Source organism: Miscanthus floridulus, chromosome 4 (assembly GCF_019320115.1).
Source record: "Miscanthus floridulus cultivar M001 chromosome 4, ASM1932011v1, whole genome shotgun sequence".
NCBI classification, from domain to species: Eukaryota; Viridiplantae; Streptophyta; class Magnoliopsida; order Poales; family Poaceae; genus Miscanthus; species Miscanthus floridulus.
This window is the reverse complement of record NC_089583.1, coordinates 11,059,507-11,120,454: the sequence shown is the minus strand read 5'-3', so window position 1 is coordinate 11,120,454 and position 60,948 is coordinate 11,059,507. Positions and strand designations below refer to the sequence as shown.

The following is a 60,948-nucleotide window of genomic DNA, read 5'->3' as shown; positions in this document are numbered from 1 at the left end:
ACCAGACATGCCTTAACCGCACACTATGCACGATCAAGATTGACATAAAACGGCCGATAAACATAACTCATCGTTTAAAGTGCAAATTAGATCAGTTTAGATTAATAAACGATGGGTTAAAAAGATATAAGGCCGATCTAGATTAATCCCAATCGAGCGAAGTGATATTGCTGTAATTAAATAAATAATGAAACCAATAAGCAATATCGGTAACTTAATGAATCTATTCGAAGGACGCCACCCTTAGATAGAGCAGATAACTTGACCTTAATCTAGTTCGAGCAGTGAAGTCGACCGGATCGATGCAGCCGTACTTGAACTAAACAAGAGTTGATAACTAGCTTATACCAGAGTCGCAGTGGAGGTCGACCGGATCGATGCAGTCGTACAAACAGAAGTATAAGCCATAATAGTACTTACAGACAAATCGGAGGTCGGTCGGACCGATGTAGTCCTGCTCGCTGAAGAACTCATCGAGATCTATCTATTCCTACTCCTAAGGGGTGGTCGGAGCCGAAAAAAGTAAGTAACTTGTATTTGATTGATTATGTTTTACAATAGCCGGGGTCTAATATTTATACCCAGGAGCCTAAACATGAATCCTATTCGAGCACGTCTCGTTATAATCTTCGGCACAAAAGAAAACATTCCTAATTTAAGATAACTTAGACCCTAATCTTTCTTTTTTTGTAGAGTCCGATATGTAGTTTTCTGGCACCAACCGTAGCTCATCATCGCTATCTGTCGACGTCATCCAAAGAGATTCGATTCCAGAGTCGTATCTGAATTAGCTGATATCGATCCTTATGCAATCGATTCCTTAATTAGTACAATCTTGGAAGCCTTCAAATTTCTGCGTTTTTCTCCCAAATTTTAGTGTAAACACATGCCCCCAATTTTGGGATAAAAGTGATTTTATTCCAAAATTCCTATTTATCCATTTACCACGCCGCAACCGTTCTATTCTGAGATATACGCATGATCCCTGACTTCCTGGCCCAAGTTTTATATAATATCCCAATAGTACCTCTTCCAACTCACTTGGCCTTTTTGCCTTTTCCCTTTTCCTTGAGCAAATCCTAATATCCGACGCCGTCATCACCAAGGCCTCAAACTCTAGCAAATCTTCTGTTCTATCAAGCCATCATTTAAGTGTTCTTCGTTAGACTCAAATCTACTTTGGCTTTAATGGTGACCAGCGACCATGTCCCTGAGTTATGCCTTTTGAGTTTTCCATTCTTCGAGTACCAGACATTACCCTGTATTTCTTTCCTCCTTAAATTTATTCCATCCGATTTCTAGGAAATGAGGAATGAAATCTTGATTCCATCGGTCGTTACTTCTAATGTCTATTTTCTTGGACCTATGGGTGATCCTGACCCATCTGATTTCATTCGTCAAGAAACCAACCAAATCCCCTTCAAACAGTCTGTAGTGGACTCGTCCTCCTAGAATATCAAAACACCCTTCAGAAACTGGCCTAAAATGCCCATGAGGTGGAGAAATTGGTTTCGTAGGGTATCCGAGAAAAAGGGTGGAGATTGAGAGGTGTATGATTTGAATCAATGTTTGACACTTTAATTGTCTGGGATGGAGAGAAATGATTCACTCTTGATTTCCGCATCCTATTTCTTGTCCAATGCCCTAAATGATTTTGTCTTTGGTCATGGCTTGATGAGTATTACCCTGGTCGATGTTTATATGTTGACTGGCCTTAGGATTACTGGGTCAGTGCATTCTTATGAGTACTTGAGTGCTGATTCTAAGAAATTAGCCAAAATATCAGACTGCACAGGATGGGCAAGTTATATTCTGAACCATATCAGAGACGAATCGACTGTTAGTGAAAGAGAATATGTGGCCTTTCTAAATATGTGGTTGGAGAGATTTGTCTTTTGTGGGTCATCTTGTGGTTCGACTTATAATCACAAACTCATGGTAGAGCATCTAGCAGTAGGCAAGGACATCCCTCTTGGAAAGTATCTACTAGGAGCTACCTATCATCTGATGTACCAGGTAGCCGCACAATTACTGAAGAATGAACTAGTGCATACCATCAGTGGCCCTTGGTGGTTGATACAAATGTGGCTCAATCTGTATATACATAAGATTGTAAGTCCTGATCTCAGAAGCCTGAGTTTCCCTTCCTCTAACTTTGATGAGGAATATAGAGGTAAAGAAGGAAGAACTCGGCAGTGCATGAGCTATGGTGAGGTTGCATTTTCCATAACAATTGATTTTGATATTAGCCATCTCTTCAAGAAGTTTTACAGAGGGGTTGATGTAGACATCCTGACTTGGCTACCATACGATGATGATGAGAATGTTGAGCTAATTTTCCCATTCAAGTTTCGATTCGAGTCAGGCTGTTCGGACAAGGCGGCGGCTGCAATTTTTAATTCCTTCATCAAGCCCTGCCTTCTTCCCACCGAATTCAGCTCCTCCCTTCCAGGCAACCCCCAACTTATGAGTTCTACAATCCATCTTTCGTAGCCCGTTAGTTTGGCTTTGGCTAGCTCCCCCTCAATTGTTCTTTAGAGACATATTGAAGCCAAGAGAAGACATCAGTGAGGTGATGGAAGCCTCTAGAGTTTTTCAATTGGGATCGGACCTTCCTTCCCTTTGCATGCACGACTAGATCAGAGTCAGCTCCTCTTCTATTCTCTTTGACTCCTAGTGGCAAAAATGACACTCCCATCTTTTCTGTGGGTTAGTCCATCCTTTGTGTATATCCCTGAATGGGGAATTTGCTTCTGATGGAGAGGTAACTTGTCATTTCTTTTAAAAAAACTGCTCGACAAATTCCTCTGTCAACTATTCTAATTGACTTTTTTAGGATGCTGAATTTGATCATCCGAGCTTGGATAGGAAGGGGCATCCTATAGATTACCAGCCACCATGCTCAGTTTCAAGAATAGGATCGGCTGCCCCTTCACTGAAAAAATTGATGAAAACTCATGCCGCCTCCACCATCGTGACATATCAATCTTCAAAGCGCAAGGCAGCTCAAGGGACAACCCAAAAAACCACTAATGGGAAGAGACTCCGCAGAACGAGACCATCAGTTGCTCAGGTAAATAATTTATCTCCTTCTCAAAAATGATATTCAATTGTTGATCCCGTTCCTTCACAGCTATCGAGCATTGCGTCCTAGCCTGCTCTAGGTGCGGGACTGCTATCCCAGGCATTTGCCTCAGCACCAACTGAACCCCCACTGGCTGATCCTCAAAAGGAGTCGATTTCGGTTGAAATAACCGATACTTCCATAACAACAGAAAATGTGAGTTTTATCCTTGATGCTTGTCAGAGCATTTTCTTTAACCTTTTGATTTACTCGGTTTCCATTCTTCACCTGGCTTCCTACCATGCCAGATACCTCCTGAGGAAACACCCATGGAAGAGCAGGAGCTTGGCAGTCCACTTAACGATCCTATCGGCATCAAAGGTGATCCTGTTGATTCCCCAGCTTAGTATGCAACTGATGGTAAGGAAGTTATATGTCCCTTTTATTCTTCTATAATAATTATGAACTAAAATTTGACATTGCAGATACCAATGTTGAAAGCTCAGAGCTGATTCAACCATATGCCATTGGTGCATCATTAGCTGTTCCTTCTTTTGAGATAGAGTCTACTGCAAAAAATGTATTGTATCCTCTTTGCCATCCATTCGTTATAAACTGATTCAAACCTCCTAATCAAGATTTCCTTATACACAGGCACCTAATCTTCTAGCCCTAAGTTACTCTTTCAATCTTGAGGAGTCTTTTGATGAAGATGAAATTAGTTCGTCAGCCACTTCCTCCAAGGAAACCTTGCCAGAAGAGACCAAAAATCAGCTAAGAGATGTTCTGCCAATGTTTGAGAAGAATATAGCTAATTTAGTCGAAGATACTGATCCAATGCATAGAGTCTTATTGGCCATCAAGGGTAATCCAACCCCAGCTCTATCCAGAGTCCTGTCTCCTTTTTCTATCTTTGAAGATCATGTCCTGAAGGTGAAACAAGCTCAGAGGAATCTGTTTGATCGTGAAACTTTATTGGCCAAGGGGAACTCTAACAGGCAAGAGGCTAAAGAACTGTCATAGTCGATTGATCACTTGAAGAACTCCTCCCTTAGTATTGACCTAGAATTGTCTCAACTGGATGCCAGGCATGCAGAACTTGAGAAGGAGCTAGAAAATGTGAAGGCTGCCATTGATCGTCATAAGTCCACCATGGCTCAAATACCTGATGCCATTCAATAAAAGAAATAGCAACTGTTGGCCAAAGTCAGAGAAGGCAGAGCCATCCGAAGTAGCCTCGATAGCATTCCTGGATCAACCGAAGAAGATAAACAACAGATCATAGAAGTTGATGCTATTCAACTAGAAGTGTTGAAAGCTATCCAGGATGTTCTAGACTTGTAATTTGTGTATCAACATATGTCTTGTGTAGAACCAATGACAACCATACTTTCTGTTGTCTCACTGTGCTTTTCTTTGTTTTGGCTAAAGAGCCAATTTTAAAAATAGCCAATTCTAGACTCCTGATCTTAATCCCATTTAGGTCTGAAAACACGGCCTTTATTAAGAGAGCCCTTTGATCTTCTATCCTTAGTCGTCCAACGCCGTATTCTCTTCGGTATTAGTGAGGTGGCGCTTCGCCTTCAATTAATTACAGTTGCCTTTTGCACGTCCCGAGGCGTCCACCTCTTCATTCCATGGCTTCAAATACCAGCTGAGGGCTCCGGCCTCAAACACATCCGCACTCAAAACCGCTCCTGTTCCTTTGCTTTTCTCCGCCCTCGTAGAACTTTATAGCGCCCTCCCTCCCTTCCTATAGATCCAATTGGCTTCATGGCCAACGAGGAGAACCGCGACAAGCACGCGACGGAGGAGGTTCCAGAGGAGAACATGCCAGTGAACCACCACCTCCGACGCATGAGGTGAGATCGACATCTTCTGCTTGTGACGATGAACTATTCTGATTTGTCTATAGATTCATTTTGAATGACAGAATCCATCCTCTTCCTAGGGCCAGTGAGCCCTCTAACACTACATCTTCCACGTCGGCCTCATCGTCGGATTCTTCTAACTCATACAACGGCGATGATGCCTGATGCTTCTTCCGAGAGTGGAGGGCAGCCTAGGATCGCTATTCCGAGGTGACTCAGAAAAATGGCCAGCTTGAGATCCGTCTCGGGGTCTTACAAGCGACCCTTCATGTGGCCGAGGAGGAGGCCAATGCCGTTTGAGCGCGGCGGGCTGAGTCTGACACCACGGTGGTGGGTAAGATGAGCTCCATGAACACTTCTATTCTGATTTCCACTGACTTTATCTTGATAGTTTTTCTGTTTCTATGATTACCAGCCCTGACGGTGTAGTTGGAGTCTCTCCAACTGGCGGCGAACACAGCCGCGGACGCCGTCAATGCTCGGGGTTCCCTCATCAACGCTCGTCTCCAAGACATCCTATCCCACGTTCAAGAGATTGCCCTCTATGGCGTTCGTCATGGCGTGTCGGTGGCACTGACCGCGGTGTAAGTCCAGACAGGGTACGAGCTCCATGCCATGGAGACTGGCTTCCTGATGGGCGATGGCCCCGAGGAGCATGAGGACCTGATGGAAGAATTCATCATAGCGGTAGAGGCCATCGTAGACATCACATCTGCTCAGGATGTCGTGAACAAGGTCTTTGATTAGTTTGTACTTAGGGCGAACTAATGAATGAAATCTTCTATTCTTTTATGAATGTATCTCAGTGCAATGCCCCTATATGTGTCATGAATGTCTTTGTTTTTGTTTTTGCTCTAGAGGCGATATATATCATATCGGCTTTTATATATTCGAAGATCTTTATTTTTTGAACTAGAGGCGATACCTTCCGGTACCGGCTATTAGAGCCGATGACTAAACGAATCGGCTATCAAGTGTTGATCAAATGCTGGGATAACATCCCTTTAAATATTTTTCATCGATCGTTATTGATAGATTGCACTAGAACTTTTCATACCAAAGGTTAAACGATCGATCAATCTAGGCCAAGCATCTCATTAAGTGAAACAGAACTTCCTTTAATGGATCTATCAACTCTAAATTGCACTTATGACTTGACTTAGCATTCATATACATCGGCCTAAGCCCATCTCCAGGTCTAGTGCTTATTCTTCCTTAATCCAATGGCTGACGTGGAGCCGTGACTATTTACTAGAACAAACTCTCAGAGCCGATTGCTTGCATCGGCTGTTGGCTTTCGTTGCTAATTTTAATAAGGCCTCCTTCCCATAACTTGTTAGAAAAGCATTCGAAGTCTTCTAGTTCCCAAAAGACTAGATCGGTTGTTGCTATACTCATAGACTTATCAACGTGAACCAGCTCAACATCATCTCTATGCCATTGAATCAAACACTGATGCATGGTTGATGGTACACAATAGTTCACATGAATCCAATCACGACCAAGGAGCAAACTGTATGACCCTTTTCAATCGATGACGAAGAATATGGTGAGCAGAGTCTTACTCCTGATTGTTAGTTCGATGTTCATTGCCCCCCGGGTCTTAGACGCATTACCCTCAAAGTCTTTAAGCATCATGTCAGTCTCAATCAGATCTCTTGGTCCCTTACCAAGTTTACGAAAAGTGGTGTGAGGCATGAGATTGACAGAAGCACCTCCATCCACTAACATCTTATTCATCGACTTCCCATCAACCAAACCTTTTATATATATAGCCTTTAAGTGCCGATGCTTGACTGATTTATCAAATATTGCTTGCTGTATAACTATCAACTTGGCAACCATCTCCTCATACTTTGATTCATCAAAATCTGAGTAAACTTCTTGATCTGCTGGAGCTCTGAACTCTAATGGCAACAAAAAAAGTCATCTAAATATTAGCCGATGGTTGCCTTCTATCGGCTATTTGCTTAGCATGCCATACTTGAGGTTTATCGGATGCTTGAGCCTGTTCCAACTCTCTTTTCCTTAGGCGTCGCACCCTTCTCTTCTGGCTTCTTGTCAAACCTCCTAGACACCATTGGCCTTCCTGCCAAATGTATTCTCTCTCGTTAGTTTCTTCTTCATAATCAACCCAGTTTTGATCAATAACTCTTTTTCCAAGCCGATCATGAACACATTCATTTTTAAGCGCCGATCCATGTTATCATGATGATATGCATCTTGAACATGGACAAACCGGCGGTTGGCTTGAGATTGTCTAAACTCCCAATACTGATCGCTGCACTCTAGACAGTTATTCCTGGTAGGCAACTTTAAACTTTTGTTCTAGCAATGTCTGAAGAAAAGACAATTCCAATACAATTTAGCTTGCTTTCTTTCGTACCTCTCTTTTTCCTATTGACGCTGGTATTCTTGCTTTTCTAATCAACGCTGATAATCCTTTTTCTTCTGCCGCTGCCATTTATTCAGCAGAATTTGAGATGTAACTTATGGCTTTGTCATCCCTTCTTTTGATGTTTCTCCCTGCTCATATCGGCTCTCTTACTTGTCATGACATCTTCTAATTTTTCTGTATTCGTCAGCCAATATTTGCATCTCAGGATCGACTGTTCTGGCTTCTCTTGATTTAATTGATGTCAGGACCTTAGTCTTTCCTTTGAATAGCCTAGCATCAACCATGTTTTGATCTCCTAGGAAAGGATTATCATCAACTTTCATTTTCTGAGGCGTATTAAATTTGAGTCTTCCTTGTTGAATAGCCCTCTGTATATGCTGCCAGAAAATTCTACATTCGTTAGTGGAATGAGAAGTAGCGTTATGGAACTTGCAGAACTTCTTATTCTTCAACTGATCAGGGGGCAACATAACATGATTATCAGGCAACTTGATCTATCCCTTCTCAAGCAAGAAATCAAAGAGCTTGTCTGATTTTGTGACGTCAAAGTCATAGCTCTCCTCGACTCCTCTTCCCCAAGGATTTGACACCATTATTGTCTTTTTGCCTCAATTCCATTCAGCTATGGCAACCTCTTCTTCTTCTTCATAGCTGTCATCGACTAAATATGGATTATAAGCTTCGGCCACTGTAGTACTCTTATGGAATTGGGTATCTCTGCGCATACTCTAGAATTGACTATTGAGTGCTGTCACTCGTTGAGCCAATTGACCCAAGTTGTCAAATTCTTGTCCTAGTAGCTTTTCTTTCCATGTTGGCAGCATCCCTTGAACGGTCAAAGCGGCTAGCTGATCATCAGCTAAATTTAATGAGAACCACAAATTCTTGGTCTCTCGGAACCTCTGAAGAAACTCAGTGCTTGATTTGTTAGTTTTCTGCCTTATAGTTGTCAAATCAGTAATCTTCTTTTCTCTAGTCCCAGTATAAAAATATGTCTGAAATTTTTTCTCTAGGTCAGCCCAATTGGTAATGGAGTTGATTGGTAGTGATGAAAACCAAGTGAAGGTTGTCCCTGACAGGGACAAGGAGAAGAAACGAACTCGATGGGCCTCTTCAATGGATGCTTCACCCAACTGTGTAAGATACTGACTGACATGTTCTATTGTGATTGTGTTATCTTGGCCAGTGAACTTAACAAACTCTAGGAGTCTGTAATTTGTAGGGAGAGCGACCAAATCATACCATTCTAGATATGGGCATTTGTACGAGAAGGTCAACTCTTTTGGCTTTAGACCGAACTAATTCTTCATCATCTCGGTCACCTTTAACAGCAACTTGTTAGCATGTGAATTTGGATTTCTCTACACTTGCTGACCCATCTGTGAATTGAAATCACATGTGCCTTGATACCCTAGATTCAAAATCATATGGAGGGTGTTATAATATGTACCATAATGATACCCTTATGGAATTTCTATCTACTAGGTCATTTGCTGGTGTGCTGCTTGAAGTCTCTGATTATAGACATGAGGATCTATATCTTTACGGATCCTTTGAATTAATGGTGCTATTTTTTGAGCTAACGACGGTATGTGGCCCGATATGCCAAAATTAATCACCTGGTTTTGACCTTGCCCCGCTGGCTACTGCACATGCTGCACTAACGATCTAGGATTATACTGTATCTGATTCGTAGTAGTACCTTGAGCTTGATCAGATGAACTCTGAACTACTCGGACATCATCATTACCAGCTGGTGCTGCTTCTTGATGACTGGTACTGACTTGATTAGTCCCTTGGGTCAACGGATGTGGAATGTTGTAATAAGCTGGACCAACCTGACCAACTGGAAACCCATGAAACCCCTCTTTCATGGCGTTGTGGAATGTGTCCAAGAAAGCTTTATTATGGCTTGATATGGCATCACGAACAAATTTATTTATAGCTTCTGTGAAGAAATGTCTGTCTTTAGCTTCATCTGCATCTGTCTGCCCGTACAATAGAACTCTTGACAGTGGATATTTCTAAACAATTGTATTATCACGTGTTTTGGTGTAGGACAACAAACACTTGTTCTAAAATTCTTTTATAGCTTTGTTGATGACATCTTTATCTCTATCAGGTAGGTCTTCATAATGTACCATAAGAATGTCGTTGTTGTTATGAATCACCATGATAATTGTGGGGTCCCACCAGGCGTGCCAGAACGTGTGTCGGCATGAAATTTCGTCCCATGTTGAGGGCACACGAGCAGGCCGAAAGGGTCTGCTCGATGGAGCTGTAGATCCGTCTAGCTTCAACATAGGGGTGGTTGATCCTACGCACTCCTCCCAAGACGTGCCAATCAATTTGACCCTATAATTGACAAGGAGAGAAAGCTAATCAGTAATTTAAGGCGAAACGTGCTGGTGTTGCTAGACAGTCCCGAATGTGTGGCTCTGAGAACCGATATAAAAGGAGATCAACTAAATAGTCGATTCTAGCATATTCATAAGATTAAATCAGTTAAAAGCTCATGGGGTTATGAAAGAAAATTAGTTAAGGATGAATATCATTATTTAAACAAATATTGGTCAATGGTAATAGATATTAATAATAATCAGCTTATGCTAAGTCAATGATTGCAAGTAACTGAATCCCCTTTTATATAAAAGAAGCAGCTCATCATCATTCAACCATTTAATAGAGATAAATCTAATGAATATATTAGATCTCATCTATCGTTATGACCAGTGGGGCATGAGGCAGAATCATACAGGCCGTAGAAATAGCAATAAACTCGATGATCCTAACTTATTACTAATATCAGTGGGGCATGAGGCAGAATCATGCAGGCCGTAATACAATAATAAGATCATGGGGCTAACACATCTTTCAACCTATCTTTATTTCAACGGTCTCATGACGTGAACTGCATATGTGAAAGCACTCGATATCGGCTAAAACAACTGATTTAGGCATAGCACAGTATTAAGGTCATGCCCTATCAGGAATAGATCTACCAAATAACGATCTCCACTCCACGGTGCTAACAGTGAGGTGTGAGGCAGAATCACACAGGCCATGATAACGGGCCATGGAATAGTTTTCGTTAGCCAATAGATATATTCAAGACTAGACATGCCTTAACCGCACACTATGCACGATCAAGATTGATATAAAACAGCCGATAAAACATAACTCATCATTTAAAGTGCAGATTAGATCAGTTTAGATTAATAAACGATGTGTTAAAAAGGATATAAGGCCGATCTAGATTAATCCTAATTAGGCGAAGTGATATTGCTGTAATTAAATAAATAATGAAATCAATAAGCAATATCGGTAACTTAATGAATCTATCCAAAGGACGCCACCCTTAGATAGAGCCGATAACTTGACATTAATCTAGTTCGAGCAGTGGAGGTCGACTGGATCGATGCAGTCATACTTGAACTAAACAAGAGTCGATAACTAGCTTATACTAGAGTCACAATGGAGGTCGATCGGATTGATGCAGCCGTACGAACAGAAGTATACGCCATGACGGTACTTATAGACAAGCCGAAGGTCGGCCAGACCGATGCAGCCCCGCTCGCTGAAGAACTCGCCGAGATCTACTCTACTTCTACTCCTAAGGGGTAGCCAGAGCCAAAAAAAAGTAAGTAACTTGTATTTGATTGATTGGGTTTTACAATAGACCGGGTCTAATATTTATACCCGGAGCCTAAACATGAATCCTACTCGAGCACAACTCGTTACAATCTTTGGCATAGAAGAAAACATTTTTAATTTAAGATAACTTGGACCCTAATCTTTCCCTTTTTATAGAGTCCGATATGTTGTTTCCTAGTACCAACCGTAGCTCATCATCGCTATCTGTCGATGTCATCCAAAGAGATCTAATTTCAGAGTCATATCTGAATCAACTAATATCAATCCTTATGCAATTGATTCCTTGATTGGTACAATCTTGGAAGCCTTCGAATTCCTATGTTCTTCTCCCAAATTTTGGTGTAAACACGGGCCTAGATGCACAAAGGTAAAGAAGAGATCCAATCACGGAGCGATATACCTTTTGATCGATGTCCTTTCCTCCTTGATCAAGATCAAGATATCCATTGGTTGGCATGGGTGTCTTGATGGGCTTGGCCTTGTCCATGTTAAACTTGTTCAACATATCGTTGGTGTACTTGGTTTGACTTATGAACATGCCATCCTTGAGTTGCTTAATTTGAAATCCAAGGAAGAACTTCAACTCTCCCATCATGGACATCTCGAACCTATTTGTCATAATCCTACTAAATTCCTCACAAAAAGCCACATTAGTACTACCAAATATTAGGTCATCGAAATATATTTGGCAAACAAAGATATCATTATTGACTTTGCGAGTAAACAAAGTAGCATTGGCCTTTCCTATCTTAAAACCTTGTTTGAGTAGGAAATCCTTCAAGCAATCATACCAAGCTCTTGGAGCTTGTTTGAGCCCATGGAGCGCCTTGTCGAGTTTGTTGACATGGTTTGGATATTTAGGGTCTTCAAAGCCCGGTGGTTACTCTACATACACCAACTTGGATAGGGGGCCGTTGAGAAATGCACTCTTCATGTCCATTTGATATAGCTTGAAATCATGATGAGCAGCATAGGCAAGTAGAATACGAATTGATTCTAGCCTAACCACCGATGCATAGGTCTCCCCAAAATCCAAGCCTTCAATTTGAGTGAATCCTTGAGCTACCAACCTTGCCTTGTTTCTTGTTACCACGCCATGCTCATCTTGCTTGTTGCGGAAGACCCACTTGGTTCCAATCACATTCTGCTTGGGCCTTTCCACCAAGGATCAGACTTCATTCCGAGTGAAGTTGTTCAACTCCTCTTGCATGGCTATCATCCAATCCGGATCATCGAGTGCCTCTTCCACCCTACGAGGTTCCAAAGGAGAAACAAACAAGTAATGTTCACAAAAACTTGCTAAATGGGAATATGTAGTTACCCCTCATCAAATGCTCCCCAATATGTTACCAATGTGATGATCTTGTTAAATGGACTGATGCACTCTAGGATGTGGCACTTGAGTTGATCTTTGGATGGGGCCATCATCGTCATCATCATGGTCATGATCGATTAGAGGATCACAACCATGAGCTTGTGGAGGGTTGACTTCACTTCTTTCTTCATTGTTGAGTTGAGGTTGAGCTTGCTCATTATTGACACCATCTTCATGAGAATGACCTTGTGCTTCATTTGATCTCCCATCTTGATTATTTCTTGTTGCGGAAGCTTCACCATGTTCATTAGATGAAACATGATGAATGGTTGGATCAAGATCATCATGCACAACATGGTCTTCATCTTTGTCTTCGACGTGCTTTACTTCACCAATGGCAAGCTTCTTGATTGCTTTGTGTGTAGCTTCTTCATTACCTACAATCTTAACATTGACTTGCTCCTTTTGAGAGCCGTCGGTTTCATCAAAAGTCACATCTATCGTGATTTCAATCAAACCGGTGGTTTTATTGAAAATACGATATCTATGTTCGTTAGTACCATAACCAAGCATGAAACCTTCATCAACCTTTGGTGCAAACTTAGAGCTTTTGGATTTCTTATTAAATATGAAACACTTGGATCCAAAAACCCTAAAGTAGTGCACCTTAGGCTTTTTATCGGTTAGAAGTTCATAGGCGGTCTTTTCTCTTTTCTTGTGAAGATATAAGCGATTGATGGCATGGTATGCCGTGTTTATCGCTTCCACCCAATAGTTGGTTGGAGTCTTGTATTCATCCAACATTGCTCTTGCGGCTTCTATGAGCGTTCAGTTCTTCCTCTCCATGACACCATTTTGTTGTGGAGTGTATGGAACCAAAAACTCATGCTTGATTCCTTCTTCATCAAGAAACTCTTCAATGTTGGTGTTCTTGAACTCCATCCCATTGTCACTTCTAACTCTCTTGATTTTGACATCAAACTCATTTTGGGCTCTTCTTGCAAACTTCTTAAAGATACCTTGGACTTCACTCTTTTCACGTAAAAAGAATATCCAAGTGAAAATGAAACCATATTTGTTACCACCAATGCTTATATAAGCGACGGGTCCAAATACGTCCACGTGAAGCAATTCTAATGTCTTTTTGGTTGTCACAACATTTTTGACAGGATGTTTAGCTCCAACTTGTTTTCCCTCTTGGCATGTGCTATAAATCCTATCTTTCTCAAAAGAAACATCTGTTAGTCCAAGGACATGTTTGCCTTTTTGAAGTTTGGCCAAGTTTCTCATCCCAACATGGGCAAGTCGGCGATGCCATAACCAACCCATGCTAGATTTTGCCATTAAACAAGTCTCAGGATTTACTCTATTTGATGTGAAATCAACTAGATAGAGTTTCCCTTTTAAATGACCCGTAAATGCAATAGAGGAATCCTCCCTTCTATAGACTTCTACACCCTTATCCGTAAAGAGACAATTGTAACCCATCTTACAAAGTTGTAAGATGGACAACAAATTGTATCTCAACGAATTCACAAGTAAAACATTTGAAATGGAATTATCATTTGATATAGCAATTTTACCCAAACCGAGGACTTCTCCTTTTCCATTGTCACCAAACACAATATTCCCACTTTGATCATGACTTGGTTGGAATGACGTGAACATGTCCTTCTCTCTGGTCATATGATTGGTGCATCCACTATCCAACACCCAACTTGTTCCACCAGAGGAATATTCCTACAAAGACAAATTAAGCTTTTATTTTAGGTACCCAAAAAGATTTGGGTCATAGGGGGTTAGTCACATAATACTTGGGCACCTAAACACTCCTCATAATTTCCTTTCTCTTTTGGGTACCAACATACTTAACCACAATCTTGTCATCCTTGCCCCAACAACACATATAATCACTAGCATAGCACCGTGGAAGTGGTGCTTGTGGCTTGGGGCCTCGGATTGCTTCATCTTGATTGTCTTGTCACTTGTAGGTTGGATCTTTGGAATGTAGACCTTGTTGTTGGCCTTGCATATAAGCTCATCAAGAGCAACGCCCTTGTTGAACTTCACACAAGGCACACCATTGATCATGTTCTTTCCATTGGCCTTCCCATCATACCTATTGTAGCCAATGCCTTCCTTGATTGTTGGGTGCCTTAATGACTTGTATATAGTCTTATTGGATTGCTCTTGACACTTGCACCCATTCTTCAAGATCATCTTCAACCTATGAATTTCCTTGTCTTTCTTCTCTAACTCAACAAGGTTAGTTGTATATGCATTCACATCAATTTTATAGCATCTTTCACAACCATTGCTAGTGGAGACATTAGAGTCTTTGGTTGCCTTAAGAGAAGTTGAAGTGCTAGTCCAAAGAGTACTATAGTTTAGCTCAAGATTTTGGTATTTTTCTTCCAAGCGTGTGAGGCTTTCTTGAGCTATACTCTTCTCATTCTTGAGGCTAGCTACTTGATCATTAACTGATGAATGTTCCTTAGTCAATTTCCCAATTGAGTCATTGGCTAAAGATAATTCTACGGTTAACTTCTCAACCTTCATCTTTTCCTTGGCGATAGATGCTTCAAGTGCAAGTTTTTTCTCTCTCTCTTGAGTGATTATATCTCCTTGTAACTCTAAGCATCTATCCTTCTTCTCTAATTTCTTTATTAGCATTTTTATTTTAGTGAAGGCCTATTTATCAAATTTCTTTATCATGGTTGCTTCAATTTCTTCTATGTTCTTATCACAACTATCATACTCATCACTAGAGGGATCGAGTGTAACATGTACCTTCTCCCCTTTTGCCATGAGGCAAGTTGGAGTGTAGTAGTCGTTGTCAATAAGGTTGGAGAAGAGCTTCGGTGGTGAAGATAGGTTGGGGAAGAGTTTTGGTGGTGAAGTTGAGTCGGGAAAGATCATGGTCGGTGAAGAAGAGTGGTGGATGGCGATGTTTGTGGCTCCCTTCTTCTTCTTCTCATCATCACTTGAGTCACTATCATTTGACTCCCATTCTTCCCCAAGATGAGCTTCACCTCTCTTCTTGCCTTTGTTCTTTTTGTCTTCATCCTTGTCATGCTTGTGCTTCTTCTTCTCATTAGGATAATTGGCTATGAAGTGACTGGTTTGACCACATTCATAGCAAAATCTCTTTTTGAACCTTCTCTTTCCATCACCATAGGTCTTGCAGTTGCTCTTCTTCTTCATAAACTTTCTAAGATTTTTAATCACAAATGCAACCTCCGCATTAGAATCTTCTACTTCACTTGAGAAATCATCCTTCACTTTCTTCTTCTTCTCTTGACTTAAAAATTGACCTTCATGTTGTTGAGTTTCTTTAAGAGCTGCACTCTTGTTGTATCCCATTACATTAGGATTTTTATTGTGAGCATTAATTGCATCTTTATCTAGACACTCATGATGCTTGAGTTTTGAAAGAACTTCTTGGGGTGTCATCTCATCATAACTGGGCCTTTCTATGATCATGGACGCTAGCATGTTGTTCTTGGCTCTATAGGTTCTCAACATCTTTCTAGCAACCTTGTTGTCATCCCATTCGGTGCTTTCAAGAGCTCTTATGCGGTTGACCAATGCCATGAGCCTATCAAACATGGATTGTGTTGTTTCATTTTGCAAGAACACAAATCTTTTTAATTCACCATGAAGTAACTGAATGTTGCCTTTTTCACACTTCTATCTCCTTCAAATGACACTTTCAGAGTATCCCAAATTTATTTTGCACTTTCCATTCCATTCACTTTTCTAAACTCATCCGGAGCTAGGCTTGACACAAACAATACTACGACTTATGCATTTTGATGGAGGTTGTGCACTTCTTCTGAAGTTATCTCTCTATCTTCATCGGTAGGAATCATCACACCAACATCCACAACTTCCCAAAGTCTTGTGGCAATGAGATGCATCTTTATCTTATAAGACAAATCAGTGTATCTTGTTTCATCAAAGTGAGGTGGCTTGCCAATGTTGACGGATGGAGTATGTAGTGTTGAACCTTTTATGAGTTGTCCATAGTCAAAGCTCATGTTTGAATATATTCCCTTTCCATGAGCATGCTCACTGGCTCCAATATCACTAGCAGCATCTTTATTTGCTTTATTCTTATCACTTGTTGTATCATTCTTGCCACTTATTGCATCATCAACCTTCTTGCTCAATTCTTCCTTCATCTTGCTCATCTCATCTTGCATCTTCTTCATTCCATCTTGAAAGAACTTGACTTGAGCAGCCATCAACTCTTCAGATATTTTCTTGGTCATCTCGGCGGCAACGGCTTGCATCTTGTCGAACTCCGACATTGTTTCTTCTTACGCGGTGAAGCGCTAAAAGAAGACCTTGCTCTGATATCAATTGAAAGGATCTAACAATGCCTAAAGGGGGGTGAATAGGCTTATCTAAAAATTAACTATAAATGCTAAGTTCAAATTTGTCAGTCAATGTCGGAAGTCCCGGCGTTTAGGTCGAAACTCCCGACGTCGTCAGAAGTTCTGGCACAAACGTTAGCGGTTCCGACGCCTATGTGAACTATAAAATAGTGCCAAATTTAACTTTGCAGATAAATAATCTTACAACCCCACTTCCTTGTGGTTTGGTGAAGAGGTTGGGTCACTCCCTTGACGTCGTAATGCCTCCAAACCGTAGATCGAGTCCAAACCCTAAAATGAAGTTCAAGAGAGAGAGAGAGAGACAAACAAATACAAGTAATCTCTAGCAATCACAACAATAAGCACACGGGACATAATGATTTATCCTGAGGTTCGGCAACCCCACAAAGGAGCTCCTACGTCCTTGTTGTTGAGGTGACCACAAAGGTCGGAGTCTATTCCACCTCCTTGCCTCTCTCAAAGCGACCACAAAGGTCACTTGAGGTTTTCACTAAGAAATCAAAGGGTAATATAAACTTTCCAAGGCTCTTCCACAAGATGGAAGCTCTTGGGCAACGCCTAGCCTGCTAGGGGCAAAGCCCCAAGAGTAATAGACGCAAAACCAACCGACTTGACGAAGAAATCAAGTGCTCAAACTTGCCAAAGTGATTCTCTCACTTAATCCACTCTCCTTTTACTCAAAATCCTAAGGGAATCAAAGATCGGAGCAAAGAAGGGAGAAGAGGGTGCCTTTGTTGCTTGGGAGCTATTGGGACGAAGTTGGGTCAGCTGTGAATGAGTCCATAACGGTTAGAAGTGAAGAGAGGACTATTTATACTCTAAGTAGAAATCTAACCGTTCGGATCTACGTCGGAAGTTCCGACGCAGATCTTAGGACTTTTGACGTTAATAGAAAACACTGTTCACACAGGGTCAGAAGTCTGCACGTGCAAGTCAATGTTGAAACTCTCGATAAACATCGAGACTTCTGATGGTCGGGACTCCCGACGTACGTCGAGACTTCTGACGTGCGCAGACAACCAACCAACCAGCAACACTTCAGGTGTTGGGACTCCCGACATGGGTCGAGACTTCCGATGAGCGCATACAACCGGCCAGCAGAACCACAGGTGTTGGGACTTTCGACTTGGGCTAGGACTTCCGACTGTCGGGAGTTCCCGCTCACGTCGGGACTTCCGACGCCCACAGTCACCGCGCAAGCTAAGTGACTGGGTGTCAGGACTTCCGGCATGAGTCGTGACTTCCGACGGTCGGGAGTTTCGGCTTACGTCAAGACTTCCAACACCGATAGTCATAGAAAAATATTCTATGTGTTCGTGGAGTGCTAGAGTGTTTCTCTTTTGATTTTATTTTTATGCTTGAGCACTCTATCTTTCTCAGACCAACTAAGTTTGCACCCCTCTTTATAGTGCGGCGGATCCTAAACTCAAAAACAAAAATAAAACCTTTGAAGAGTGTTTTGAGTTCGTTTGCCTTTACAACTTCAAGATTTGAGGGATACCATTTCATCTTTATCAACTCTTTGAATCTTTTATGGGACTAATAACTACGACATATCTCATTAAGATCACATTAGTCCCTAATTTGGATGTCATCAATACACCAAAACCCACGTAGGGGGCAAATGCACTTTCAATCTCTTTGAACGGCGCCAGGACTCCCGTTGCTCTGTGTTGGTGAGGAAATTTGTAGGCAGAACAGAATCGGCTTGGGTCAGCGATTTCCATGATGTATTCGATGCAGGTTTCTCTCTTTTCCCTGTTTTCCCCTTATATATTATAGCCCACAAATCTCCTTGTCAATCAAAACTAATATAATCCTTGTTGACAGCGAAGTCAATCTTGCCAGTTTTGAATCTTGGTCTCGCCGGATTGGAAATGACAACAGGGATTCCAAACTTCATCCAGATCTGCTATTTGCTATTCTTAGGTAAGATTTGTTGCTATATTTTTCTCTGATTATTTCTACCTCTTTTACCTACGGCTTCATATTTTGCTAGATTGGTTTGTTGTGTAAGGGGGCTTCATTAGTTTATGCTTAGATCTTTAATCTCTAGGTGTTCGTTTTAGTCTGTGTTCTATGTCATTAAAGATGTATTTCTATGATGGATTTCTAATGTACATGTCTAATTTTTTTTATAGGATAGGCTATAATTGATGTGTGTTCTCTTTATTCAGATTGGAGCTGGTGTTTATTTGAAGCTTAGCATTATATTGCATTATATCTTGGTTTTACAATGTACTAATTTTAGCTTTTGTTGGTTTTGCAGAATATGGATTCTTTCAATATTAAATCAGACACTGTTGAAAATTTAGATGTCCGACCTTTAAAGAGATCATGTCTGCATGGAAAGATGAATAACTACAATTGCCACCAAGAAAGGTAAAAACCATAAATATTTATATTAGTTTTATATATAATAGTTTTCTCACGTATACGATGCTTATATGTTAAATAATCATTTATTACAAACACAATGGCTATAACTTAGAAAACGATTTTTGGGACATAGACTTTGAAGGAAAATAAATGTGAAGACAACTTACCTATTGCAGTTCAAGACTTCATTAGATGTATCAAAATACTCAGATTTAGAGATAATCAAATAGTGTAACACCCCGGGTGTTTAAATATTAAAAACAGAACATGTCATCATGTGCATTGCAAGGCATTGGTCATATTGCAAACTTTGATATGCATTCACTAAAAACAAGTTTACATTTATGTTATGAGTGTTGAATTGAATTGTTTGAATCAAGTCAAAATTTGGTTTGGATTTGAATTTTCGAGAAAACCCTGATTTTTAGCATTTAAATCCTACCCTAAAAACTCATTTAAAAAACTAAGCATATTTTGGGGTTGAGCCCAAAAGCAAAAGTGTAGAGCTTGTCAAGTTATACAAAGTTTGATTTTGGAGTTTTCAAAGTTGTTATGAAAAATTTGAAGTAATTCGAAAAGGCGTATATCGTTAAATATTCCCTATTTGAATTCAAAAGTTCATTTCAAAATATAGACCAAATTAAGGGGTGGTTATAAAAGCAAAGTTGTAGAATTTTTTTATTTTGAACAACTTTTATTTTTGGAGATTTTTGAGTTGTTATGCAAATTTGGGAGTAATTTGAATTTGAAAACGCATGGCAATTCTATAATTACTGTGAACAGTGGCCGCCGCTCTTGCTACACCGTCGGCGACCTTCGGTTTGCTTCTAGGCACGGTCGTGGCCGTCTTTGGCGTCGCGCTGGCGTGGTGAAGGCCACAGCGCAGCTTCCTTTTGCTTCTAAGCCGCGCTATTTAGCCTGAGTCGCCGTCGCCGTCGCTCTTTCTTCTCCTCTGCTTTTGCCGTCGCCACCGCCATAACTAAGGCGAGCTTTCACCGTCGCTTTAGCGCACTCCAGCCGCTGCAAAGCTTGTCACAGCTCCGCCTGCTACTTGCGCACCCAACCAACCTGCTTTTGTCGCTTGACTTCACCGGGAACTCGCTGGGCACGCTCTTCTTCCTCACGGCCGGCGACCTCACCCGCGATTCCGTTTCACCGTGGCCAGCATTATCCGGTGAGCCGTTGCCCTTGCTTGTTGTCCCTATAGCTTCGTCTAGATGCTGTGGTGCTTAATCCAATCTTGCTTGGTCATTTTGCCCACTGCAGTCGCTGGTTCACCGTCGTCGACAAAGTCTGCTCCGCCGTGACCGCTGTCACCGTCGACCCGCGTCACCGTAGTTTCTCTGGCCTCGTTCTTTGCTTCTACATGTTCGGGGTGAGATGCTGATCCTTTCTAAGTGCTTAGTTTGATTGTTACCGGCCTTATTTCGCCAGCGTAGTGTCGCCGAGACGCCACATCCGCCATGGCCGACATCGAGCTATTATAGGGCCATAATCAGTACTGATAGGGACGTCAATCGATGCGCCTAGTCGTGGTGATCGTTTTGGTACCTTGGCCGTCGCCGTTGGACTCACCATCAGCGAGGAAGCGTCGGTCAGCGCGTGTGTCGCTGGAGTCAAAGCCAAAGGTTGAAGATGACAGGTGGGGTTGGGATGTCAGTGACTGTGTAGTTCAAAAATGGATTTTTCTATTTTCAAGAATGAATGAATGAATAGTGTCTCTTTTTGTTATTTTTGTGTAGATTTATTTATAGCTCCAAAAATTATGAAACTTTTTGTGTGACTTCTCTGTGATGTATAGTATTTAAGAAAAATATGAAATGATGTTTTCAGTACTTTTTGAATATGATGAAAATTGCTCAATTAATTAATAAATGCATTTCCATGATTTTTCTAGGCTTATCTAATTATTCAAAAATTATGAAAATTGTTTTGCCACTTAGTTATCATGTAATGAACATTTACAAAAATTTTGAGGTTAATTGGAACAAGTTAATTTATTTCATAATTCTTAATTAAATAATTAATTCATAAAAGCAAATAGTAACTTTTAATGATTTAGGTTTTGATTGAATTTTTGATTGAGTGGTGTCCTTGGGTCATTAGTTGGTAATGATCCTTGGCAATTGATTTAGGGTTGCAAAAAGGTTTAGTTAGTTTGACTTGCAACTGTACCGCGAAGGAAAGTTGTATTCGAATTGTTAATTTTTGCATCTATCATCAAGCATCATGTTTCGTGTTCCGCATCATGTTAAACATGGCATTGTTACTACGTGTAGTGAACGAAGGTGAACACGTGGTAGTTAATCAAGTTGTGGAGGAGGTTAATCCGTCTGTTGAGGTCGGATCGAATACTTGTGGAACGTCGCAAGAACCGAACTTTTCCGTCAACGAAGGCAAGCCCTAGATGCATACAACCCTACCTTGTGTTTTACAAATTAATTTTGCTTTTGTTTTTCTGTACTACATTAAGTGATTAGGAGTTAAGTAAAAGTCTAATTGGTGCATTACCAACATTATTTTTCCGTACCTACCTTGTTACTCGTTTTACGTCATAAATATCTAGTTATGCTTAGCCATGCTTAGACAGGTCAAAGTCGGGTGATTACCTGTCACCTGCAGGTTTTAAATGGATCTTTGGTTACTTATGTGATCATGAAATATGAGCATGTGGAGTAATAAATCTAGACCGGGCGAACTAGGTGTGTGAGCCATAAGACATGGAGGTCTTGTGAGCGGGTCCTTTCCGCCTTTGTTAGTTAAGGTCCATCCATTGTTGAACTATGTGCGGTGAGACTTTATAGTACTAACCACATACTCCGGTAAGCCTTAACTTGGCTATTCTATTACGAGAATGGCTACTCACACACTAGGAGTGGAGAGATAGCGGGAATAGCGTGTACCCACATGGCAATGGGCTGGATTGGTGGAGTACTGTATTCTCGGGTGGCGTGGACCCATTCTTGTTTTAGAGGATCCGAGAATAGGTTGGTATATGTAGGTCAGAGACCTATATATGACGTGTGGTCTGGAATCCCTAGCTGGGTTATAATCGGTTCGAATCGTCGTTTCTCCTCGGTTATGGAGACTCACTTCTCTGTTCATCATCGTAGTTTAATAACTAAAATTTGAGAAGGTGTTGGATATGAAGTTTCATGATCTCAATACGGATCGTGTCATCTTTGTATATGAATTTATAAAGTTTTTAATGTCAAATTAAAGAATTTTGTTAAAGAACTTTTACGCAAAATAACTTTGATTATTGCTAAAGCCATACCTTGAATCCCTGAGCCTGCATTCCTGAATTTATCAGTTCTTATTTTGGTTAAGTCTTGTTGAGTACTTTGGTACTCAGGGTTCGTTGACCCTTGTTGCAGGTGAGCCTCATGAGCAGATTTGTTTTGGATCATGTTGCATGACTATTGTTCGATCTGACGATGAGAAGTAAATGCATGGCCCTTGGGTAGGGCAACTTTTTGTGTGATCTGTAATATGTTATAATACCACTCCACTACTATGTTTTGTAATATTAACCGAACTTAGTTGTATGGTTTGAAACAAATGGTTCGTAAACTATGTTATTGTAAGTCTTTCGCTGTTTTTACTCTGATGTATATATTTGAATAAATGTTGTAATACTACAATGACTCTGTAATGTGATCCTACTCGGAAATCGTGGATGATTCGGGGTTCCTCGAGGACACCCGATAGACTTATTAAGTTACCAGGAACATATGCATAGTTGTCAAAGGTCGTTGGACAGTGACAAGTGCATGTGGGTCCTATAATTTAGGAGGTTCTACCACAGAATGGTATCGGAGCGCACGATCATTACAAAGTCTTTGTCGTATTGGTTTACAAAAATTTCAAAACAATTTGGGATGATTAAATGTAACTTGTTAATTTGGTCCAAATTGCTTTTGACTTATCTTATCTCTTTCTCACCATTCCTTATTTGATTAAAAATGTTTTATGTGGTGGAGTAGTAATATTACTATGCCCTATATAAAAACAAATGTTGTTTATATGCATTATAAGCTTTGATGATTTTGTTCATAAGAACGATTCATGCATCATGATTAATTCACTCGTTACTTCCTTCACCTCTGAGTCTAGAGTTGAGTAGTGAGTCTGGTTTGAGTAATGTAATCCATCCTAGCTGCTCTTTAGACTTTAATTAAATGGTCTTACTTGGATTAAATTGGCTTCCTACAGTATGGCTCATACCAAGATGACGCCCCATAAGTCCCCTAGACCCAAAGGAGTTCCTCGTCACCAACTTGCCCCTAGGAATGATGGTGCTAGCAGTAACAGTTCTAGGCCTGATCCCTAGGTAGAGATACAAAGGATTTCTACAGAGTTAGCACAAGCTACTAGCGATAGGACTTTGGATGCCATACAGGTAGGAGAATTACAGAATCAATTGAGGCGTCTCACCACCGCGCACAGGAACTACGAACGTATGTTAGTTCATACGGTGGAAGGAAGGAATGAAGGTTGGCATAGGGAAAATATAGCTAGAGCTAGAACTCATGAGCTAGAATTCTATGTAGAAGATTTAGAAGAACATAATACTTATCTGCATGAGGAAGTTCATAGGCTTAGCAATCTACTAGATCCAAATCATGAACCCCAAGCTGATGCCATGGACCTCGGTGTCATCCTGGCCGATGATGATGAATCAGAAGAGGAAGAAGAAGATCCTGAAGAATTAGTAATGATCGATGAAAGTGATAATGAAGACGGTAATATTTCTGGAATGGATACCGAGCCTAAAGTTTGAAGTGATCAAGGAAAGGAGTAGAGTTGTATAATAGTTAGTTCTAGTTAAAGTTAAGCAGTTTTGTTTAGGTTCATGCGGGTTTGTGTTTATATTAGTAAACTCTATATAATGTGGCTGGAGTAAGCTTTTGCGCAATTCAATAAAGACTTGTGAATAAAGTTTGGTTTGTTATGAGCAGATGCGTCGTACACGGGGTTCGTATATTCTGGGAACTTCACAAGATGAGGACGGTATTCCAGATCCGCCACCAGTTCCAACAAATCTGGCTGATGCTATAACCGCACTTGTCAATGTGACGGCCGAAAATTCTCGTTTGCTTCATGAGATAGCTCAGAGTAATCAGAATTAGATGCAAGGAAATCATGGTCGCCACTATAACAGACAGGAGGCTACATATGTTGATTTTACCTACACAAGACCACCAGTGTTCACCAAGGCAGATGAACCATTGGAGGCTGATGACTGGCTTCAAACTATGGAGCAGAAATTTGATCTTATTCCTTGCATGGAGTATCAGAAACCTGCATTTGCCGCCCAGCAACTTCGAGGAGCAGCAAGTGCTTGGTGGGCAAACTTAGTGGCTATGCAACCAGCTGGCATTCCAATAACTTGGGCTGAGTTCCGTACTGCCTTCAGAGCCCACTATATTCCAGAAGGAGTGATGGCTATGAAGCTGGATGAATTCCTTGCTTTGAAGCAAGGGGATCAAACCGTAATGCAGTATGTGGGAAGATTCAATCACCTATCACAATATGCACCTGAACATGTCAATACTGATGCCAAGAAGAAGAGGTGGTTTATGAGAGGCATGAATACCAAGCTGCAGACAATGATGACAACTTGTACTAATGTTACTTATCATGAGGCAGTAAATATTGCAATTGCTTTAGAGGCAAAGTATCGGCAGCATAAGGAGCTCAAAAAGAAAAAGAGTATGTTGTCTGGATCTTTTGGGGGAAATCAAAAGAGGCAGAGGGTGATTTATCATCCAGTAAATCATAATCGTCCTTATCGTCCGCCATAGTTCCAAGCCAGGCAATAGTCAAATGTCCATCCTGCTATAACCCAACCAAATTCATAGCAGACCAATGCTCCTGGTGGCAATGCTCCAACATCCTAGGGTCACAATTATTAGTGTTACAATTGTGGAAGGACTGGTCATTTCTCTAGGAAATGTCCATATCCTAGGCAGGCTAATCAAAATTATCAAAAGGCCCCTGCCAATCAACAACAGGGTCAGGCACCAAACAAGAACCCCAATCAGAATGCTCAGAAGGGCAAAGATGAGAGGAAGACAGGACGGGTGTTCTATATTCAAGCTGGGGAAATTCTGGAAGGGGAGCCAGTGATGATGGGTATGTTTCCTGTCGCCAATCATCCTGCAGTTATACTTTTTGATTCAGGTGCATCTCATTCATTCATCAATAGAACATTTATGGTAAAGCATGAAATTTCAATTGGGGCAACAAAGGAAAATTTCTTTATACAGTCGTCCGGGGGACGTCTATGTACTAAGGAAATGGTGTACCAGGTACCCGTAAACCTAGGTGGGCATATTTTTCCCACTACCATGATTATCCTTAAGGATCAGGATATAGATGTAATCTTGGGAATAAATTGGATGTATCAGCATAAGGCTGTTATAGATGCTTTGAATAGGACATTAAGGGTGAGTTTGCCTGATAGTAATTCTCAACTTCTCATTCAACTTCCAACCTTAAGAAGATCAGTGGGCAAGGTTTGTGTAACTGCTGTCAAAGAGATTAGAGATATCCCGGTAGTGTGTGAATTTCCGGATGTGTTTCTTGAAGATTTACCCGGTCTACCAATGAATAGGGATGTACAGTTTAACATAGAGTTGCAACCTGGAACAGCTTCGATTTCTCAGAGAGCTTATAGAATGCCACCTAAGGAATTGGCCGAGTTGAAGACTCAGTTACAAGAATTGATTGAGAAGGGGTTTATCCAACCTAGTTCATCACCTTGGGGATGTCCGGCAATTTTTGTGAAAAAGAAAGATGAGACCCTGAGGTTATGTGTCGACTATCGTCCATTGAATGAAGTGACCATCAAGAATAAGTATCCCTTACCTCGAATAGATTTGCTTTTTGATCAATTGGCTGGAGCCAAAGATTTCTCCAAGATAGATTTGAGGTCAGGATATCACTAAATCAAGATAAAGCCTGAAGATATTCCCAAAACGGCATTTACCACAAGATATGGATTATATGAATACTTGGTAATGTCTTTTGGTTTGACAAATGCTCTAGCTCATTTCATGTATCGGATGAATTCAGTATTCATGCCTGAGCTAGACAAGTTTGTAGTGGTGTTTATTGATGACATTCTAGTATATTCTAAGCATAAGAAAGAACATGCAAAACATCTCAGAATTGTTCTGACCCGCTTGAGAGAACATCAACTATATGCCAAGTTCAGCAAGTGTGATTTTTGGCTTAAGGAATTACAATTTCTTGGACATGTCTTGTCAGCTGAAGGCGTTGCAGTTGATCCAAGCAAAGTGAAGGATGTGCTTGATTGGAAACCGCCAACCACAGTTAATCAAGTTTGGAGTTTTATGAGATTGGCGGGGTATTATCATCGGTTTATTCCAGATTTCTCTAAAGTATCAAAGTCCATAACAGAATTGTTGAAGAACCAAGTCAAGTTTGTCTGGTCATCTGATTGTGAAGAGGCTTTCCAGACCTTGAAGAGACTGTTGACCACTGCACCAGTGTTAGCCCAACCTGATATCAAGAAGCCGTTTGATGTTTATTGTGATGCTTCAAGTATTGGTATTGGATGTGTGTTGATGCAAGAAGGCCGAGTCATTGCCTATGCATCCAGGCAACTTAAGCAACATGAAGAACACTATCCGACTCATGATCTAAAGTTAGCAGCTGTGGTCCATGCTCTGAAGATTTGGTGGCATTACCTGCTTGGTAATACGTGCCATATTTATACAGACCACAAGAGCTTAAAGTATATCTTTACTCAGTCAGAGTTGAACATGCGACAAAGAAGATGGTTAGAACTGATTAAGGATTATGACTTGGAAGTACATTATCACCCCGATAAAGCAAATGTGGTTGCAGATGCCCTCAGTCGTAAAAGTTATTGCAATTGACTGAAAGTAAGAATAATGGGTCTGGCTTTATGTCAAGAGATGGAGAAGTTGAATGTAGAAGTAATTCAACAAGGTAGTCTGACCAACATAATTATTGAAGCCACTATTCGAGATCAAGTTATTGCTGCTTAGAAGGAAAACAAAGGTATAGCCCTTATCAAAGAAAGGGTCAGGAATGGAAAAGCAGAATGCTTCAGCATAAATGATGAAGGTGTGTTATGGTTCAAGGATCGCCTGGTGGTACCAAAGGTTCCTGAGTTGCGGTAGTCAATTCTGGAAGAGGCACATGCTATGAGGTTATCTATCCATCCAGGAAGCAACAAGATGTACTATGACTTGAAGCAAAGATTCTGGTGGACTAAAATGAAAATAGGGATTGCTAGATATATAGCAAAATGTGATACTTATCAAAAGGTAAAAGCTATACATTTGAGGTCTGCTGGTGAATTACAACCATTACCTATTCCATCTTGGAAGTGGGAGGACATAAGTATGGATTTTATTATTGGTCTACCCAAGACATCAAAGGGATTTGACTCAATATGGGTTATTGTAGATCGACTAACCAAATCAGCACATTTTCTTCTAGTTCAGAATACATATCCCACTATATAGTATGCCAAGATGTATTTAGAGCAAATTGTGAGTCTCCATGGAGTACCCAAGACTATTGTGTCCGATAGGGGTACACAGTTTGTCTCTAGTTTTTGGAAACGGTTACATTCTTTATTGGGTACCAAACTACTGTATAGTACAGCTTATCATCCGCAGACTGATGGACATACTGAGAGAGTCAATCAAGTACTTGAAGATATGTTAAGGTGTTGTGTCCTTAACTATTCCAATAAGTGGGATGAATGCTTACCTTTGGCCGAGTTCTCATACAACAATAGTTATTAGGAAAGCATTAGAATGGCTCCATTTGAAGCACTCTATGGTCGTAGATGCAGAACATCGCCAAGTTGGTCTGAGCCTGGAGAAAGAAGATTCTTTGGGGTTGACCTTGTGAAAGAAATAGAAGACAAGGTTAAACAAATATAAAGTAATTTGAAGATAGCTCAATCCTGACAAAAGAGTTATGCGGATAGACAACGTAGACCATTGGTGTTTAACAAAGGAGATTTTGTATATCTGAAAGTATCACCAATGAAGGGAGTTACCTGTTTTGGTGTTAAAGGCAAGTTAGCACCTCGATATATTGGACCCTTTCAAATTTTGGAGAGGTATGGAAAAGTGGCATATCGCTTGAAATTACTAGAACATCTAGCAGCTGTGCATGATGTATTCCATGTTTCTCAATTAAAGAAGTGTCTCCGAGTGCCTGAGCAGAATATTGAGGTTGAAAGAGTGGAACTTGAACCAGATTTGACTTATTCCGAATATCCTATCCAAGTTTTGGATCAGAAAGATCGTGTTACTCGAAGAAGGACAATCAAGTTCTACAAGATACAATGGAATCAACATTCAGAAGAAGAAGCTACTTGGGAATCAGAAGATTACTTATTAAAAAAATTTCCAGTTTCTTGCGTCAATATAGAGTAATGTTAGTTGAGCTAGGTTGTTACAAATTGTGTTTTGTAAAGGGACCTCAGCTGTTTTATGGACAAGTTTTGGATGTTTTTGGACTAACACATTTACTTTTCCATTACTTACCCTATGGCTTTGAATCTCGGGGCGAAATTTCTTTTAGGCGGAAGGATTATAACACCCCGGGTGTTTAAATATTAAAAATAGAACATGTAATCATGTGCATTGCAAGGCATTGGTCATATTGCAAACTTTGATATGCATTCACTAAACACAAGTTTACATTTATGTTATGGGTGTTGAATTGAATTGTTTGAATCAAGTCAAAATTTGGTTTGGATTTGAATTTTCGAGAAAACCCTGATTTTCAGCATTTAAATCCTACCCTGAAAACTCATTTCAAAATCTAAGCATATTTTTGGAGTTGAGCCCAAAAGCAAAAGTGTAGAGCTTGTCAAGTTATACAAAGTTTGATTTTGGAGTTTTCAAAGTTGTTATGAAAAATTTGAAGTAATTTGAAAAGGCGTAAATCGTTAAATATTCCCTATTTGAATTCAAAAGTTCATTTCAAAATATAGACCGAATTAGGGGGTGGTTATAAAAGCAAAGTTGTAGAACTTTTGATTTTGAACAACTTTTATTTTTGGAGATTTTTGAGTTGTTATGCAAATTTGGGAGTAATTTGAATTTGAAAACGCATGACAATTCTATAATTACTATGAACAGTGGCCGCCGCTCTTGCTACACCGCCGGTGACCTTCGGTTTGCTTCCAGGCGTGGTCGTGGCCGTCTTTGGCGTCGCGCTGGCACGGTGAAGGCCACAGCACAGCTTCCTTTTGCTTCTAAGCTGCGCTATTTAGCCTGGGTCGCCGTCGCCGTCGCTCTTTCTTCTCCTCTGCTTTTGCCGTCGCCACCGCCATAACTCCGGCGAGCTTTCATCGTCGCTTTAGCGCACTCCAGCCGCTGCAAAGCTTGTCATAGCTCCGCCTGCTACTTGTGCACCCAACCAACCTGCTTTTGTTGCTTGACTTCGCCGGGAACTCGCTGGGCACGCTCTTCTTCCTTACGGCTGGCGACCTCACCCACGATTCCGTTTCACCGCGGCCAGCATCATTCGGTGAGCCGTTGCCCTTGCTTGTTGTCCCTACAGCTTCGTCTAGATGCTGTGGTGCTTAATCCATTCTTGCTTGGTCATTTTGCCCACTGCAGTCGCCGGTTCACCGTCGTCGACGAAGTCTGCTCCGCCGTGACCGCTGTCACCGTCGACCCGCATCACCGTAGCTTCTCTGGCCTCGTTCTTTGCTTCTACACATTCGGGGTGAGATGCTGATCCTTTCTAAGCGCTTAGTTTGATTGTTACCGGCCTTGTTTCGCCGACGTAGTGTCGCCGAGATGCCGCATCCGCCATGTCCGACGTCGAGCTAGTATAGGGCCATAATCAGTACTGATAAGGACGTCAATCGATGCGCCTAGTCGTGGTGATCGTTTTGGTACCTTGGCCGTCGCCGTTGGACTCACCGTCGGCGAGGAAGCGTCGGTCAGTGCGCGTGTCGCCGGAGTCAAAGCCGGAGGTTGGAGATGACAGGTGGGGTCGGGATGTCAGTGACTGTGTAGTTCAAAAATGGATTTTTTTTCTATTTTCAAGAATGAATGAATAGTGTCTATTTTTGTTATTTTTGTGTAGATTTATTTAGAGCTCCAAAAATTAGGAAAATTTTTGTGTGACTTCTCTGTGATGTATAGTATTTAAGAAAAATATGAAATAATGTTTTTAGTACTTTTTGAATGCGATGAAAATTTCTCAATTAATTAATAAATGGATTTCTATGATTTTCTAGGCTTATTTAATTATTCAAAAATTATGAAAATTATTTTGCCACTTAGCTATCATGTAATGAACATTTACAAAAATTTTGAGGTCAATTGGAACAAGTTGATTTATTTCATAATTCTTAATTAAATAATTAATTCATAAAAGTAAATAGTAACTTTTAATGATTTAGGTTTTGATTGAATTTTTGATTGAGTGATGTCCTTGGGTCATTAGTTGGTAATGATCCTGGGCAATTGATTTAGGGTTGCGAAAAGGTTTAGTTAGTTTGACTTGCAACTGTACCGCGAAGGAAAGTTGTATTCGAATTGTTAATTTTTGTATCCATCATCAAGCATCATGTTTCGTGTTCCGCATCATGTTAAACATGGCATTGTTACTATGTGTAGTGAACGAAGGTGAACACATGGTAGTTAATCAAGTTGCGGAGGAGGTTAATCCGTCTGTTGAGGTCGGATCGAATACTTGTGGAACGTCGCAAGAACCGAACTTTTCCGTCAACGAAGGCAAGCCCCGGATGCATACAACCCTACCTTGTGTTTTACAAATTAATTTCGCTTTTGCTTTTATGTACTGCATTAAGTGATTAGGAGTTAGGTAAAAGCCTAATTGGTGCATTACCAACATTGTTTTTCCATACCTACCTTGTTACTCGTTTTACGTCATAAATGTCTAGTTATGCTTAGCCATGCTTAGACAGATCAAAGTCGGGTGATTACCTATCACCTGCAGGTTTTAAATAGATCTTTGGTTACTTATGTGGTCATGAAATATGAGAATGTGGAGTAATAAATCTAGACCGGGCGGACTAGGTGTGTGTGAGCCACAAGACATGGAGGTCTTGTGAGCGGGTCCTTTGCGCCTGTGTCGGTTAAGGTCCGTCCGTTGTTGAACTGTGTGCGGTGAGACTTTATAGTACTAACCACATACTCCGGTAAGCCTTAACTTGGCTATTCTATTACGAGAATGGCTACTCGCGCACTGGGAGTAGAGAGATGGCGGGAATAGCGTGTACCCACGTGGCAATGGGCTGGATTGGTGGAGTACTGTATTCTCGGGAGGCGCGGACCTGTTCTTGTTTTAGAGGATCCGAGAATAGGTTATATGTAGGTCAGAGACCTGCATATGTCGTGTGGTCTGGAATCCCCAGCTGGGTTATAATCGGTTCGAATCGTCGTTGCTCCTCGGTTATGGAGACTCACTTCTCTGTTCATCATCGTAGTTTAATAACTGAAATTTGAGAAGGTGTTGGATATGAAGTTTCATGATCTCAATACGGATCGTGTCATCTTTGTATATGAATTTATGAAGTTTTTAATGTCAAATTAAAGAATTTTGTTAAAGAGCTTTTACGCAAAATAACTTTGATTATTGCTAAAGTCATACCTTGAATCCCTGAGCCTGCATTCCTGAATTTATCAGTTCTTATTTCGGTTAAGTCTTGTTGAGTACTTTGGTACTCAGGGTTCGTTGACCCTTGTTGTAGGTGAGCCTCATGAGCAGATCTGTTTTGGATCGTGCTGCATGACTATTATTCGATCTGACGATGAGAAGTAAATGCGTGGCCCTTGGGTAGGGCAACTTTTTGTGTGATCTGTAATATGTTATAATACCACTCCACTACTACGTTTTGTAATATTAACCGAACTTAGTTGTATGGTCTGAAACAAATGGTTCGTAAACTATGTTATTGTAAGTCTTCTGCTGTTTTTACTCTGATGTATACATTTGAATAAATGTTGTAATACTGCAATGACTCTGTAATGCGATCCTGCTCGGAAATCGTGGATGATTCGGGGTTCCCCGAGGACACCCGACAGACTTCTTAAGTTACCAAGAACATATGCATAGTTGTCAAAGGTCGTTGGACAGTGACAAGTGCACGTGGGTCCTATAATTTATGAGGTTCTGCCACAAATAACTTCCTCGTATATTTTTTTTATAATGTAGACGATTTATTTATGTACAATTATTAGAGGACTTGAAACTGTTGATTATCGAATCAGTCTAAAATCAATTCTTACCCTATGGCTATGCTTTAGTTCATCCTCGGCCTTTCCCATACATGTGTGACTCATTTGGAGGGCTCTGCACCCTCAACAAAGTGGTTATATTTCTTCAATATCTAAGAGGATTTTGGATCCTGAAAGGAGTATCTATATATTGCTTAGTAATCACCATGCAATTTAGTACAAGGGTTGGCAAGCAGAATGACTAGCTGCTACCAAAAAGTTTCCTTGGTGACTGCAACAATGCACTACTGAAAACTGGATCTACAGAAGAGCATACAGTCATTACAGACTTTGATTCACCTAGCTCACAGAATTTGTACAAAGCACTGAAGAGATATGCTCTGTGGCGGTGAACCATAATTTTCAACAGCCTACATCAGTGAGAGATGAGTCATGAGTCTTTAATTGCATTTGTACAGCTGACTAGGCGCCGCCGACACTGCAACAAGATGTTTTTGCTACAATAGTACTTGGATTATTTACATCAGGAAATTAACTAACAATGGCCCCGTTCGCTTGGAGGAATCTCGAGGAATCTAGAGGAATTTGTGAGAGGAAATAAGCCATGAACAGTAAAAATCAGCCATGCACAGTGCTTTTTTAGCACCAGCCGAACGATGGCCCCGTTCGCTTGGAGGAATCTGGAGGAATTTGTGAAGTTCTTGAACTTCATGCTAGCTCATTGTTTGCACTATTTAATTTTTTTTTGAACAATAAATATAGATATGGGATGCTAACTTGAATGTAAAACAATATTTTTCTCCGTTTTTCCTGGATTCCGAAATTTGTGAGAAAGTTTCAATACTTCTGGATGGATCAAGTTGCGTTTGGTTTCTCGTGATGGTGTGAGGATGTGATCCAAATTCCAGTTTCTGGAATTTTGTTTTGGTGCAGATTGGTTAGCTTCTATTTCCTGTGTTGTTTCTGAAACGATAATGTTTCATGAACAGAAGCACCAGAATGCATCCATCAGGTTCAGTGAAGGAGCGACACACTGATTTTTGTGAGGCTTAGCAGGGTCTTTTCAATTTAATCACAGCTTGCTTATGCTGGGCCACTTAACCAATATGCAGACCGTGTTTTCAAATAGAAATTATTTTCAGCAGCTTGTATTCATGTCTGCTCCTTTGTCTATGCTTGTCTTCTGTAGGAACAGCACAACAGTCCCAGCAGCAGTTTGCTTATCGATCTCTGATGGCACAACAGTCTCTGCATCTTCGATTTTCCTAAGGGGTTTGCTCGTTCGGTTTTCAGGTGTGCATCAGTAGCTTCTGGTGTTGCAGCTTTCCATCTCGGTCAGTTCGACAGTGTTTCTTCAGGTGACTGAAATTTTCTGCATCCCTGCAGCTGTTCTGTTTATCCGCTTGCTACTGCAGTTCAGCAAACCTCAAGTTTTCCAGCAGTGTATCATTCCATTGGATTGTGTCATTATCAAGTAATAGTGTATCAACTATTTAAATCATCTTTAGCTAGCCATTGATTGATTAGACGAGAGATACGGATTATTGTAATTTAGCATACATAACTTTTTGTCTGCTCGACAAGAAAACTGTAATGCTCCCATTTACCACCCTCTGGTTGCCAGTTCGGTCGTTCAGCAGATAACACCACCCGCCACCATAAATCAATTTCTCTATTCTCTAGGGATGGCTTGTCTTTGGAATCCTTGTTAGAGACGGTTCTTGATCCGAAAACAGCTTGAGAAATCGGAGAGTCGGAGGGGGGCCGGCAGCCGTCGCGGTGGACTGCGCTGCGCGCCTGCATGGAGCGGTGGCGGGCCTAGCGCCTGGCGGCGGGGCGAGCCGCCACTGTTGTGCGCGGTGGCCAATGGAGCGGGCGTAGGTCACGCTAGCAATCGAGGGTACGGCTCTCCATCACATCAATTTTTAGCCGCTTGCATAGAGTATTAAATGTAGGTAAAAAAAATAATTAATTACACAGTTTAGTTGAAAATCACGAGATGAATCTTTTGAGCCTAGTTGGTCCACGATTAGACAATATTTATCAAATAAGACGAAAGTAATACTATTCATCGAGTTCACTTTTTTTTGCAAAGTGAACGAGCCCTAAGACCGTAAGAGACGCCAAAGCAGGACCTTTTTGGGGGAATGGGCCTTCGTACGGGCCTAAAAAAAATCTGGGATATTAAGAGCTATTAAAAAGCCTGTAATCTTGATTCAAATTTCCTTTTATTAATCATATTGTACAATAAAAAGGCACATTGGTCAGAATAACATAAAAAATAATAAAACAAAAAAGGATTCAGAAAATCAAGAAAAAAATGGAAAGCAAAAAAAAAAACATAATGGCAGTGCCAATATGAAATTATAGATCGGCTCTGTTCGCTTGAACTTATCAGCTATAATATACAGTATTTTTCTCTCACAACAAAACAGCTTCAGCCGGCTTATGTATCAGCCGAACAGAGCCATTAATGATAAACTTAAAAAAGAAAAGACAAAATAAAAAAATCATACATAATGACAATGCCAAATGAAATTTTACGTTAATGACCAACTTACAAAATATATTAAAAAATAATAAACCACCCCGTAGCGAAGTACGGGCATTTTTACTAGTTTTTTATCTAAGTGACTTACAATGTCAAGTGATTACACAATAAGTCAAGCTCGGAGATCTAAAATAAGTATTTTTAAAGTTTAGGATCTAGATAAAACACAAAGACAAGTTCATGAACCTAAAAGTACATTTTAAGAGTTCAAGAACCTCAATAACACCTTGAGACGATTTAGGGACTGCGTATTTATTTTATTCTAAATTATATTATAGTTCGTTTTAACATTCTCTATGCCTTGGTTTCTCCTTTTTATCAAATTTTGAAAAATGTTAACATTTATAAATTCAATTAAGTGCACTATCAAAGATATTCCATAGGTAGTTTAATATTAATTTGATTTTGTAAATATTGGTATATTTTTAAAGAAAAACTAGATCAAAAAGAATTATTTAGAATAAAATCAAAGAGAACTATAATTTAGACGAAAACAACGTTAAATACAGTTTAAAAGAACAACGTCAATAACTCATCTTTTTAAGGGTGTATTAGCACGCATCACATGGCACGCTCACACCATTATGCACACGGACATGTATGACTTCTAAATGAGTACAAACTAAAAAATAATCATAGACACACACAAAGCGTTGTATAACGCGAGCATCTCTTCTAGTACTAAACTAAACAACAATCATAGGCACACAAAGCCCTGTATAACGCGAGCATGCACTCTTCTAGTACTAAACTCGTATATGCATGTATGCCGCCTAATTGTCAACGATCATCAGCATCTAGCCCAGAGATCAAACCCCGTTATACAAGAGGACAAGGCGAGGGAGATGTTTTTTTTTTGACAACAGGGAGATGGGGGTTATTCCCGGCAAGAAGTTAAGCCCAGAGCTCAAAACCCGTTAGCTCAGTGTCGATGGAGCGTTGTTTCAAAAATGCCACGTTAAATAAATTGTAATGAAACTTGAACGAAACGATTTTTTTTTATTTTTAACATTTTTTATAAACTAATTTTAAATCTAAAACTGTTTATTTTTTTTTTTAAAACTAACACTTTTGGCCGCGCCTATTTATCTGGCGCGGCGAAATGCATGTGCCACGCCATGCATGGTGGCGCGGCGAAAGGGATGACGTGGCGACGACCGAGGCGCTGACCGGTGACGTGGCAGGGTCTGTCTCGCCACCGATCTTGGCGCGGCAGTGACGCGCCACGGCGCATGGCGCGGCAAGGAGGGGATGATTTGACGAGTTGCAATAACGCTGCTTCTATTACCACCAGCACTGGCACTAGCACTAGGGAGCCGCCCAGGACTGATGTGACTTTTTGCAGAAGCAGTCAAAGAGCAACGCATTGGAAGCAAATGTGTCTCTGATAAATGCCTTTTCTCTAGGTGTGTGACGTCTATCCTACCACTGCACAGAGACAAAAAAAAAATTGACGTGACCTTGATATGACCCTACAAGAAAAAGTTGCATACTTAAACCTTGGGTTGGGAAACACAGTAGCTTGAGTGCATCTAAGGGGGTGTTTGGATCCGGTGACTAAAATTTAGGAGGTGTCACGTGAGGGTGTCATATGGGGTGTTCGGATACTAATAAAAAAAATAAATTATAGAATCCGTCGGTACTCCACGAGACGAATTTATTAAGCCTAATTAATCCATCATTAGCACTTGTTTACTGTAGCACCACATTGTCAAATCATGGACTAATTAGGCTTAAAGATTCGTTTCGCAAATTAGTCGCAAACTATGCAATAAGTTTCATAATTAGTCTATATGTAATACTCAATGTATTTGTCCAAACATCCGATGAGACAACGACTAAAGTTTAGGAGGAGCAACCAAACACCCCCTAATCCTACGTGGATGATAACTTTTATGTGAGGTAGTCAATATATTGTATGCCTCCATTGCGCTTGCCCTAATGGATCAACGGATCACAGTGCTTGAGTGCTACATAGTACACAAGTGATTGAGGGGGTGTATACACGCAAAGAAGAGATTGAGGGGCTCTCCAGTAGGCTTGTCGCAGTAGCCCAGCCCGGCAAACTCGACCAAGCCCGAAAATACCAAACCCAACGGCCCGTACATCTTTTTTGGACTTTGGATCGGCCCGGGCGGAGCTAAAAAAAGAGGAGTTGTTTTCGGCCTAGAAAAATCCTGTCCACGACCATCCTACGGGTAAAGTTGGTTAGGCTCAGACTGCCCATACATTTTCTACAGTGGAAAAACTATACTATAGCGAATGGGCCTATGGTCTAGTGGTAGGATAGTCTAGTGGGATGCTACCCACTAGGGGTTTAAACCCAGGTGTTCGTACCTTTTTCTAATTTTTTTCTAAAAAAATTAGGGTACACGCACGTGTGCGCGTTCGGTGATACTATGCGTTTTCCGCGCACTAGAGGCTGGAGAGCCCCTCAATCTCTTCTTTACGTGTGTACACCCCCTCAGTCACTTGTGTACTCCGTAGCACTCAAGCACTGTGATCCGTTGATCCATTAGGGCAAGCGCAATGGAGACATACAGTATTGACTGCCTCACATAAAAGTTATCATCCACGTAGGATTAGATGCACTCAACCTATTGTGTTTCCCAACCCAAGGTTTAAGTACGCAACTTTTTCTTGTAGGGTCATATCAAGGTCACGTCAATTTTTTTTTTGTCTCTGTGCAGTGGTAGGATAGACATCACACGCCTAGAGAAAAAAGGCATTTTATCAGAGACATATTTGCTTCCAATACGTTGCTCTTTGACTGCTTCTGCAAAAAGTCACATCAGTCCTAGGTGGCTCCCTAGTGCTAGTGCCAGTGCTGGTGGTAATAGAAGCAGCGTTATTGCAACCCGTCAAATCATCCCTTCCTTGCCGCGCCATGCGCCGTGGCGCGTCACTGCTGCGCTAAGATTGGTGGCGCGGTAGACCCTACCACGTCACCGGTCGGCGTCCCGGTCGTCGCCACGTCATCCCTCTCGCCGCGCCACCATGCATAGCGCGGCACCGGCATTTCGCCGCGCCAGGAAAATAGACGTGGCCAAAAGTGTTAGTTTTAAAAAAAATTAAACAATGTTAGATTTAAAATTAGTTTACAAAAAGTGTTAAAAATAAAAAAAAACATTCAATGAAACAACCACTCTCAATGCACAGTTTCACTCTATAGTTTCATAAACATTTAATTTTATGACTCACTGCGAGTTGCTAACTATGCCAAGAGAGTTTCATCCACGTAAAGCTCATTTCTTCTCTATTTTCTTAAATATGGTGCCACATCATAAAAATACCTACGTGATAGCTTATTAAATACGAATGAAACTTAAATGAAACTCCCACTAAGAGTGGCCTTATACAGAAGGACAAGGTGAAGGAGATGGGGTTCTTCCCGGCAAGACGTTATGTTGTTCCTCGGTAACACACACTATGACATTGGACCACAGAATTTTATCTTGAAACCATGACTACATCTAGACTGTTCAACAGATGGCCAAAAACGCATCTTACAGGTGGACAACTTATTCGCTTCTAGCATGAGAGACCATCTGTTATCTGTCATTATAAGAAGCAGTCAACGATACACTTGCGAAAATGGTATTTTCAGAGATCGATGTGTTGTGAATCTCGCTTCTAGAGATGAAAAAAAGAGAGAAAACAATCTAGCTTCAACATTGGAAATCGAGCTTTTGCTCTTCAACATGCAAATTCCCTCTGAAATCGAGAGCTAGCAACATCTCTCTGGATTAGATCTGATCAAACGTTAGGTCGTGCCGGGAAACGTGGCCGAGTCAACATCTTTAGCCCGAGGTCAACTCGACACACTGGCCTGTCGAGTTGGGCTATTTCTCAGTTTTTCCTAGATTTTTACACTTTAGGTTGGGTTTTTTCAAGATCAACAGAGGCAGATCTGCATGAGTGGCAGAAGGACCTGGAGAGGATAGTTTGAGGGTGCAACTGCAAAACAAAACACCGTGACACTGAAATCGAAAGAACACAAGAGATGGGACGAAGTGTGAGGGGGCTTACCAGGTAGAACTATAGCACTTGCCCAGTTTAGTTGCCGAAAATTTTGGCAAAACGACACTGTAGCATTTTCGTTGTTAGTTGGCAATTAATGTCCAATCATAGTCTAATTAGGCTTAAAAGATTCGTCTCGTGGATTTCGTCTAAACTGTGTAATTAGTTTTATTTTTTATTTATATTTAATGCTTCATGCATGCGTCCAAAGATTCGATGTGACGGAGAATCTTAAAAAATATGACCTTGGCCTTGTTTAGATTGCAAATTTTTGCAATCTGGACACTGTAGTACGTTTCGTTTGTATTTGACAAACTTTGTCCGATCATGTACTAACTAGGCTCAAAAGATTCGTCTCGTGATTTACAACTAAACTGTGCAATTAGTTATTTTTTTATCTACATTTAATGCTCCATACATACGTCCAAAAATTGATGTGATGGAGAGAGAGTGAAAAAACTTAGAATTTTAAGGTAATCTAAACAAGGCCCTTGGCGATCTCTGGAACAACCCTGCAACCGCTGCTGCTGACTGACGCTCACACTCGCCATGACGTCGGTTGTAGAATCACCTAGGATTGGGCAGTGGACTCGCTGTCAGCAGGAGCAAGGAAATGATCCTGTCCGTTTTTGTCAAAAAACAAAAAGAGAAAAGCGATCGTCGTGGCACGTCAGACAACTAACTCCATATTGACTTTAATTAGATATTAAAGTATAGATTTTTATATGACTCCTCAAAGGTCATGGAACTCGATATTTAACAATAGCAACACACAATGGAATGAGAATTAAAGTTATAATTATCCAACTTGAAAACTAAATTTGTAATATATCTACACCTAAATGTTTATGTGTATTGCAATTTGAGAAAAAAGTCCATCAGGACTGTATTTTAATTAGATACATACTTTTATAGTACAGTAGATGTATGTGTGTGCGTTACGTCAGGATCACAATTTTTTGAATTGAACCTCAGGGCTCGGACACATATGTGTAAAAAGTTCCAAGGACTTCATATTAGACGAGGATCCCGGTCTTCGTATTGGAACCATGTAGGATGCATGCATGAGTTTTGAGTGGAGGGTGATGCATATCGGACACGGATACGAAAGGATGATCTAGATTTGGTGTCACCTAGATGCATGATGACTTTACAACCTTTAGGTGTATATAAGAAAGATTGTCATATTGTTATCAACATTAACTTATATACTGTATATGCCATGGTCATAGCAAAATAAATTATAACTTTTAAACTTTATTATAAATGGTGAGACAAATAATATGTACTATTCCTTGCTCTTCATGAATGTTTATTTTTTTTTCTCCCGTCACAACGTATGTGCATGTTTGCTAGTTATTAAAGAAAAGGAAAGGTGATCGTGTTAGCATGAAATCCAAAAATTTAAAATGATCCTGTTCATTTTTGTCATCATTAAAAAATGGAAAAGTGATCGTGTTCGCCTTATAAATGCAAAAAAATGGGAAAAGTGACTATGTGATCCCGTTAGAAAAGTGATCGTGTTCGCCTTATAAATGCTAAAAATAGAAAAAGTGATCGTGTGATCCCGTTGGAAAAGTGATCGTGTGTTCGTCTTATAAATGCTAAAAATGGAAAAAGTGATCGTGTGATCCCATTCGTTTTTGTCCTCATTAAAAAACAAAAAAAATGATCATGTTCGTCTTATAGGCCCTGTTTGTTTGAACTTATCAACCATATCGTTTCAATGAAATAACAGTGTTTTTCTGCCACAACAAATCGGTATCAGCATCAGCCATTTTTTCCGCCAGCCGAACAGAGCCATAAATGCTAAAAATGGAAAAAGTGATAGTGTGATCCTGTTTGTTATTGTCATCATTAAAAAAAAGATGCGTTTGCCGGGAGTCGAACCCGGGTCTATTGCTTGGAAGGCAATTATCCTAACCGTTGGACTACAAACGCTGCTCATGCTAATTTGTTACCAAAAGATAATGAATAGAAGTGTAGTCAATCGTGGCACTCTCTCCGATAACCAGCGTACCAGAGTTGATCGAGGCTGGAAAAGTTGAAGTGTAGTAGTACTTTGATTTGTCCACTAGTGAATCGTGGCACTCTCTCCGATAACCAGCGTACCAGAGTTGATCGAGGCTGGAAAAGTTGAAATCCGCTGTCCCGATCCTGGCTGGCCGTCCGCCGTCCCTCACCCTGCCTCTACTGTTCCGCTCCGAAGCTCCAAACACCTCCGTGCCTCCAGTGAGTCCTCCACTCCGCTCCGCCATGGCCACCTCCCTCCTCCGCCTCTCCCGCCCCCGCCGCGCGCTGCTCCCCATCTCCTCCCTCTGCCTCCCGCTCTCCACCCAGTCCCACGCCCCATCTCCGTCCCCGTCCCCATCCCCTACCCCCTCCTCCGCCCGCCGCCTCCCGCATTTCCTCTCCTTCCTCGCCGCCGCTGCCGCCGCCGCCGCCACCGGGGGAGCAACCGTCGCGCTCTGCGATTCCGGCCTCGACCACCACCGGTGCCCGCCTCATCTAACCCCGTCACAGAGTGCTTGTGTTCCGTTAACTCGCTCAGCTGGCGTTGACCTCACCTGACCCGGCGTGCTCTGTCTGTCTGGCTTAGGGTCGGCGGCAAGGACAGCACCGATCTGGTGGTTCGTGGGGAGCGTAAGCTCGTGCCGCAGGAGTTCATCGACGAGCTCGCGTCCTTCCTCGGGGTGAGTTTGGTGATCGGACGGCCGCCGCTACATTTGTCCTGTGGGCAGTGATGGCCATGATGTGTGGATGCCAAGTATTTGATGTTTTTTCGCTGTGTCTTGCTGACGAGCGAGTGGACGGCTTAATGGCAGGACAACATGACTTTGGACTACGAGGAGAGGAGCTTTCATGGCACGCCACAGAACAGCTTCCACAAGGCGGTCAACGTGCCTGATGTCGTCGTGTTCCCGAGGTGATGATGCTTACTAAGAACTCCAATGATGATCGTTTTGATGTAACCAAGGATGCGCTGAACCTGCTCCATATCTCAAGCATGTGTTGATTGAATGATCTATTTCTCGTGATGAAGTGATGCCTTCATCTTCTATTTTGCAGCTCGCAAGACGAGGTACAAAAGATTGTGATGGCCTGTAACAAGTACAAGGTATGGTATTCTTTTCATCGGTGCAAACATATAGGATTAACAGATGTGGCCTTCATCATCTATTTTTATGTATAAAGGATCCATCATCACCATTGATCTAGTTTATGTTCGATCTCCTTGTGTTAAGGTTCCAATTGTACCATATGGTGGGGCTACCTCAATTGAGGGTCACACACTGGCACCTCATGGTGGTGTTTGCATCGACATGACCTTGATGAAGGTACGAATTAAGCAATTATTCTAGAGCATATAGCTATAGCTAGGTGTTAATGATGTTATGAAAACGAACTATTCGTGAATGAGTTAGAACCGTATTCTAATGATTAAGAAGCATTCGGATATTCGAGCCTTGACCTTTCTACTTTGTTGCCTTTCTTCACATGTGTGGTGTGGTTCCTCATGGCGTAAATTCTTTACAGAAAATCAAATCCCTGAATGTTGAGGATATGGACGTAATTGTTGAACCTGGAGTTGGATGGATAGAGCTGAACGAATACCTGAAGCCCTATGGCCTATTTTTTCCTCTTGATCCAGGAAAGGTCCTTGTTGTTTGTTCATAAAGCCTTTCAAAATTTTCATTAATCTTTTCAAGGCACCCTGTTATGAACTTCTAAATGTAATCACTCGATGTGCAATTGCATCTAATGTAACTTGGTTGCAGTTGGTAAGCCATTGTGCCCTATGATTTGTGTAAGTTCATTCAGCTAATAATTAGTACTTCTCTTGATTGAAGTATTTGTAGAATCTAGCCATAGTCATTAAGTCCATCCTTCATCGTATTTAGAAGATGGTCATGTTAAATTTTGCATGTTTATGGAACCCAAACACTCATGCTTTAGCTGAAAAAAAACAATTTGATTTGCAGGGCCTGGGGCCACTATTGGAGGAATGTGTGCTACTCGCTGTTCTGGTTCATTAGCTGTGAGGTAATTACCAATTTATCCTTGTATTTTCAGGGTATATTCAAGGTTCTTGTTGGTCCCTTGCTGCCGTGCAGAGGTAAGCAGTTAGCTTACCCACACACTCACTCACTTGGCTAGAGGTAGAAGAAGGGGTTGAGCTCAGGAACACACACACAACACAAGCACCAGCCTTGGCCGAACCTCTGCTTCTGAATGTGGCAAACTAAACTGCCCTTTTACATTGCCTTAGGTGTGGTATATATACAACTCATGTACCAACTATAAGATACACATGAGTATGGTTGAGTACAGCCCCAACTACTCCTAGTACTACAAGTACCTTGCTTAGATCAGCCCACTACCAACATGGCTGATGTAGTTTCTACCAACTACTAGTACTAGCCTATTGCCTTACACTCTACAGCAACCAGGAGTGAACAGCCGAGCTGACCAGCTCCAACTCCTAATCTGCAGAGAAGAGAGATTTGGGGAGCAGCAGATTATGTCTTACAGTTCTGTATTGCAACCATAAACCCGCATCACTCAAGAACGTACAACCATAAGACTGATATGTCAGTTCATATGCTTTGCTAGCTTTGTATTATAACTTTTAAATGGCTTTTATGGCTTCCTTCCTAATTTGTAGGTATGGAACAATGCGGGATAATGTGATTAATCTTCGGGTACTTCTCCCCTACATTAAAAATACTCTGTATTATTTCCACACGCAAATAGTAAATTTTCTTGGTACATGCAGGCTGTTTTGCCAAATGGTGATGTTGTCAAGACAGGCTCCCGGGCTCGAAAGAGTGCAGCTGGGTATGCAAGACACTCTCCTGATTGTTAGAATGACCCTTTTTTGTTTTATTTTTTGAAGTGAATACTATTTTCACTGCTTAGTGCTTCCTATATCCATATATGTGTTATATACATATGGTGTCCTATACCTGCCACCTGCCATCGATTTTTGCAACTTTGTTTACCTCTGCCTTGTTGAATGTCAGGTATGACCTTGCTCGTTTGATCATTGGGAGTGAAGGAACTTTGGGTGTAATTACAGAAGTGACTTTACGACTCCAAAAGCTTCCATCTCATTCTGTGGTGAGTATCTTTTGATTTAGTCAATACCAAACTCAATCTTCTCCTACTACTGCAAAGTTCTTTGTATAGGCTTGAATCTCAACATAGTGTTGTATGTAGGAACCCTTAACGTATAATGCTGTTTATTTTTTGGAAAAAAAATATTCTTTCTAAAAGGAATGACCACCTTCATGCTATGACATACCACTGTCGTCTTTCATCAGAAAAATTGTGCAAGCATATACATAAAAGACAAAACACAGGTTGCTAGATTTATGCTGTCAATTTTCTCTGTATTATGTATCTTTTTTGTTTTCATTTTAGTTATGGAGGCACTCACCATACATTTTCCTACTATTTCAGGTTGCAATGTGCAATTTTAAAACAATTAAAGATGCTGCTGATGTTGCTATTGCAACAATGCTTTCTGGGATACAGGTTTGTGTTTTCTCTGCTATTTTCTTCCTTTACAATGACCATGATGCTCCAGTGTGGAACATTTGATGTCCTGTGTTTCATACGATATGAATGTGCAGGCTCTGGCCTCTGTTTTCTTGCAGTTTGCCAATATTTATGTTCCAATATATATGTCTATCCTGTAAAGCTCTTGCAGCTTGCCAATATTTATGTTTTCTTTTCTATATGACTAGGTTTCAAGAGTGGAATTGTTGGATGAGGTTCAGATAAAGGCAATAAACGTGGCAAATGGCAAAAATTTGCCTGAAGTGCCGACCTTGATGTTTGAATTCATAGGGACAGGTAATGCAACTTACTAATATGATCAGTTATATTATGTATCCATGGTGGTGGTACATATCCCTCCCAAATGAAATGAGTTTGTTTGAAAATATAAGGTGCCATGTGAATGTAGTCCGATGAATAAGAGGTTTGCATGTAGCCATCATCTGCTTACAGATTATGAACTTGACTTGATTCTTGATCAACAATAATGGTTAAAGAATGATAATACGACTACTGCTGCATCAATGCGACTGCTTCTGTATTTCAGGATATCAATTAGAAAAGGTTTACTTTTGCAGTTTAGGTTCTGGGATGCACAAACTTCTCAGAATATTCTCTACAAAATTTTCTCTGCGCATAATGTACACTGCTGTCCAGACAACTTTCACAGTATTATATCTAATATAAGATTGGAGTGGTATCAGTCAAGATAGGCATCGTGAAAAGTGAAGTTTATTTGATAACAATACATGCACAGTTTTGCTATATGATCTTCAGGGCAAAGCCAACATAATAATATATTTTACTGGCTGCTGGACTGTGCTCAACTGCTCATTAGAAACTCCTTTGAACTCACAGAACTTATTAAACTGCAACTGTTGTTACGGTCTATGATCAATAACTGACTACTTCATTTTCTTTGCTAACATCTTCCTCTTGCAAATATCCAGAAGCATATGCTCTTGAACAAACTCTCTTGGTTCAAAAAATTGCCAACAAACACCATGGATCAGATTTTGTTTTTGTTGAGGAGCCAGATGCTAAAGCGGAGTTATGGAAGGTCAGTAGAGCGTTTAATCTGAAGAGAATACTGATCCCCCCTTTGGTTCTATATGATCTTGCACACACATGAATGTTGCAAATATAATTAATTAGCCTCCATCATGCATTGGAATGGATCTATATTATTGAAATATATTTGTTACAATACTGTCCCTTTTAAGTGCAGATCAGGAAGGAGGCACTTTGGGCTGGTTTTGCTATGAAACCTGATCATGAAGCAATGATAACGGTTTGTTCTCTTACCACTTGGTTAATATACATAATATGTCATTGTAATATCCAGGAATCACATCTAGTGTTGTGTATCATGTGCTTTCATGCTTGCTCCTCGGTTGTAAGTCTTTAACGGCATGTCCGTTTGTTCTCTCCATGAAATTGTGACCCCAAATAAGTAGCATATCCAGTATAAATGATATTTAGCTATGGAAGATGGCCTTGTTTAAATAAATAAAGAGGTTTGTTTTCTCAGTGCAAATTTTTTATCCTCGGTTCCTATGCCTGTGTAGATTGTCCAAAAGGTCATTGTGATTGTGGTAACCTTGCATGGAACATGTTGTCAGTTAACAATGCATGATCTGTAATGAGTTTCCTAATGCTACCATATCTGTTTGTGTAGGATGTTTGCGTCCCTCTGTCCAGACTTGCTGAATGCATATCTACATCAAAGCGTCTGCTTGATGCGTCGCCATTGACTTGGTATGCATTTCCTCATTCAATACTTTAGAGAGATGGCCACCTCTTTCACTATTGTAAATGTAGGATAGAAAGGCTGTTTGGTATTATACGGGATGCCATTATCTTACAGTAACTTCAGCAAGCCATGAATATATCTTTTGGTTATGAAGACATTTATGTCTGATTATTTATGTTCCAGTCTGGTTATTGCTCATGCTGGTGATGGGAATTTTCACACAATTATCCTGTTTGATCCAAGTCAAGACGACCAACGAAAGGAAGCAGAGAGACTAAACCATTTCATGGTTCATACAGCTCTGTCTATGGAAGGTATAAATAGCCTACTTCTCGTGTATAGAGTTAACTTGCTGTTACTGATAAGGAATAACCTACCGCCTTGAACCACTGTCTGATCTAGAGTTATCTCAGATAGAAGCCATAACATATGCGATTTGTCTTTCTTTTTTATCTGTTTCCATTCCAGTCATCATCAAAACTTGAACTAGTTGAAAATATTAACGTGACTGGCACCAAACAGGTACATGCACAGGAGAGCATGGTGTTGGCACAGGGAAAATGAAGGTAAGTATCAGCCACCTACAGCTGCAAAATCTTTATTGGCGTTACCTTTTCTTTTCCTTCTTCAAAGCTATGGCATAAGAAAGAAACTGAGAACTGCTGAACGCTAACCATTTCATTAAGACTATTGGCCCTGTTCGCTCTTATAATCCGTACTTTCTGGCCGGAACAGTGCTTTTCTCTCACAACAAATCAATCGGAACAGTATTTCGGCTTGTTTTTTCAGCGAAGCGAACGGGCCATGTGTCATTATTACAGATATCACTTGAACGGCACATTTGTAGGAGAAAGTTTTCGAACCCATCATTCTTTAAGTCATCTTTGCTTATTTATAATTTTCTGATAAGACATCATTTCTTTATTGTTCACGGGTATTATTATCACGTCATTGTTGATCAATACCTTTGTTTGTTGGCAGTACCTGGAGAAGGAGTTGGGCATCGAGTCACTCAGGACGATGAAAAGAATAAAGGCCGCGTTGGATCCCAACAGCATCATGAATCCGGGAAAGCTGATCCCACCTCACGTCTGCATATGACGCTCTAGACCGCCACCTGAGTACCTGACTGGAGGATCTCCATGAGTGGGCTTGGTTCCGGGAGGCGTGACGCGGTGCTGACAGCGCAATAATCCACTGAGCTTCTCTGTATGACATGCATGCGTTGGGGGAAAATGCACGCTGGTGTCACATCAAAATTATACTTGTACAAAAACTGAACTGCCTCAGGGAAGGGAAATAATGGAGCGAACATTCGTCTCCTCCTCATCTACTCTTATCAAAGCAGGTTACTTTGGCCGATGCTTTGGTCTGTTTGATCGCAGCTTGGATGTCCAGATTTGTTAGTAGCCCCTATTCACTGATCTGTACAAAAATATCTGCCTTCTCCGAGCGTCTCCTCGCCTACTCCGTCTCCTCTCCCCTTTCTCCCTTGCTCGACGGCACGCCGGCGCGGGCAGAGCTCGGCCGCCCCCTCCCTTCCCCCCACCTCCCTGCGCGGGCAGGCCCCTGCGGCATGGTGCGCCACGGGTGTTGTGGGCCTCACGCGGTGGCGCGGCGCGGGCAGCCACCGCCGGCTTAGCCACCGCCGGCGGCCAAAGCCGCTCCCCTCCGCACGAGCTCCAGTAGATAGTTGGCGCAGGTCTGCTCTTCCTCGAAACGTCCGCGGTCCCGACAGCTCCGGTGTTCCTTGCTTCGTCCTCTCCTCGGTTTGGTCCCTCCTCCCCCTCTCTTCGTACCTCTCCCTGTGGGATCTTCCTCTCCCCGCGCTCGTGGAGGCTCGCTTCCCTTCGCTGTGGACGCCGATCTACATGCGGGCGACCTGTTGGCATCTAATGGAGGAAACCCTAGCTTACTACTACTTTTGTTTTGCTTTCTGTAGGGTGTGGCCTCCTTGGTTCTATTGGATCTTGACAGCAGGCATTGTTGTGCCATACAGTTGAGCACGTGGCCATGTCAACGATATTTGTTTGGTTTCTTTGTGTGCATCCCTGATGATTTTGGGTCTATTGTTTGCATCTTGGTCACCTACAATGATGACTAATTTTTTTCTTGTTACAGTTTAGTTCGAGGGAATGGGCTGTTGCTGTGATGATTGCATCGTAATCCATGTTTAATGTCTGATTTGTAGTGATCGTAGGCTGCCGTTACACAGTTTACATCTCTTTCTTTCTCTCTGGTAACTCAGGCAATGTTCAGCAGCTATGATGATTCTTCCTTTACATCTACCTACTATGTTGATAACTGAGGCAACGATCATGAGCGGTGTTGATTTTGCTTTTTTCATCTCTTTTCTGCTTGTTAAGCGATAACTGAGGTGGCTGCCTGATGTGGATGCTGTCTCCTTGATGGAACCCCCGCTGAAATGCACAGCTTGTGATGTCATTGCCTCTGATGCTTTCTCCTTGTGTCTAATCTAATCATTGCCTTTGGTTTTGCACTCATGCTTACTTATGATCATTGTCTGTGATGTCAAAACACATATGGTTGCCCAATCTGAGCTCTTGTTTATTGCCTGGGAAGAGATGTTCCTCTTCATTGTATGTCTGTGATCATTGTCTGTGAACATCGCTTATCTCCACATATTATACACTGTTAGTTCTAAGCACATGCCCTATTCCCAGAGATTACATTGTCACATGCTTTGGTTGTCGGTGATCACTTTTTTGGTTCTCCTGTTTCTTTTTGTTCTGACTACACTTTGGTTTGTGCTTCACTAAAACTGTTACATGAAAATTTTGGTTCTGCTTATACATAAATTTCTCACACATGTGCGTACAAGATTTTATGGTGATAAAAAGGCATTCCAATTATGTACCATCGACGCCCTTTCGTTTTGATGACAAAATTTATGAGGTACCTATTCTAGCAGATTGTTTAGCTGTGCCTGTTGCGAATATGCATACCAGATATTTGATTGGCATCCTAACACTTTGGTGACTATATTCAGTTTTTCGGTCTGCTGTTTATTTCCTTCTTTGTTTGATTTATTTTCACCTCTTTTTCTTATGGACCAAATGGTTGGCCTTCAGCTATTTCTATTTCCTTTGTTGTTGCTCTGCATTTGTTGTAAAAAAATGTGCAGAGCCATCCTTTCCATCGCCGCTGCTATTTCTGCCCTGCATTTTTCTAGCAGGTTGCCATGTACAGAGGCATCATCCTTTGCATCGTTGTTTCTATTTTTGTCGCTGTTGTTTCCCAACAGGCTGCCATGTCAGGGATACCAGGTATCTTATACTGTCTAATCTTTTTCTCCATTGATAGCAACTTTTTCTTGAATAGTCTTGTTTGACCATATATCTTCTTTTTGGTGAGATTGTGTTTACAAGCTACCAATAATTCATTTTGGTGTGCGACAGAAAGATAAGTACCTCACCTGAGACCATTTGCGGCATGTTTCCTCAATTGCTCAACCAGTTTGTAGACTGCTGTCAGCATGAAATTTGATGAAGAACCAAATTATTCCACGTTGATTCCTTTGTTTGGTACTTCAGTTTGACCAAACTCTTCCATCAGTCCATTCTATACTCATGGAGCCCAAAAGGTTCAGTTTCAGGCATCACATACTTTATTGGCGAATTCAAGCCAAATCAACCTTTACAATATACATACACCTGGGTTATGTAGTCTTGTTTGTGAACGCATTGACCCTGCAGGTAGGGCAGAAGCATGCCAGGTCGACCATGTAAAAAAGAAGATTCAGCACATTGTCGTATCGCAAATTGCTAGGGACCAAAAAGGTTTGTTCTTGCTGCGCATATATGGATTGCATTATTTTCCCTAAAGCTGCAGTATGTTTGTGACTATCCTATATTTTTTTAGCTTATATTGTACCACATGAATGGGCCTCTAGAGTAGACCTCAATAGCAAACCGAGAAAATACACGGTCTTCAGAGGCCTAGCCATCTCATTAGTTGCCTGATCTTGACAGCGGAAACGGTGTCTGCTCATACAACCTTGATATACAAATATCATCTAAGTTACATGTCAATTGCTGGGTCCTTTTCCTTTCAGAATAAATTTACAACTACATAACTCTCTACGGTGGCTTTAGACACGGTTTGGCCTATGTAGTATAAAATAGTCTTGAAGCTTTTCTTTTCGGTTTTGATAAGAAACTTGAAGGTCCATTCACCTGCTTCTTACTTTTCAATGAAACTATTACCTCCTGTTACCTATTATGTTTTTATCTTTAGTTTATCCTCACATATATGTTAACATATTTCCCTAAATAACGTTTTGGAAATAATTTAGTCTGTCCATTTTCAAATTTGTATTATTTCGGTTATAATAGTGATTTCAGGTACGGTAGGATAAGGTGGCGAAGCCATTCTAACTATCTAGACTGTAATGCAGACCATGTAAGAACACCTATATTGAAGAAACAACCACTATACCCTGATGAAATGTCAGTTCACCGCACCTCTACATAGCCATCTTAACTCATAGGTGAGTCTTAACCGTTTCAATCGAGTTAAATCATTTTAGGTTATTTTTAGTAAGCGCCTCATAAACAGAGACGCTTTTGCCTACGCGCCTACTAAACATAACCTAAAACGATTTGAGATGGCTAGTCACTAAAAATGACCTAAAAAAGGTAGTACATCTATGTTTGCACCCATAGAAAAAAATTCTGAAAAAGTTTATGCTAAGCACGCGTATAACATTGCAGGTTGATTAATATACTGTATGTATCTATATGGAGTTACTTTACATAACGATTCTATTTCAATGATACTGGAAAAAGAAAACGGTTGAGAAACATACACAGACCGGAGCATCGAACCAACCAAAAAGAACACCAGCCATTCCCCATCAAAATCCTCAGCAAAGAGGTGATTTCCTGGAGCACTATAGTACATAGCTACATATTAGAGCACCCAGAACAGAACAGCAGAAAACATCAATTTTAATGTAAGACTTCGGCGTGCACTATGAACATTGGTTTATTAAATTTAGAGGTGCAATGTCATATTAATGGATACTATATCTACTACTGTTCCAAGGTTATGCCAATTAGATACTATTTATAACGCCCCGACCCGATAGTTGGCTCTGAATACCATTTGTAACGCCCCGACCCGGGAACACGGCTAAGATCCACTCTACACGTTGAATGGACCACACCTGCTAATTAACTCTCTTGCGCTTTTGTCCTCGCTTCGCGCAAAAGGATCGGTCCAGAGTTAACAGCCTCCCAGGTCCAGGCTTTTAAGCTAGTTCGGCTCTTTTCGAGGTGGTACTAATTTTGCTGCTACAGCATTTTCCATGATGCTATAGTAACTCGCATCACCTTGTCGCTACAGTACTCGCCTATTCAGCCCAGCCCACTAGACCAGCCCAACTTGGCCCATTTAGCGGGGTCTCACATACACCCACCCTTGAGGACTCGACGTCCTCAGTCGAGGCCCGAACCAACCTACCCAAACAGGACAAATATCCAGGATTGACTCTCTTGGCCCACATCCATATTCCCAGCTTCCCAACCCAAGTGCCATGCTCTTGCAGAGCCATGCGCAACCTGTCCGAGCTCCCGAGCCATATGTCCGTAAAACCACGAGAGTTGGCTCTGAATACCATTTGTAACGCCCCGATTCGGGAACACGGCTAAGATCCACTCTACACGTTGAATGGACCACACCTGCTAATTAACTCTCTTGCGCTTTCAGTCCTTGCTTCGCGCAAAAGGATCGATCCAGGAGTTAACAGCCTCCCAGGTCCAGGCTTTTAAGCTGGTTCGGCTCTTTCCTAGGTGGTACTAATTCTGCTGCTACAATGGTTTCCGTGATGCTACAGTAACTCGCATCACCTTGTTGCTACAGTACTCGCCTATCTGGCCTAGCCCACCAGACCAGCCCAACTTGGCCCATTTAGCGGGGTCTCACACTATTCCATGCTCATGCTATTTGTGTATTTCCCCATGCCTATGATAATGTAACAGAACCGACCAATTATATGAAATTAAGTAAGAAAATCATTCGCCAGAGCGGATGATTTAGCAAACTTAAGCCCGTATAACCCGGTAGTCCGTGAAATCACGAAGGATTTCAAACCAACTTCCATTCCAGCCAAGATCGTAATAAGTTTAGCGGTCACCATCACATATTACATAAAAGTTTGCATCTCAGATATATCAGAGTTTAAACATAGTTATTACAAAACAAGTTCGAATAAAAGTAGCGGAAGCCATTTGTTCAAACCACACACACACTCACACGGAGTTCAAATACAGTGCCAGCGAATGATCATCTCCAACAAAAGCATCAGACGAGACGTAAGGAATGACCATGCCCATGGTCCTAAGCATCACCCATCGTAGGATAAAGGCAGTTGATACAGTAGCCGTAATACATCTGCCCATCTGCAATAAGTGGGAATAAAACCCTGAGTACGAGAAGGTACTCAGCTAGACTTACCCGACATAACCGAAAATAAGTGACACCAAGGATTATGAAGGGCTTTATAGTAGGGTAGCTGACTCATTTGCAAAAAGAAGCATTTTTAGCATTTCAAGACCCTTTTCAAAAGCATTATTGTCAAGTTAATTATTATTAACCTGTCGACTAGATTTGCACCTATACTAGAGCAAACATGTGATTAAGCAGATAATGATAACCAATGATCATTAAACAACTTCTATAATGTCATATTCATTATAACTGTCCAAGTGTTCCATCAACATTACTACGATGAAGTCACTCAAGTCAAGTGCTCACTATCCAGGAGCGATGGCGATTCGAATCGATTCCTAACCAGCTGGTGATTTATTCCTTACACAAACCTCACTCATCTGCTAAAGTGAGATATTGATCACCGAGTCAACTATCTAGGAATCTTGAGTTTGCCAGGAACCACATGTACCCGGGGGCCGACCGACTGCACTTTGGTCTTATCATCTCGCCCCCGTGTCCTACCACACCTGCTCCGGCACAGTGCGCTGCGGGCAATCTACTCGGCCCGAATAATCTCCCAGCTTCGCGGTCGAAAGGTACTTTATCTGGCTAGCTAAATGTAAGGCATGCATTCAACATGACTCGAGGCCCAACAACGGTCGGTCCTTAATCGACACAGACGGAAAGCACTACAGTCCAAAACTCTGCAAGTCTCCGTCTGGTCTCAACTTCATTTAACACTTAGTTATACCATGACTTCATAGTCATCCAAGCAGATCCAGGTAACCACCTATAGCTCGCAGGTGATAGGAAATCGCCTGACTTCTATCGGTCTAAGCCAGCTAAGCATTGACTCGACTGCAGATACTAGGGTAACAAGGATATAGTATAACAAAGGTAAACAAGGTATAATGCAGCAACGGTTGCAAACAACTCCTGAAACGTAATGCATCAATTAAAGTAAAGCATTTAATTAATAATTGCAAACCGGGAGAAAATGCTCCAGGGCTTGCCTCTCTCGAAGGAGCTTGGGCGGTGATCGGGGCACTCCAGAAGTTCCTCAACGTCCTCCTCGTCGGCTTCGGGCACTTCCTGCGGCTGCACCTCGAGCTGCTCCTTAGGGCTCCTCGGGTATGACGACTGGGTTCTCGGTTTGCAATCCTGTATGATGCAATGTGCGTAAGCGCTTATGCAATCGGTGCATCGAATGAGATGAATACAATGGATATGTTTGAATGCAAGGTAGTCAACATCATCCAAGAACATATACTACAAGCACATGTCATCTACTGCATTCTCTTCTACTACTAATATGCTAAATCAACACATCTTATTAAATGCTTCAAAGATACACCAAAGCTTCACTAATTTCTTAATCACACATAAAGCAACACTTGATTAAACCTTAATTAATAATAGGTTTGAATAGCAACATCTATTTTTATTGCTTAGAAAAATCTTAGAAAATTACTATAGCACAGTACTACCCTAAATAGTCTACCATCAGATTTTCATGGTATTTGAATGAGTGGATTAGCCTACACAAAAATAACAAGCTAGGGCATGATTATGAACATGAAAATACTTTGTACTGTGAAAAGTGTCAAACAATAGAGTTAGTATTTTTCCTATGTTCTTCATAGCATACAATCACTGTACAAAAATTATCACATGCATGTTTTATACCAATTTTGCTCTCTAGCAAAAATAACAAAAATCAGCCATTAAAGGTACTTGAACTACACCTCAAAATTTTTCTACAGCACATGCATGACACATATTTTTCCTAGGAAGTACATTACATAAGAAGGTTAACAATCTTGGAAATCATATTTTTCTGAAGCTTATAGGTTTTTCTACACATTTTTCAAGTTATCAGCAATATACATGATTAAATAAAGTCTTACAGAAAAGTATCCCAAAATGACATGCAATAATTTTTCCAAGTAGATCTGGTGATAAGGAACCTAGCAAAATTTATTTCAATAGATTTGGATAAATTTTGAGTATCCAAACAATTTCTAAATCATTTCTCTTTTAAATAATAAAGAAAAACTGAAAATAAAACATCCTATTGCTACTGGGCCGGCCCGCGGGAATCAGCTGGCCCACGGCCACACTTGGCCTGCGCGGTCCGAGCGAAGGAAAGGGAGGCGGCCTGGCAGGGGCTTCGGCCCATGGCCTCTTGGCCCAGCTCGGCCGAGGCGAAGGCCACGTCGGCGCCGAGACATCACAGCGGCGCGGCTCGGTCAGCGGGGCCAACGGCCATTTCCGGCTGGGTCAGGGCAAGCGAGCGAGTGCATGAGGTTTGTGAGGAGCTGGTGAATGCAGGCAGGTAGCTAGGCAGGGTGGAGAAGGGGAGGAAGGGGGAGTTCCATGGCGGCCGAGCACGGTGGCGCCATGGCCGACGGTGGCGAGTCGCAAGAACGCGCTACCTGGGCTCAACAGACAGCACAATCGTGAGCACCAAGTGCCGGAGAGCGAGGCGGAGCTGCTGGCGCTTGATTGCTGGCCGAGGTGGAGGTGGGGCGGTGAATTCGCCCGGCGGCTACGGGAATGGCACGGTGGCCGCGGCGAAGGGGAGAGAGCGAGCTCGGCGCGGGCGGAGAAGAGAGGCAGCGCGGGAGAGTGAAGACAAGCGCATCGGCTTCAGCAGATGTAGGCGGGTGCGTGGGAACGGACGTAGGCCGGCTGCGACGCGCGGTGGCATCGACGGCGCATGGCCGCCACGCGGCGGGCGTGTTCTGCCGTGGTTGGGACGCGGCGCGGCGTGGTGAGCCAGCGAGCGGGCGAGCACGGAGGCATGCCAGGCGCGGTGCTGGGCTGGGCTGGGCCGAGGCGAGGCGCGCGGCGCTAGCGCGGGAGGCTCGCTGCTGCAGGCTAGGCTGGCTTCAGCCGTGGGCCGAGAAACGAGGCAGCGGCCCGCGAAATAAGAAAAGCCTTTTTCAAATTATGTTTTCAAGAGATTTTCAAATACCAGTTTTCAAATATCATTTTGAGCAAGAAAATGGCATCTTTTGAAAATGTACCGAAAATGAAAGTTGATTAGAATTTAATTCTCTACAACTTTGCTTTTATAACCAAAGTCCAATTCTATCTAGATTTTGAATTATAAAATCAAAGTCAAATTTTTAACTCAAAACCCTAATTTTGGGGAATTATTATTAAAGCAAAATTTTGAAATAAATTTGAATACAAACTTTGCTCCCAAAATTGAACTAAATAATCCTAGATGATTTACAAGCATAGCCAAACATGTTTTACTAACCTAGCAAGCATAATTTGGGCAAAACAACTCTTAAATAGGTGTATGCAACATTTACGTTTCACGAACATGTTCCGTATGTTTTGAAGCAGTATTTCCGTTATTATTTACATGATTAGGCATGTATGATTAGGATGCTTGATGATGCATGATATGCATGATTTAAAGTGCCTAAATATTGGCATAACACCGGAGTGTTACAGATAATCACAAATGCCACACAATTCAGCTCAAATTGTTTCCTTGTAGTCAATCTTTTTCTCTATTGTTGGCAGAAATGACCTATGTGTACCTTGATGAGGATTACAGGGTTCACACAGGTACTGCTCGCAGCCTTCTTATCTGATAATCTACAACATTATCTATTTGGCATCTTCCAAATTTGAAATACTTCTATGCTTCTTTATGATTCAGACCAATCAGGGTTAGCACTATAATAATAGTGCCATACATGTACGGACAACTTCTACCCACCATTTCATGTTTTTAAACATTTTAGTTTATTGTAGTTGCCCATGCACGCATCGTGTATTCTTAGTTATATACATATCCTGGATATAGAAACTGAATTAAAATTTCTTCTATGTATGTTTCTGAACTTTCTTTTGGTACCTACAACAGCCCATTTAGTCACATAATATTTTAGATTTAACCTATATGTACGGCCTCAGTTAAGCTATTTTGATGCTTTAGGAATGGAAATGCCGTTTTTGTTCCAACAATAGGACATCTAGCATCTCAGGTTAATTAGCCTTTGTGGTTATTTTATGGTCCATAAATTTTACACCATTCATTGCTCTTTCTATAGTGATGCCACTTCACACTTCATGGAAAGGGTTAGCAGATACAATTCATCCTTAGACAGATAGCTCAAGCGCCTATGAAGGCGCCGCTTCTCAGGCCCTTAGGTGCCTGCAGGCTATATACGGTTTTGCCATACTAGATTATATAGCTTTCAGGGATTTGTTTTGTATAGACAACTTGCACAACACATTTTTCCGCTTGCTAGCAAATCAAATCAATAGAGCAGATCTGAAAAGCTGGTTTTACCAGCAAAATTAAGACATCCATGAAACCAAAGCAAATAGTTGCGCCTTTACACAGATCGATTCAATATACTAAAAGGGCGTACCCAGGGTAGAGAGCTCCCGCTCTGTGTGGGGTCTGGGGAAGGGTGTTAGTGGTAAGCCTTACCCTCGCCTATGCAATACGAGGAGACAGCGACTCGGTTCAATATACTAAAACTAAAAATTTAAATTTTGCAGTGAAATCTATACATCGTTATGTGCAACGATATTGAGTTACCCCTGTCCTTTTCCCACTACTTTATTCTTAGCTGCATGACCCTTTTGTTTTTTCCCATGTCAGTGCAAAGAACATGGTATTCGTTCCTTTAATCATAGCCTTCCAATGCATCTTATTGGTCCATAAAGTCTCTAGATCTATTTAAAAAATACAGGACAAAGAAAGCGATGAAGAGAACACAGACAAAACTAACGAAATGGATAAAAAGGCATCTCCTTCAGCGTCAAAGAACTGGGCAAGGAGGTAATTTCCTGTAGCCTTAAAATACATGGCTCCATGCTATAATGCGTGGGAGAATATAGCATAGACCATTGGTCTTGCTAACAGACCTCAACATGCATTACATAAAGCACACTAACAAGAACACAAAAGCCAGGTTTGCTCTCCTATAAGAGCTGCATGTATGATTTACAGGGCCACAACGGAAGACCACATGTGGAAAGAAAAGGGCAACATCAACGCAGGTTCATCTCACAAACAGCGGAGGTAGCTACTGCACGCTCATACTACCTATCTATTCAGCAGTTGTGATTCCATTTTCTCCGACCTTATAATACATTGCCCAACCACTGATGTATTTATTTCTATCTATCTCCCTCCACTTTCTTGAAAATCCACTATGAAAGAGCTTGTGCTGAACCACTGATTCTAGGAAGGTAAGCGATAGAGTTTATGATTGATTTGAGGAAGCAAGAGCTTTTTCTGACTACAAAGGTGCTTGTGCCCACCTGCTGAACTTTATGTTTAGATTTAGCCTCAATGGTTATAGGCCACATTATTTTCCATTCTGATAAGTTAAAATTCAACTTTGTTGATTACTATTTCCTTTGGTCAGTTCACATGCTTCGTAGAATTTCTTTGGCTGGTTGCTGAAAAACCTCTAATTCTAGATAAAAAATAATTATTGTTGTGTCACTAACTTTTGTATTTTGGGGCTAAAGCAGAATCAGGTTTCAACTTTTACAAACAAGATGGTGGTGGAGGGTTTCCCAGCAGCAGAGTAAAAATCTAGAAATGAAAGGTGTGTTCTTCTCTCATCACTCCATTAACTGCGTTTAGATTCTGATTCTAAAATTAATTCGGGCCTACTTATTTGAAGATTTTAGATCATTTTAGGTAAAGCATGTTTGAAAAGTTGCTTATAAGCAGCAGATGATGACTGGTGTTTTTATGTAGAGCTTTTTGTGTTGCACGCTGACCTTATTAGCTCATTATTTATCGACCGGATTAGTTTAGTTCAACATTCACAATAAAATCTAATTTTTTATACTTGATTCCTCTTGTACCATGAAGAAAGTCGTTCTGTCTGATGGTATGGTCATAACAGTGAAGGGTGACAGACCTATGAGCCTTTGGTTGCCGCTTGAGCTACCGGGTTATTGCCTAATTCCGTTGATTACTGTCAGTTTCTGTGGCAACATGCTGCATTACTATGACAAGCTGCTGCATTGCCAATGAACCATATGTTGCTGTTTTTTTTTTGCTCCAAAAATATAGATGAAGGAACTTCATATTGGGCAGTTTGTCTTGTTACATGTTTTTGTTTTGTTAGCGATTCCCCTTCTCTGTCCAAGTAGAACAATACTACTTATCTATTTTCACCTATAGATGGAAAATAGCAATTACAATTCGCTGTATTGTTACTTTTCTTAATTCTACAGGTTGTCCCTAATTCTATATCTTGTCATAGGCATAGAGGGATGAACTCTCAAGTTTAGTTCAGGATCTACTGAATCCTCTACCTCGATATCACGGCGTGTCCATGTATGTTATATGTCTCACTTTACCAAAGGTCGTTGCTCTATCCAAAACAAATACAAATTCTCGTGTCTTCTATGTAGGTATATCTTTGTCCTTTCCATACTACAATAGGAATCAATTGTAAGCTTCTTTCCTCATCTTTCAGTAATTTGCACCTTCTTGCTACCTATTGTTTTTCCTTATATGCTAGCTAATCTAACATAGAGTGGAACAACTATGACAACCAACATTTATGATAAATTGTGGATGAGCTTCCAAATATACATCCAAAACCATCGATGAAAATAAGTATTCATTTGTTTGGAGCAATGTTGCCTTGCCAATTAAATCGCAGTTAGTAGTGCAACATTTTTACATGCTATGCCAACAATGAAATGTTCCTACAATGTTTCTCTGATGACTTCCTGTTGTCTGCAAGTTGGCTTCCATTAGGGTGGTCACAATGCTGGATTCCTGAATGTTCAATTGGAACTATATATGCCATGCTTTGTTCTTATCACTCTACCTACATTATTCTGCATTTGGTTTCCGCACACTGCGTTTCACTATTTAACATGGTGAAATTGTGTGGCCTTGTGGTAACTATATCTGCCATAGCGTGCTCTTTGTTGCTTGCCAGCCTGTAATTTTGATGTCTCTGTCTTATGTCCTGATGTGCTTATTACCAGCTTAGACCAGCCTGGTGTTCATATATTATCCCTTAGTTTGCTCATAACCTTTCTTGTCCTGTGCTTAGACCAGCCTGTACTTTTGTACCTAACTTATTGTTTCTGTATATACTTCTTTTCTAGATTCTTATTTAGCAGTTTTTGATATCCTTTTTCAAGGTGGCATGCCTACGGTTTCTTATATGTCATACCTGTGATACATGATTCCTGTTGGCTTAAATATTGACCTCGCTTTATGTCACAGATTACTCCGATGCACCAAACTTGGAATTGACGAGAAACAACCTCTGACACGAACTAAAGTACTGGAAAGGCAATGCGATCCCATATTTATATATATCAAGCCATGCATTAACACCAACTATGTTAGACTCATCAAGTATGTTTGGCTTGAACTAATGCTATATGCCTGTATAATATCCCTCCACCTTCATGATCTCCCAAATGAATTAGATATGCATCTTTCATAATACCGCTATTTCCTTTTCCTTGCGAAGTTATTCATATTAACCATCAAATTGAATGGCAAATTGTACGGCGTGTGCAAAGCCATGCGTAATGTACTTATCGTGTGTATTATAATGCAAATTATTTATAGTGTGTATGCTAAGATCTTGAAAAAATATGCGAACATATTCAGAACCACAATTCTGTTTCCGACTAACCACCGACGCGCACGAGGGCGCGCGTGATGGACTAGTTTTCGTAAGAGTGGTGGCCTCGACGACCTCCCATCAGGTGCACGGTAGCAAAATTAATTCTTGACGACATCACTATTAATAGTAAAAGATGACGTGTATAAAGAAATGGGTAACTAATCAGGTAAGTGATATTTAATGGAGTAATATTAATTGTCTCATGCATAGTATATATAATGTGAATGGTGCCTAATTAACGTAGTTCTTGTCATCTGGTGTTGAGTAGTAGTAAACCAAAGAGTAGAACATGGCACGTCCCAAGTTTGCTTGAACGGCTATCTCTCTATATGCATGAACAGTTAGTGCAGCATGAACAACTACCTATATGTGCATAAACAACTACCTATATGTGCATGAACAGCTAGTTGAGCCTAGGGTGACAGGCTAGTATGAGAGCTACAAGTACCAGCAGGTAGGACATTACCTGCTCCTATCAGTCGTCCGGCTTTCACTTCAGCAAGCCCCAAGAACGAGTACACTATTGCTCAATGTGTATGTGTGCTGGTTCGCTTGAGATGATTGAGCAAGATTATTTTAAGGCCATGGAACACTCAAATTTTATAACCACAGGGTTAAGATCTAATGATCAA

The 60,948-nt window shown here is 41.1% G+C and overlaps 1 protein-coding gene, 1 long non-coding RNA gene and 1 other non-coding gene across 4 annotated transcripts; 2 read left to right on the top strand and 1 right to left on the bottom strand.

The window, feature by feature from the left end:
• Positions 1 to 18,337: 18,337 nt before the first annotated feature.
• Positions 18,338 to 33,694, top strand: LOC136550932 (uncharacterized). Its single transcript, XR_010782405.1, has 4 exons — positions 18,338 to 18,445; positions 18,533 to 18,631; positions 18,972 to 19,084; positions 33,512 to 33,694. It is a non-coding gene; the product is annotated as an uncharacterized lncRNA (long non-coding RNA).
• A 7,068-nt stretch (positions 33,695 to 40,762) lies between these two features.
• TRNAG-UCC (transfer RNA glycine (anticodon UCC)) lies at positions 40,763 to 40,834 on the bottom strand. Its single transcript has one exon. It is a non-coding gene; the product is annotated as a tRNA-Gly (tRNA).
• Positions 40,835 to 41,010: 176 nt separating this feature from the next.
• On the top strand, positions 41,011 to 47,570 carry LOC136550930 (D-lactate dehydrogenase [cytochrome], mitochondrial-like). 2 transcript variants are annotated; one of them, XM_066542517.1, is made up of 18 exons: positions 41,011 to 41,125; positions 41,493 to 41,586; positions 41,719 to 41,819; positions 41,963 to 42,011; positions 42,139 to 42,231; positions 42,431 to 42,546; positions 42,878 to 42,937; positions 43,560 to 43,596; positions 43,671 to 43,732; positions 43,918 to 44,014; positions 44,357 to 44,431; positions 44,644 to 44,752; positions 45,406 to 45,515; positions 45,684 to 45,746; positions 46,134 to 46,213; positions 46,392 to 46,522; positions 46,731 to 46,774; positions 47,190 to 47,570. In XM_066542517.1, exons 3-18 carry the CDS (start codon positions 41,725 to 41,727, stop codon positions 47,307 to 47,309), a joined length of 1,341 nt encoding a protein of 446 aa, XP_066398614.1. In that variant the 5' UTR covers positions 41,011 to 41,125; positions 41,493 to 41,586; positions 41,719 to 41,724; the 3' UTR covers positions 47,310 to 47,570. The 2 variants fall into 2 exon arrangements, with proteins under 2 accessions (XP_066398614.1, XP_066398613.1); XM_066542516.1 differs by having other exon boundaries at positions 41,025 to 41,388.
• The last annotated feature ends 13,378 nt before the right edge of the window (positions 47,571 to 60,948 follow it).

Coding starts and splice junctions, on each gene's coding strand:
- LOC136550930 (XM_066542516.1), top strand. CDS start 41,150: ATGGCCACCTCCCTCCTCCGCCTCTCCCGCCCCCGCCGCGCGCTGCTC. Junction 41,389..41,492: donor TCCGGCCTCGACCACCACCG/GTGCCCGCCTCA, acceptor TGTCTGGCTTAG/GGTCGGCGGCAAGGACAGCA. Junction 43,733..43,917: donor GCTCGAAAGAGTGCAGCTGG/GTATGCAAGACA, acceptor GTTGAATGTCAG/GTATGACCTTGCTCGTTTGA.